A 72,089-nucleotide genomic window follows, 5' to 3' on the forward strand; every position below is an offset into this window, starting at 1 on the left:
GTGTATTTTAGCACTTGAATTTTGCTCTACCTGGTAAAAATGATTTGAAAAGTTTAACCATATTATGTAGTATAACCCTAATTTGACCTGCTGGAAAAGATTTTGGAGTCACTACCAAAAAATGCAAATGTTACCTTGCTATAATTTGCATGGTTCACAGAGCCGGTCTGTTAGGCTCCCCCATGATATACATACACAAGTTCGGTAGGTACAGTTTGTGCTCTACCTGTCTGTCTTGAATATGTGATATTGTGTCTCACATGATCAATCAGTTTTTAATAAAAACTAGATAAAATACATTTCAGTGTGCTAACTGTTCAGCTCATGGTGATCATTTCACTATTGCATCCCTTATATACTGCGGCCTATTGCTCTTAAATACCACAGTTACAACAGCTTCAGAGACATAACTGAACAATATTAAAGGAAATATATACCTATTTACTAACTAATTGATGTCCTTCATGTGACCACAGCAGCAGTATTGCTCACTATTTGGAAGTATCTTGCCAAGGATACCATACATCCTCATAGTATACCACAGCTTGGGTACCTTCCTCTTGCATCATATGTCTGATTCATGACATATGGGCAAAAACACATGCTGGTTCATAAGGGATGCAGGCTTGAAATTCCTCAGAACTTCCTTGCTGCCAACCAGAGAAGAAAAACTGTGTTTCTCAATTCAGTCTGGCAGCTGTATGGCCAGTGCCAGCTTCCAATTGTCGTGGACAGATAAGTATCCCTGTTGGAGAACCATCCAGTTTTATTGATTTTTGGAATAATTTTATGATGTTGTCACATTAGCAAACACAGGTAAATATGACATCAGTAGGCAGATTCCTTATATTGACAACCTTTCTAGGTGTTTATTCTGAGTAGGTCCTGACCTCATCTTTAGAGAGTGCTCTATATGCAAATCATTTGCCCCTAAGACTATTAAGAGCAATATTATAATGCCTCCAGAGGCAGATAAGGCACAGTTTTAAGGCATGTACCATATGACCATGAAACAATATTATAATGCCTCCAGAGGCAGATAAGGCACAGTTTTAAGGCATGTACCATATGACCATGAAACAATATTATAATGCCTCCACAGGCAGATAAGGCACAGTTTTAAGGCATGTACCATATGACCATGAGACAATATTATAATGCCTCCAGAGGCAGATAAGGCACAGTTTTAAGGCATGTACCATATGACCATGAGACAATATTATAATGCCTCCAGAGGCAGATAAGGCACAGTTTTAAGGCATGTACCATATGACCATGAGACAATTGACAAAGATGTGAACCTTGATTGATTATGTCTCAGGGACAAGAGGACATTTCACAGATCCATGTTCAAGAGGACACCCTTGGTACAATTATTGAAGCATGTCAGGAACCTGATTCCTCTCACATTGTTTCTGCTAATACTCTTAAAAAGTGGAAACAGAAAACGAAGCATAACTCAACTACTGTTACTTCTTCCCTAGTTGATCCACAGCAAGAGTGGTATAATTTTTTTCAAGGGCTATGCAAACCTTTCATGTCATTGAAATCTCCTCAGTTTCTTCCTATTCATTTAACTCCTCAGAAAAGGAAAATGGATATATCTTCAGAGGAAAAAGATTCAGATTCTAATGTGGAATCCTTGACTTACTCCTCACAGATCCATTTACTAACAGGGTTTAATAAGAGAACAGCGACAACTTTTTTTCCTGACTCTCCTATAGAAGACTTGCCTTTTAATGACACTATTTTAAAGATGATGCAGCATTTTTCACTGGAAGGGTAAACAAGTCTCTGATATATTGAAGAGATACTGTCATTTGTTAGATACAAATGATCATAAGTAAACCCTCAGTCATTTTCCCGTGCTTGAGGCTTTACAGGACATGTTCTGGTTTGTTTGTCTGACATCTAAATCGCAGAAATCTACCAAAAAGAAAGTAGATAGGTTTACAAGTTGCCAGACTCTCACAAATTTCTGTATGAATATCTTTTATCAGACCCTGCTGTGATTTCTATACTTTACTTCTTCTGTCTACTAATTCTTTACACAATGACAAGGACTGATAAGTCCAGACCCTGCTGGGTGAGGTCTGCAAGTTCCAGTGTATCCTTATGTACCCTTTCTGTTGATGATCTTCTCATCCTGGCCCTTTCAAAAGATAAACTTGTACAGAATCATCTGTTCACTATGGATCTAATTGTTCTTTTAGGTTTCAGCTTAATCCCAAGGCCATTGACAAGGGGAAGGTGGTCCACACAGCCTACCTGGACCTCGCAAAAGCCTTCGATACAATACCCCACTCGGGCATTATAGATAAGCTCACCAGCTTAAATATAAACCCCTATGTCACTAGATGGGTTGCAAACTGGCTCAAGGACAGAACCCACATGGTTAGAATAGCTGGAGCCATGTCAGACTCCAAACCAGTTACAAGTGGCGTCCCACAAGGCTCAGTCTTGGGACCTCTCTTGTTCAGTATATATTTCTCGGAGGTACAGGCCAACATGGAAGGACTGTGGCTGACCAAGTTCGCAGATGACTGCAAACTGGGTGCCATAATAGACTCACCAGCTGACACAAGCATCCTCCAAAAGGGCCTCATAGAAACAGACAACTGGTGCCAGAGCCATGGCCTCAAGCTAAACGCCAAAAAGTGTATAGTCATCCCCTTTGGCAAAAACAAAGTGCCCACAAATTACCACATAGGTGGTAATCCATTAAGTAAAGAAGAAGTAATTAGGGACCTGGGGACCCAAGTTGATAGCAATCTCTCATTTGACAACCACGTGGCCAAAGTGGTTAGAAAAACATTTTATATAGCCCACCTAATCATGAAGGGATTCACATCTAGATCAGGGGAGGTCATCGTGCCTCTTTACTCATCCCTCATCAGGCCCATAATTGAGTACAATGCTCCTTTTGGGATGTACCTTACCAGACACCTGCAGCAACTGGAAAGACCCCAAAAGTACCTCACCAAGAGGATCAAGGGGCTCAAACAGATGCCGTATGCTGCCCGGTTAAAGAAACTCCAGCTCTACTCAGTGGCATACCGCCTGCTCAGAGGCGATCTGTGCCTGACGTATAAAGCCATGTCCAACCCGGAATTAATGGACATGCTGCACCTCAGAAAATCCAAATCCCATCGAGCTACGCGCTCGAGGGACTTAAACCTCAGCACTGAAATAAATAGGACATGCTGGAGGGACAGATTCATAACCCAGAGGCTCCCTTCACTCTGGAATAAAATCCCAGTCCAGGTTAGGCAGAGTCCCTCATTGACTCTCTTCAAGAGGAATCTTGATGAGTGGATGGGAGATCACTGTTAGACAGAAGCACAGTATACTAACCTCGAAAAAGGGCATAGCAAAATTAATTTAAAATGGGTGGCGAAAGCCATACACACTCTGGCTAGGCTTATAAATGCCCTAGGGCAGATAGCCTAGTATGAATCTATGAACCTATGAACCTATGATATTAATGCCATGGGTAGGTATGGAATGAAAGTATACACTTTTGCTACATTTTCTTTCCTTGCCATTAACTATCAAACCATTATTACAAGGTATCCTTTGTCTGGTTCCTGTAACACAAACTAGTTCATTTCTGATTTCCATGACTCAGACAATAAATCATTCCTTTTATCTTTACTTAACGTTGCTTCTCAGGTTACAAGAAATTCAATAAATTGTGGATATGATGCTTTGATGCATCTTCTTAAGAAAGTATTCTCGGTCGCACTTGTCATCTTTGCTTGATGATGTCCCCCGGACATAGACAGTCTTTTGTCCCAGCAGTTACTGAGATTTTCAAACAATTATAGGAGAGAGAAAAAAATAAGCAAGACTTTAAGGAATTTTTTCATTTGCCTGTAACAAAATTCCAGAGGAACAACCCCTCAAAATCAATACCCTTTTTACACAAAGACCAACATCAACAAAAAGGTACACCAATCTCCAAAAGTAAATGGAACTTAAAACCCAAAACAAATTTCAAATGACCTACAGGATCCTTTGTTGACAAGCCTTCCAACTTATGAACCAACAACCGCCCAATCTTTTAAGCACACTTTCTCAGTCCCTGCCTCTTTGGAAACTTGTAAGTTCAAATAAATGAGTTTCCAGCATAATACAGAAGAGCTACAAAGTGAACTTTCATCCTTCCTCCCATCTTTTTAGGAATTCTTTGTTTTGTCCAAGCCAAGAATACAGGATTTGCTAGTTCAACAAGATCTGCACCATCAGAAAACTATAGAAATAGTCATTAACCAGTAGAATGGAGGGCAGTAGGGTATTCAAGACTATTTTTTATTCCAAGAAAAGAGGTCACACAGTGACACATTCTGGACTTATCAGTCCTCAAACCTTTTTATGAATTTCAAAATTCAAAATATTTTGTGTCTAATCTCTCCTGCCTATGAACCTTCCTCAAACCTTTCTAGTTACCCTGGATATAAAAGATATCTATCTTCCAAACCTCTTCATCCACATAACAGATAATTCTTAAGATTTTGTGCTTTGGGATTTTATTTTCACATTTTCTGCTTTGCCACTTGGTCTTTCTAGAGCCCCAGGGGTATTCACAAAATGTGTTGCCCCTATCATAGCATTCTGCAAGTTCCAGTGTATCCTTATATACCCTTTCTGTTGATGATCTTCTCATCCTGGCCCTTTCAAAAGATAAACTTGTCCAGAATCATCTGTTCACTATGGATCTAATTGTTCTTTTAGGTTTCAGCTTAATCCTGAAGAAATTTGTATTTCAACATTTCCAGAATCTAGTTTTCCTAGGATATCAACTAAACACTGTGTCCTGACAAAATCCGTTTCTTTTCTATATTCCCTTTATCTCAGTGATAGCCATCTAAGTGCTTCTTGGTTTCAGCTTTCCAGAGTTGTTCAAGACACAGACTTTTCTCTCAAATTATCTTTCACGCTGCAACTCTCTTTCTCACTCCACAGTCCTAGAGGTAATGTGGTTAGCTTCATGGTTGCAGATAATGCTGCAAACGGTGGTGCCCTTTGACCCAGTCATTATCATCCTGATGTTATAACAATGTGTTCTTCACAAAAGACAGCACCCTGATAGCATGAATCAGAATTCTCTGTTCCAGTCAAACCGGCACAGTATTTACAATGCGTATAAAAAATAAGACACTATATATTTGCATATGGTCTAGTGATTAAGCTAATGAATTGTGCTCAAACTGAATCTCATAGTCACGAGTTTGATTCCGACAGCATCCACTGCATACAGTGTGACAGTGGTCCTGAACTATGGTAATGGTAACTCCTGAAACAAGCAATAGAGCATCCACCCACAAACCCCTTTTCCCAATTTTGCACATGGGTTTAGGGTATCACTTCGGCAGTGACAATGATCTAGAGCCAGTGGCTCTGTAGTGAATATGTGTATCCTTTTTATTAAATTCTCTCCTTCTTATGTTCTTAAATGCCTTGCAGGTGATGTACATTTTCATAACCACATGTTTTTGAAAACCTTAAGTTTCATATTATCAGCCTGCATACATCATAGAGCTGTTACAAAACAGAGTCCTATTTGCTACAATTGTTAGCATTCATTGGTCAACAGAATTCAGCAGGTTGGTGCAATGAATGCATGAATTTAATTATTTCACTTGTCTTTCAACTAGTTAATTTACCTCAATAGAGTATAATTTATTTCTGAGTATTTTTTGAAGAGAGGGGCATGATAAAGTAAGTCTGCAAACTCTGCTGACAGCAAGACCAAACAAGGGATTAACCTAGAAAAATACACCCTAGAGGAGCTATTAGCTGTAACTGAAAAGTAAATCTGTAATGATGTACCGCTCTTAGAGCATTTGGCATGAACTCTGTCACTCTTCCATTATTAAAGTATTTTTTCTTACTTGAGCCTTTAAAGATGTGTATAAGTTCATTTGCAAGTAACAAAAAAGGGAAACATGATACAAGCAAAGGGATACCTTACACATTGAAAGAGCATAATCTGTTTGGTTTCCTCCCTGCTTAAAGTTCAGATAAAGAAAGTAGAAGCAGAACTGGAAACTGTTTGCAGTGCCCTTGACTTGACTTTTGTTACAGTGAAGCTAAATGGATTAGACTGCAGCCATTATATTGAGCACACACACACACACACACACACACACACACACACACACACACACACACACACACACACACACACACACACACACACACACACACATTCAAATGGCCTGCTCAATACATAGACCTTTGGCATACTGCCACAAGCCATCCCAGTCCCAGAAGGATCAGGATCTGATTGGCAGTTTAAGGATATGAGGAGGAGAAAGAAGGGGGAGGAAAGCAGATAAAAACCCTCCATCTCTTGCAAAACTTAATGTTCTAAGAAAAAAATAATAAAACTTCACTTTGCCTTTAGAAGATCCATCTGTGATTCCAGATATGACACTCTCAGAAGCACAATGGAACAATGTCCTGGCATTCTGGGCAAAACATATTGAGAATGATCCTACAAAACATGGCCATGAGGTTTTAATTCGGTAAAGTTTCTGCTAATTATTCACCTTGTACACTCTGCTTAGTTTTTGTTTGTTTCTTACTGCAAGCATTATGCATCGGTTTTATTTAAATACATGTTGCATGTGCCCTGATCCTTAATGCAGATTAATTACAGCTGTAACTTACAAGTGCATTATTTCACCTTGATATTCTAGCAATCTGTACCCACGGTGTCTGTTTCTGTTAAATATGACTAGTTGATTAAAGTGAAACTGGAGAGAAAGAAAATGCACACAGTCTAGCAGCAGGACAGAAGGAATATAAAAAATGTAAGGCAAAAGAAAAGACTAATGAACATGTATTGTTATTTAACATATTTATATGTACTGGTTGCTAATACGTAAAAAGTTATAATAAATGTTATCAAAATATGCTCTGCTGTTACCGTGGTGCAGCTATAATCATCTCTGGCATGGCTTTTCTCATTGATATTGAAGATTTCTGAGACTTTATTGCAGTCTTGTTGTGGCAGACTTTTTTGTTGCTGGCTCTTTAGTTAGTTGTCGGCTTTTGGTGTTCAGCTGATTTTGCGAGAGACTTTTTCACCTTTGCCAGTTATGTATCCTATTACTGTTATGTCTCAAAGAAGCAGTACAAATTGCAGTGTTTAATTTCTATTTGATGTTTCTTCAAGCCTTTCTCTTGCTGGTTTAAATGTTTAGACTAAATGGTTTTGGACTCTGTTAAAAATGAAGAGTGCAAAGTTAGAGTGGATTGTTTGCCCGTATGATACCATATGGCTTGTTCCCAGTCTACTGGCTGTGTGTAATGCTTGACGAAAAACATTCTTTCTGAAGATGTTGTACAATACTACAGACTAAAAACAACCTAGTCATCTTTGTAGCAAGTGTGGGAATTCATCAGAGTTCCCTGAAAAGTCGAAATCATGCCTGCATTTGGGAAAAGCTGTGAAGAATGAAAAAAATGCTGCTGACATGAAAACGAGATCATAGGTAGGGCAACTGATACAAGTCATTGTAAAAGCAGCTCTCGTTATGTTATTAATCTGGTGCCAGCTCATGTCACTTGGCCTCCTTATGGTCTTCTAATTAATGCTTCACCTCTAGAACACACGGTCTGATCACAAATAGTTTCACCTGTTTGTGTGCCAGAACCACAGAGTCCCCCCCCAACGTGGACATTGATTTGCTTTAGGCACTGCCTTTTGCCTTCTAAATCTTACCTGCCTTTGGTGTGCAACCAGTCAGCACTAAATCTGTATTGCAGACTTGTTTATGCCACCTCCTGTGCAAGCTTTGCAGGGATGGGATGTAAAACTCATTAAACAAGGAAACAGGGTTGATTCATTTCTTACCTTACACTAAAGCTGTTGTACAAACAGGTGGTGATGTTCTAATTCCTCAGCATTTGCAAAGGTCCATTCAAGTGTGATGAGAGCTTATAAATGACATTGAACAAGTATGGTTGCAGAGGCATTTTGGAAACAAACCAGATACTAACGATGCCATGTGAAATGTCTTGAGAATAATGGATTTGTTTTGTTTTTAATTAATTTCAGTTGCAATACAGTTCTCTAATGGAATTTTCTTCAAATAAACCACTTAATGAAGTTGCATCTTCTTATGCTCTAAGAAAACGCTGCAGATATGGTGTAGATAGTGCAGTAAAAAGCTGTTGAAATAAAGCCTGCAGAAACTAGATGCATGCATGCACTTCGTATTAGGCAGGGAAAAGTTTACATGATGCAGGTACTAAAATTCTTAAATAGCATTATGAAGTTTCAGAACGATCCCGAGTGCTTGCAGATTGGTGCGGGGAGGGCTTAGCATGAATAGGCAAGAATGTATGAAAGTGCTTTTCTGCAGAGAGGTGGTAGACACTACACCCCCCTGCCCTTTGGGAGAAGAATAAGGGATTGTATCAGTTATTGCCTTAACTGAATTAATAAAATGTCTACAGATCTGTAGGAAAGGTAATGCTACAGCAGATGTGAACAATCTTTAAATGCCAGCTCTGGTTAAATCAACCTAAGGACACTTAATGGTGTCAGAATTTCAGTTTAATGCCATCACAATTTTATTAATGTGCCACTGTATTGGCAGAGTACTTGAACTGTACTTTTGTTGTTTTGGTGAATGAGCAGAACTGCCGGACATGTATTTTCGTATTTTGTAAATTAGTCTTTAATTTATAGTTCTCAGTTTGTGCAACCACATACACAGTCACTATTTATCTATCAAGCATCATGAAAGATAGTATTTGGCACTGTAAGACTAACTGATGCTCTGAGTGAATAAGTAATGAGGTATGTAAAAAAATGAGGCGTCTGTTGTTACTTTTTGTCTTTAAGACCTCACAACATTTTATAGTATTTTGTCCGTTGAAAGTTTTTTGACCCTTTCAGTGAGAAATATTGCATCTTGCATTAAAATGAAGATTAGGACACTGAAATTACAAGCCTTTCACTCCTTTCCTCTGCACTATGCCAAAAGGATGCGATGCATTCATTTGCATGAATTCACTTGCTTGGCATTTTGAACAGCTTCTTTTGTGAACTAGTATGCCTCTGGAACAAACACTAGTCTGTTCTGAACCACAGCATGTGTTGTGTTTATAATGCCCAATGGTTCTTTCTTTTCCTTGTTTTTCATTCTTTACAGCATGGAATCACATGACACTTTTACAAGCAAACTAGGGTTCAGGAGCAGGTGGGGATGAACAATGAAACTACAGATAAGCCAAGAACCACAGACCCTCTGCAGTGCATAGTGTTTTCAATCAAAACTGGTATGAAGAACACTTTTCAAAGCCAAACATTATACTGCTAATCTATTTCTCTATTTAGAGCTTCTAGCAGCTTTTCTAATGAGACACTCAACCAAATGTTAGCTGGGTTATCCAAATACGAAAAGAATGTTTTGCACTCCGAAAAATATCCAGATGTCATGGGAATATCATGCACCCAGAAAATTATGCAAATGCAATAGAAATGTCCTGCATCCGGAAAGTATGGGTGGGCAGGAATCCAAAGCTTCTTTGGGCAAGAGGATATATGCTTATGATTGTGCATGCGAGTGTGTGAGCGCTAGCGTTTGTGTGTGCATGTGTATGTGTGTGCATCTGTCTGTGTGTGTGTGTGTGTGTGTGTGTGTGTGTGTGTGTGTGTGTGTGTGTGTGTGTGTGTGTGTGTGTGTGTGTGTATGTACGTGCACATGTATGTGTGTGTGTGTATATATATATATATATATATATCTATCTATCTATATATATATATATATATATATATATATATATATATATATATATATATATTTTCCAGCCCCCTGGTATAAATATGCTAGCGATTTAGAGCGATTTAGCTGAGCTGCCACTGTTGCACACTAGGGCAGTGCGGTTAAGCAGGTTTAAACTATTCGGGCTACCTAAAGTCCACTCTTCAAATTTTCCCTTAAAACTACCTTCCTCGAACTATACTACTGATCAAATCAGCGTATCCTATAACTAAAAGATCAACTCTACTTGACTCCAAGTAGACTATTCTCTATCTATTAAACCTAGCACTTGTTCCTACAGTACTTATTACCTTGATACGGCACTCTTGTCATAGATAGTACCCCAAAAAGGCAACCCCCCATTTCTCGGTCACCCACGTCCCCGGAATCTTTTTAAAGTTGTTCGTCTACCCTTCTAGCATGTCGAGGGATCAGTTGCTAGTGTCCTCTCCTGCTCAGCTGGTGAACCTGGGAATATTGAGGCAATGTTTCAATTGCCTCATGTACACAGACAACCCTTTCCTCCTCCCACAAAACACAAATACATGCGAGAGATGCAACTATACGGCCAAACTGGAGGCTGAGCTCTCTCAACATAGGACTGGCAAGACCAGTCAGGAGGAGAAGGTTACCACACACACTATAGACCCAGTCTCACATAGTACCATTACAACCTCAAATCATACACATAAACACACAAAGACATACTCGGAGGCTCTGATCAAAAATCTACCAAAACAGCAGAGGCCACCAAAGCAGACACCCAAACAACCACCACCTCAGAACACAACACCAACACATAGACCTCACAGTCAGAGTGTCAAACAGTCACAGCCCTTAAGGCCAAACACAATGCCAGACACACTAGTCATTGGTGACTCCATAGTCAGACACACTGATGTCCCGCTCACCAGACTGAGTAAGGAGAAGGTCACAGTAAGCTGCCTGTCGGGCGCTAGAATCCGCCACATAACGCAAGCACTCAGGTCTCTCAACAGCAGGTACAAATATGACTCAGTCATTGTCCACGCTGGTGTAAACGACCTGAGACTACATGAAAAGAGACATTGAGGAGCTCTCTGATTATGTAGCCCAGGCAGGTATGACCCTGACCTTGAGCAGTATCCTACCTTCACCAAGAATGATGCCACAATACAGAGATAAGATGATCAGCTTTAACAATTGGCTTAAACACTGGTGTCATTCAAAGGGGATCCAGTATCTGTCTGCCTGGGATGACATGCTGGACAAGCCACGCTGCGCAAGGGACGGCTTGCACCTGTCACCCTGGGATTCGGATATTGGCAAAGGCTCTTGCCACCCCATAGTGCCTTTTTAGGCAAGGCTCAAATTCTAAACCTACCACCCTAGAACACAAAAAGGAAAAAACTAAGGGTAATGCTGCTCAATGCCAGAAGTCTAAATCTCAAAATGCACGAGGCCCTTCTCAGTATGGAGAACATCGATGTTTGTGCTGTGACAGAAACCTGGTTCAAGGCTCCTGAGAGCACCCCAGCTATCAGGTTTTACCTCATATCATGCGTTCCGGCCCCAAAATCCGGACAATACCAAGAAAGGAGGGGGTATCCATATTCATCAAGGACACCCACACCTCAAGACTGGTGGCAGCACGATGCATCGGAGACCATCCAGGTGCAATTAACCATAGGCAAGACTACTCTGCAAATTGTAGCATGTTACAGGCCACCCTCACAAACTCAGGAAACTCACATGGCCTTCCTGAAAACACTAGAGGGGATAAATGTATCACCAAACACCATCATACTAGGTGACTTCAATTACCCTAATATAGACTGGGAACACTACTCAAGCCCAAACACCCTAGCCCAAAAGTTCCTGGAATTCATAAACTCAAATGCCATGGAACAACTAGTCACCATCCCACAAGAGGAGATAACATACTTGATCTCATCATCATGAACATGGGAGCACAATGTTCAACACCGAAGTATACCCCTCACTGGTGAGATCAGATCACAAACTAATCTCGCTGGAGGTCCTCATCCCACCCCCACCTGAAATAACAAAGATCACAGTAAGGAAGTTCTCAATAGCCGACTTCACACTTCTAAAGACTAGTGTGGTCTCCTTTCACGCCCCGAGCCGGAAAACAATACTCAAGCCGCTGAATCACTTACAAATGCCTTCTACCAGCACCTGCAGGACTGCATGGATAAGGCAATCCCAAGCAAAACAAAGACTCTTTGTACCAAAGGCAAGCGTCCAGTCTGGTGGACCCCAGCCATAAACAAACTCTACAACAAAAGGAGGAAGCTACTACAAGATAGAGCAAAATCCTTAAAAGGTAAGACACCCTTGACCACTATAAGTAAAAACTAAGAGCTCTCATAAAATCATCCAAAGCAAATTTGAGAGAAAAATAGCTAAAGACTCAAAAGACAATCATAAGGCCTTCTTTAGCTATGTTAGAAACCTAGGAGGAAACTCCCAGATATGCTCAGAACTAGTTCAAAATGATGTGAAGATTACTGATCCTACAGACATTGCCAACATACTGGCTGACAGGTTCAGTGCAAACTTCTCCCCTCCCCAAAGGAGAGATATCTATACCAAATGAGTGCAGCCCCAAACATCTCCAGCGCCCAAGTGAGAACTGCTCTCTCCAAAGCAAAAACACAGCATCCATGGGACCCGATGGTGTCCCCGGCTGTGTGCTCCACGAACTCAATGAGGAATTAAACCCACAGCTAGGACAGCTGTTTAATCAAAGTCTTACCTCTGGACCCAGGAGTGGCGCACTGCAACTGTGGTCCCACTTCACAAAGGCGGTGCCTCCACAGACCCTGGAAATTACCGCCCATTAGCTTGACAAGCCTTATCTGCAAAGCCATGGAGAGGATCATAATGGACCTCATAAATAAAGACATAGGGAATTTGCAGACTTTGGATCCAACCCAGTTTGGCTTTGTCAAAGGCAGATCATGCCTTTTAAACTTGGTTGACTTTTTGAAACAGTCACCAAAGCCATTGATGAGGAAAGGCAGTCCATACAGCCTACCTCGATCTGGCTAAGGCCTTCGATACAATACCCCACTCGGGTATCATTGAAAAATCAGCAGCTTAAATGTTAACCCATACATCACAAGATGGGTTGCAAACTGGCTGAGTGACAGAACCCACAGGGTCAGAGTTGCTGGCGCCATGTCAGACTCAAAACCTGTCACAAGTGGTGTCCCACAGGGCTCAGTCCTGGGCCCACTCTTGTTTGGCATCTACTTTTCCAAGTACAAGCAAACACAGGAGGGTTATGGCTGACAAAGTTTGCAGATGACTGCAAACTGGGCCATAGTAGAAAACACATCTGACACAGATATCCTTCAGAAGGGTCTCACAGAAATGGATAACTGGTGCCAGAGCCACGGCCTAAAGTTAAATGCCAAAAATGCATAGTCATACCGGGAAAAACAAGGTTACCCCTAGCTACCAAATAGGTGGCAATCCACTGAGCACAGAAGAAGTTATCAGGGACCTGGGGACCCAGGTTGATAGTAGTCTGTCATTCGACACCCATGTAGCTAAAGTAGTTAGGAAGTCCTTCTACATTGCCCACCTTATCATGAAGGGATTCTCATCTAGATCAAGGGAGGTCATAGTCTCCCTTTACTCATCACTCATCAGACCAATGATTGAGTACAATGCCCCATTCGGAATGTATCTGACCCGACACTTGCAGCAGCTGGAGAGGCCACAAAAGTTCCTCACCAAAAGGATAAAGGGTCTCAAAAATCTGTCCTATGCTGCCCGACTGAAAGAACTCCAGCTCTATTCAGTTGCTCAGAGGTGACCTTTGCCTAACATACAAGGCCATGTCAAACCCAGATTTGATGAATATGCTTCACCTCAAAAATCTAGATCCATCAAAGCCACAAGGCGGAGACTTAAACCTCGACACGGCTATTAATAGGACGTGCTGGAGAGATAGATTCATCACCCAAAGACTCCCTATGCTGTGGAACAAAATCCCGGTACATGTGAGGCAGAGCACCTCGCTGGCCTTGTTCAAGAGAAATCTTGACCAATGGATGGGAGATCGCAGATATACCCCAGGAATTACCTCAGTGTCACTGCTCGACAGAGGCACAGCAAAATAATGGGTATAGTTCCCCATACTAAAGGGGTGGCGTAAGCCACAAAACAATGGGCTAGGCTTATAAATGCCCTCGGGCAGATAGCCTAGTATGAACCTATGAACCTATGAACCTATATATATATACTAAACATAATGTATGAATTTATAGGGTGCACAGTTGGTCCTTATTAAATGCAATTACACATTTCTATAATCACTCCACAGACAGCTGTTTTGCATTTGAGTGGACTCAGCCATCCACCATATTATTTAATAACATCTGGAACAGATGAGACCTGCTCAAGAAAACACACATTGTCAATTCTTACAAAAACTTGTTCTCACTACAGATAAATGTCTAATGCAGGTCTCGTAATCACATGTGCATACATTATGAATCTTTGTACTTCCACACTAATTACTGTCTTTTAGAGCTACTCATTATAGGCACTACGATGAGGTCACTTGTTTTGTCATCTCATCTTTCCTGATTAATGGAAGTCCCATTTGTCCAATCTTCTATCCAAAAGCTGAGTCTCTTATCTGGTCACCTTCTGCTCATGTCTGAACATTGAAGGTCAGGATCTGATTCTTAAGTGACCATTTTCTTAAACAAAAGCATCAGACTGCATGTACTCTTCCTAACCTCCATTACTTATGATGCCTTGTCATGCAGCACTGCAAAAATGTTCTGGGTTTTTATCTTGCTTCCTTTGTGCAGTAAGAAAACATTTTGCATACTAATTTTCCGCACATAAGGTTAATGTTATATTTGCCTCTCCTAGCTCTTATAGTCTCAGCTTTAGCATCTAGCGACTATAGTTCTTTTCTTTCTCTCTTCCGCCTTCATTATTTCCTAATAATACTTTCATCAGTCATCTTTGTTATTCTGCCTTCCTTAGAATATAATGTTTTGTCTGCCTTCTTCCATCCCTTGTTACTGTTCAGCAATTCCTCACACAATCTGGATACTTAGATATGCCTGTAATTCATACATTCTCCATCATGCAAACAAAAATCAATACAATTATAAATCCCATAAGATGTCAGACTGTACAGCAGTGCAGTTGTTTTGGACTGCTCCCTCACAGCTCTTGCTTCTCTGATTGTACTCCTTGCTGACATGCCCGTGTACAGAGATTGCATTCCTTTATTTGTGTATGTGGCATTTTTCCTGGATATCTAATTTCCCACAGCAACCCAAAGACATAGTCTTCCACATTCCCCACAGTTTTATGCGCATGTATGTCTGCATCTGTATTGCAATGAACTACTGTCTGACCCTGGATTGTTTCTTTCCTTGCACCTGTTGCATTCACTGTTAGGCTCTGACTGATTGCATCACTGAATTGGGAAAGTAGTTACTGAAAGTTAATGAGTGAATTAGCATAAGATGAGGCTTACTGAGAAAAATGTTTTGACTCTGATTGTTCATTTGTGTGTCTGGCCTCTGTGTAGCCCACCCAACTTTCCTTCATCTGAAATCCAGCATACCCTTCTGTGTTATTCTAGAGAAATAGCATTCACAAGAAATGTAGGCATGGCACTTGCATGTTCCAGTACCCTATCCTTATAGGGTCTATATTAGATCAGCGAACGCTTACAAAAGCGAACGCTGATTGATCGAACTTATGTAAGCGAAAGCTTAAAATATCGAAGCAACAGAAACCCAAATTTTTTCCTAGGGAAAGAATTCTGTTGCTTCGGTATTTTCAGTGCTGTGGTGGAAAGTTACGGGTCGGGTTCAGGTAAGTGTGCGATTGTGTGGATGTGAGTGTTAGGGTGGGTTAGGTGAGTTAGGGTTAGGGCGCAGGTTCGATATGTGTGCGATTGTGTGGACATGAGGGTTAGGGTGGGTTAGGTGAGTTAGGGTTAGGGAGCGGGTAAGGTGAGTGTGCGATCGTGACGGACCTTAGGGTTAGGATTTGGGTTAAGGTAAGTGGATAGTTAGTGGTGGGTGTATAGTTCAGTGTAGGGTTAGGTGTCAGATTTTAGGTGAATGTGTGTGGATTGTTGTTTGTTTGGTGTGATTGTGTTATGTGTATGTGTTTTGGATCAGCGATTTTTTCCCTAGGAAAAAAATCGCTGTTCTGACAGTTCGAGATTGTAAGCTTTCGCTTACATAAGTTCGATCAATCAGCGTTCGCTTTTTTAAGCGTTCGCTGATCTAATATAGATCCTCCTTATAGACAGTATAGTTATTTCTCATCTGAAGCTTTTCTCTACCATATTTTCCAGTTGTATCCCATTCCTCATGCCCTGCCATTTATCTTTAGTTCTGCTCCCCAAAATACACCAAATCAGAGTCCTGTGAAACCAAGTAATATTTGACCCTCACCGTAGTGTTGTCTTTCCTCTGGTACATAATTTACTGTTATTTTCTGTTCTGCAGGTCACAAATGACATCCAGTGCGTCTTGCAGAGTTTATCTGCTGCTATGTTTTGTTGGACAGTTTCCACATTACTGACACCATCTTTGGTTCAGCAGGTTCTGTTTCACTGATTCTGTTGTTGGTTCAGTAGGTTCTATTTCACTGAGTCTGTCTTTGGTTTTACAGGTTGTATATCATTGAAACTGTTCGTGTATCATCAGAATTGTCCTTGGTTTTACAGGTTCAATATCCTCGATGCTTTTCTTGGTTCAGCAAATTCTCTATCACTGATTTCATCCTTGGTTTGCAGGTTCTGTATCCTGATATCATTCTTGCTTCAGCAGGTTCAGTATTACTGATTCTGTCCTTGGTTCTACATGTTTTCTGTCACCGATACTGTCCTTACTTTGTTAGGTTCTTTCTCAGCGATGCTATTCTTGGTACAACAGCTGTTTCACTAATGTTGTCCTTGGTTGCAGATGTCTCATATCATTGCTGCCATCCTTTGACAGGTTCTGTATAACTGATAATGTTCTTAACTGAATAGGTTGCACATCACCAGTGCCATGTCCTCCAAAATTTCACTGTACTGTATCTGTTCAACAGTGTGCTCATTACTACAGTTTTCTCCTTTGATGCAATGGTTGCAGTCTTACCTCCTTTGTGGACACTAATGTGTTCATAGGTTACTTCTTACCTATTCTGTCTGCTAAATATTCCTGCCCCCCCGCCGCCATCACTGTCTGCATATTTTCAAGGATAATGGTCTCTCAAATGTTAAGGCTATACTTCATGGAGAGGTATGGGCTTTTCCATGATGGGACAATGTTTACTATAAAACATACAAGGTTAATGTATATTTGGTAACAGCCAAATGGCAAAAAGAGTACTTAGAAAAATTACTTCTGGAGGGGGCTGCAAAAAGCTGAAAAAAGCTAATACACTTGTATGTGAAGCATTTTACTTTTATTTGAGAAGGTGTACATTAGTTTTTCCCCATTTTAAGAAGAGTCAGATATTTTCTTTAGCTTAATGGAGGAAAGGTCCCAATGGCAAATTCTGAGAAGCAATCTCATAGATAATCTTTCTTTCATATTTTCTGGTACCTACACTGTGGAATATTCATGCATGATAACAGCAGTGCAGCTTAAAGCTCAGATCACATCAACAACATTTTACAGTATGCCATTCTGAATGTCTATAACATGCCTTGGAGATGAACACTAAAACAGCTATATCAGTGATTTCACACTCTGCACTACAAATTTATCCTTCATTTCTTACATTTTATACTGTTTCAAGGTGTAACTGGCATGTCTTTTCCAAAGATGGAGCTTGAGTGGGGTAAAGAGGATGGAGACCCCAGGCACAAATGCTTAGGAGCTGCAAATGATACTGCAGAAAAGGTGCCAATTGATCCCTACAAGTCAGTAGCACAGTCACTGAGCTGAAATGCCAGTTCAGCCTTGCATTTTCAAGCACTCAATGTAATTACTTAAGCAGCTACAGTTGAGACTGTTATTGCTTAAATTATTCGTCTGCAGTATATGTGTGTTAGGAGCTGTACAAGGGGGTCATATAACTCTTTGGTCATGTCAGACAATACAGAGGTGTTCTGCAGAAAATAGCTTTTTGTAGGGTGGAAGACATTCGTTTGATCCTCAGCTGTACAGGATTGCTTGAGGCACCATCTGATTCTTTCTTGGATTCTTTTTTAAAAGGCAAGAACACTTTCATTAAAAGCATAACTGCCAAACCTGCAGTGTATTACAAATATCAGAAGTGGATTAATTAACAGTGAGTCAGTACCAAACTCACTGCAAGGAAGCTGGGTGAGTCAGCTCTTTGAAAGCTACACCTACTAATGCTGTGGGCAAAATCACTTTTAACATTCCTTTTCTTAAGACCATTTGTACCTCCATGAGGGGGGGATTCACCTGTCACACATTCATTCGTAGGTTTGTATGAAGATTAGTAATACCTTCTTTGCTGACTTGAGGACATTAAATAGATTTAATAGTTACAGAGGTCAAGAAAGAAGGAAGTCACGGTGGCCTAACCAGAAATGCAACTAGGCATTATGTCAGCTATGTTCTTGTCTCTTTTTCTTTCACTGCATCTTTAGGAATGCTTGTTTCATATTAAACTAATAGACATCTTGCCTGTATTATATAATTGTAAATAGTATTATAAGCAATATATTTGTGTATTGCTTAGGTTGACCCTGAGCACATTACTTTGGAAATGTCTCAGTTTAATTAGTTTAATAAATCTGATTTATAAGCACTCAAACAAATTTGTTGACGTAATGAACATTTTGAATTTTCACATCAAGCAGAGAATGGCAGTGTTTGTTTGTGTTAATGCAGAGCTCCTGAAACCTAGCTTACTGAAATGGAATATCTGTCTTCGACTTTCATAGCACTGTAGCTGAGCAGCAGAATGACAACTGATGTCATTCCACAAATGTCTCTAATGGCATGTGACTTAAGTCAGAGATGCTGTGAGCTTCACATTAGTGCATTAAGTTGGGAAGGCATCTGTATGACTGATGTCATTATTTATCCAGTCGGTAAATATTCCATGTATGAACTGGACATACCTTACCTATAGTTTTGCAAGACCTTCAACAAAATGCCAAATGCAAGCTCTCTAAATAGTTTGGCAACTCTATATATATATGGGCTACAAATGATAAACTGTGAAGGAGCTGTCTATCAGATATGAAAGAAAGAGTGGCATGTTAGTTTAAAAGAGCATCTTGCTTGGCCCTCTTCAAGAGAAATCTTGATGACTGGATGTGAAATAGAAAGTTCACCCTGGGTATCACTCCAGTGGCTGTACTTGATAGAGGCACTGGGAACTAACGATGGGCGGCACAATGCTAGGGCACTTAATGGGCTAGGCTTGTAAAGGCCTCAAGACCATTAGCCTAGTACACACGTATGAACCTATAAACCAATGAAGGGTGAAGGTTTGCATTTAATTCTGTAGATAATCAAATGTAAAAAGAAGAATCACGAGAGACCAAGTGATGTGTGAAAAACATAGGATTCAATCATGTGACCAGCCATATGTAACATATATTAGTCATATGACACCAAATAAAAATTCTGTCAGGAGCATCGGTAAGATGCTCTGTAACTGAGAGACAGAGAGAGAGAGAGAGAGAGTACAAGAAAAAGTAGTAATTATGGCAATCATTAGTTAGGCCTCACTGGTATCATTAGTAAGGCCTCACTGGTATCATTAGTAAGGCCTCACTTGTAATTTTCCGTGTCTGTTGCTGCAGGGTACACATCTAAAAAGGCATGGATTGTGTGGGTATTGTTCAAAGATGGGAACAAAGATGCCACAGCACCTTTGACAATGGTCATATGTAAAGCAATTGTGGTATTTAGATGTCATCTCTGAAATACGCAGAGAACAGGAATAATAAGATGGATGAGGGCAAATAATGTCCAAAAGAGTCTAGTGGATTTAACTTAAGACTGGAAGTAGGTAGGGTAAGAAAACAATGTCTGGAAGCATATCTTCTCAGAAAGGGTAGGAGTTTCTAAATGAACAGGTTGTTATGCACAAAAGACAGTAATGCATTTCAAAAGTGTATCAGAAAGACAAGAAGGCACTAAACAATAAAGAAAAGAGCACAGAGCCAATGATTATATAAAGTCTGTAGATTTTCCAGGGCATAAAAAATAGTGTCCAAACTGTATAACACAGTGGTTCCTACTGCTATCTGGATATATATATATATATATATATATATATATATATATATATATATATATATATATATATATATATATACACACATATACACACACACCTGTGTATGTTTGTGTCTGCGTGCATGTGTGCCAGTGTCTGCAGTTAAATAAATTGACAAATTGACAATTCAAAATGTCAACAGTAGGAACTGCAGTATCAAAATATTGACATTTCAGAATGTTGACAGTAAAAAATGCAGACAGAGTTAAATAGGTTGGTATAAGGGGTGAGAGAGTGTTTACACAAGTGCTAGTGATGTTAGAGATAGAGTAATGGTTAACTAACAAGAAAGATTTTGAGTTGTGTTAGTATGATTTTTGGTGCAAGTTTCTGTACCTTAGCCTGTCTTGTGTAATGGTGGTGATGCAGAAAGGATTTTTCTAAGGTAAGGTGTGGGTTTAGCTTTATGGGCAGAGTTAGGTTTGCATGCATTTGTAAGGTGGTGCGAGGGATTGTGTCACTGCCATGGACTGGGACTTTGACATGTGGAATGGCTGCACAACCCACTGTAAAACTTTAAAAAGATTTAGCATTTTACTGACCCCTTTCATGCTGATTACTGAAACTGCTGTTTCTTCAGACATTTCAAAAAGGCTGTAAAACTATTTGAAAATTAAAATAAAAATGTATATATTCAGTTTGAAACCAATAAATTATAAGACAGAATTTAACAGTAGAAAACTGAAAGGCTTGTGTTGTGAATTATAGCAAAGGTTTTTCCGGAAGACAACTGAATAATCGACTATATTATGCCGACATGGTTGTGGCTGGGCTACTGAAGTCAGTCCTGGATGGTTTAGTTATGGCACATGGATAAATATTAAGAAGATAGCATATTTAAAGACATCTCAATAAACATTTATTTTTTATGTGAATAAAGTATCTGTGATGGTTATGGCTTCAGGCACAGAACTGGAAACAGGTTAGAAGAAGCAATTCATGGCAAAAAGTAGTAGTGTATGCTATAAACCAGAAGTCCTGTTACATCACTTAATGAAAATTTTAAACCAATGTAATTCACAGGAATGAGGACCAAAGTGAGAATGGGCAAGGTGAAAAAATAGAATATGAGGTACTGGAATGTACTACCTCACTGGAAATAGCAAAATCCTCTAAAAGAACCCATCAGAATATTCTTGGACTTGGACATGTTACTCCCATTAATGTTTATGTGGCTTTTACTTCTGGATAGGGTAGAGTCATGTCCTAGAATTTTTTTTTTATGTAGCAAGAAGCCCCTTCATGTGCCCATCCCACACTGATGAGTGTTGGTTTTCTGACTGTCTTATAAGACCACTTTAAGCATGATCAACCACTTATGCTAATTAGGTGACACAGATAGTCTGGTTGGAAGGTGGGCATTATTTGTAATGCAGCAGGCTCATGAAGAGGAATGAAAACTATTGTTAGGTAGCATCGGGACTAAACATTTGTAATTTTTAATGTAAATGGTTATCCATGTAAAGTAAAAACATGACACTTTTAAAAAACCCTGCAGGTAAGGTGCCATTCATTAATGCATGGGACAACTGCAAAAGTTAACGCAATAAAAAATACTTAATTTTTCATTCTGACATAATGGATCATTATTGCATGCATTTAAACCTTAAAACCAACAACATCAGTGGAACTGGTCCAATTTACTGTCAGACTGGTGCTGACATATGGCATTCTTACCATCTTTGCTGCTTCAGTATTCCTGACCATTATTTCATAATTCCTACTTATATCTTTCATCTTACAGTGCTAATAAATCACAAACAGTGTAAGTAGAATTTGTTTTATGCTGTACACTAAAGAGATGCCTTTTCCTTTTGCTCACCACACCCGATATCTGAGGTAGTAAGCAATGTGACATCCTTCATTAAAAGCACTTTCTGGGTTTACTCCCGACCAGAACTCAGACCATCCGTTTTACATAAATGATTTCTTTCCAGATACTGCTCGTCTACTCCATGAGAAAACACCTAATGAGGAATCATTATAAAGTAGCTGCAAAGGTCAAAGAAGTCAGTGGACATTAAAATAAATAAATAAATAAATAAATACAACAGATGTAAACTGTACCTTTATCCTACATACACACATTTTATAGATTAAACTGACAAGCCATTTTGCAAAATTTTTACAGGTGGTCTGTACATCTCTTGACATTTGGCATCCCTAGATCACTGACATCACAGCTGGAGCAGGTTATATACATTGTCTTCATTAGTGACATTGCAGATGCACCATAAAGGATAGCATACCTCTTTATTTATAGTGGTAAGATTTGAAACACAGCAGCTATTTTAAAGGCCGACAGTCCAAAACGACTTTATTTAAAATGAAAGAAGATGAAATTCCGTATATGTGAAAGCAGAATTATAAAACTCTGTTGATAGGTACCAGAAGGGACCAAAACACCTGAAGAGAAACTCTGCCAATTGTAAACAATCAAAAACAACTTGTGGTGATCATGCCAATGGTCTTCATGAAAGCATAAAAAATGCATTAGGGTTGATTCAAAAATCACAAAAGATATAATGTCTATATAGATAGTCAGGCAGACAGATACGTAGATATGGAAGTACTTTGAAATATTAAAATTTAAAAACAGCAAAAAACAAAACATCAGTCTCAAAGAATCAATGCTCAAAATAAATAATTGAATTAATAAATATAAAAAAAGCTCACACTTCCCATGTGGGAGGCTGTGCCCCCACTCCCCCAGCTAACTATAAGTACCAAGCTCGCACAACAGTAGGAAAAGGGAAAATCTACACTCTGCTATTCAGCGACCTCCCAGAGAATAATACCAGTAAAAATTATCTGGTTGAACTGCACCATTTGGGTCATTCAGTGAAAATCAGTAGCCCCTATATATATATATATATATATATATATATATATATATCTATGTATATGTACATATATATATATATATATATATATAGATATATCTATGTATATGTATGTATGTGTGTGTGTGTGTATATATATATATATATATATATATATATATATATATATATATATATATATATATATATATATACTGTATATATATATATATATATATATATATATATATATATATATATATATATATGTGAAAACTTTATAAGCTCAAAATACTAAAATCCCGAAATTCAGTATCTCGAGTTCATAAAGTGGCAGGATTGGAAGATCGCAACCACAGAAACGTGAAATTCAAAATCTTGAATGTGGGAGATTTTGAATTAGTGGTTCTGGTGTTGTGCTGTGTTCGTGGATTCAGGTAAGTGTTTATGTTTAAGGTTGTTGGGTAGGGGCTTTAGTGTGTGTTAGTGTGTGTTGTTACTGTGATGTGTGTGTGTCCAAGATGAAAGTAATTTGTCTGGTGGTGTTTTGTGTCTGTGTGCATGTAGTGCGACCTTGGAGTTAGAATATTTAAGTAGGGGGTTGTGAGGGGCGCAGCCCCCCACATGGGGAATGCAGGGGGGGGGCTTGCCCCCTGCATATTATAAAAGTAGGTGTGTGTGCTTATTTAATTGTGTGCATGTGTGTTATAATGGTGTTTGAAAGTGTTGGGAGTTTGAATTTCACCGTTTTGCGGTTTCGGGATTTAGGGCTTCGTGATTGTGCAGTTTCGGGTATTTGGATTTCCTACTTTATAGGCTTGAGATTCTGCAATTTGAGATTTCAAAAGTTCGAGCTTATAAAGTGAATCCATAAATATATATATATATATATATATATATATATATATATATATATATATCAAAAATACACCTACATATAACATATGTATGCATGTGTGTGGGTGTATATATCCACTGACACACACACACACACACACACACACACACACACACACACACACACACACACACACACACACACACACACACACACACATTTTATATATATATCTAGAGAGAGAGAGAGAGAAGTGCACCCAACAAAAGCTGCAGCTTACATCATTGTAGGACTTCTTCACAGTGCAACTCCCCCATTCTGTAACTGTGAGGCTAGAGCCAAGATGAAGAAAAATGATTTCTTCTGAAGCTAAGCCACTACTGTGTTAACAATGTGTATTTGGCTGCAGAATAAGGAGTTATTTATTATCAGACATGTAATACATTACATCAGGAGAAATGTTCCTGATGCATTTTAGTTGTTTTTATACACGTTTCTTGAGTTAGTGGGTATATGCTTGAGTGCACGCACGAGCGTGTGTGTCTGTGTGTTAAGGGAGATTCTGATCACATAAATTTTGTTAATATAGCAATCTCTCAACTGTATAATAAAAGAAAGAATATCTCAGAGCAACTTTTCTAATTATATGGAGTATTATATATGTTCTGTTTTTGACTTCATTCTGGTTTCAGTATCATTGCATTTCTCTCCTGTTATGCAGCTTTCAATATGTAACAGTGTCGACTGATCTGTACTGCACAAAATCTGAATAATTATTGGTAATAGTGAAATCCAGTGCAAGAACTACATGTCTGCTTTATACCTGTTTTGTTTACAGCCTAGGATATGTTTTTATATTTTGAAAATGGGGAACACCTTTTCCAAAATAATTATAATTATAAAATGGACTGTATGCTCAGTTTTAAAGAATTTTATAAGCAAAGTAATTCTTGGAGTGACTTAATAAACAAAACAAAACAAAAAAAAAAGCAAAATTCCATTATCAGATCAAAAGTCCCATAGCACATACATACAAGACCTAACCTGAGTTAAAAACTGAGTTAAACCTGAGTTAAAAACTGAAACATCTATAAACGTTTGCCACATTCACTTTTACAAGGCATCACAGGAGGTATTTGTATTTTTCTCTGAAATGAAACATAAATAGAAGTGTTTCAACATAGCAACTGTTTAATGTATAATACTACCCAGGTATTCATTAATGCACTCCAGATTCAACTAACTATAAGCATATTTCAGGCTTGCATATGCTTGTCAGTACAGCACATGGAGAGAGTTTAGCAGTTATGTGAAAAACTAAATTTATCAAAACAAACAAACAAACAAACAAACAAACAAACAAACAAACAAACAAACAAACAAAACAAACAAAAAAACTCCTTTGCCTTTACTTTAGGGTTAAATACTAAATAAAGTGTAATGACTCCATGTGGTATTGTAGCCCCAGATCCTGCTAATTAACATAAGTAGCAATGTGGTCATTTCATCCCAGAAAAAGAAATATCAGTTGACCTACTAGTGGTCAAAAATTCAACACCTTGATGTATATTTGCTGATTTCCTGCTCCCCGTCACTGTTTTCTGTAACAAAAAAAAAAGTCACTGTTTATGCATCTCTATTAGTCAGACAGTGGTATTGCTGTGTGTGTTATTTTCACCACTTTTTCATATCCTTGTGCAACTGTGGCGCTTCCCTATATAAGTAAAGGGGTATTGGGACAGTCCTGTAAATGATGTTGCAAAGGGCTTGCCTCGCTCAATAAAAGTTCCTTCTTTTAATTGTTGTTGGCCTAAAACTTTGACTTTTTGCATTCATTTGCAGCTTTATCTAGTTGTACCTCAGAAACAAGTAGAGGCAGAAACATTGTTCTCAGATTTGGGTAACCCTATCAGTCCTATTCATTTTAAAGAACTGTATACCAGCAATGTTTTTGCAACTAAATATCACCCAGCTTAGCATATTGGCATATCACATGCATCTGCAGCTAGATATGCTCCAAAGGATGACACACACTTTGACTTGCAGAAAAACTCTCTATAACATTAACAAAACCTTACAATGTTAGAACTCTCACACCACATGAGTGATATTTTTAGCCCATATTTGTCTGACCTGTAGAGCTAATTGTTTGACAACAGACTCACTCCAATTGTAACTGACCCAAAAAAGATTTGTAATAGAAGAGAAAGAACATTTTGCTGAGAAGGCTAACTCCTATTCTACAAATAAGTGAGCTCATTTAATAAAGATGTATGACATCACGATCTAAAGTAAATGAATAGTCTGAAAATGTCAGTATTTTAAGTTTAATAAATGTTTTCCCCATTTATTTGGTAATAAGATAAAACCCATCCCAAAAATGGCCATGGTATATCCAGTATGTAATTACTCTGCGTTACAAGCATTGATGGAAATAATTTTGTACTTGTTGTTGGTGGTAGGTGGTCTGGGTAATTATAGCCCAAGTGGTGGTTAATACATGACAACTTCTTAAATGAAATTTATAAAATTAATGATGGATGACATAGTACCATGATGTATTTTTTTGTAATTTCACTGTTCTTGTTTTTAATTTTTAACCAAAGTTCCAAATGTTATTATTTCAGCTTGTTTTTGGAAAGTAAGGCGGCCCAAAACCTCTTTGATAAATTCAGGCATTTAGGTTCAGAAGCAGAGATGAGAAGTTGTGCCGACCTACAGAAACATGGCAACACTGTCTTCACTGCCTTGGGAAAAACCCTGAAGCTGAAGGGCCACCATGATGCTGACCTTCGCCCAATGGCCGAGTCACATTCTCACAAGCACAAGATCCCAGTGGAGAACTTCACGGTAAGCAAGTCGATCATTATGCAATGAATGAGGTTTGCTCTGGATCCTTCCTGCCAAATGGCTGACATCCTGTTCTTGCTCCTTGTTCTTGGCAACCTTTTTTTTGTATTTTTAGTCACTTAGCCAAGAACATATAAAAATTACAACATGACACCACTCTTCCTTCCTTACCAAACTCACTTTTTAAAACTCTCTCTTCCTTCACTGGTCATGCATTCTTTTGCACACGATTTGTTTACATGATCCTTTCTTGTACATATACATCAAAATACAGAATTCCAAAATACTACAGGTGTGAAATCACATAAGCAAGTATTAGAACATGGGGTGGTGTGGGTTTTATTTTAATAACAACACACAGATCAGATGCAGTCTAAGCTACAAAGCACTTGTGCTGAGTCTCTTTGCACATGGATGTGATGTTACCAGAACACAACTCACACCTCAGAAAGAATTTGAGCAAATGAAACATCTGGGTACACTGCTTTGTGACTAAATAAGCTTCATTATGAATACCCCAGTAGGTTTTCTCTTACATACTTCAAACATTTATTTCTACTTGTTGTGATGCATAATGCTTAATTGTATTTATTTGACATTTGCAAATATAAAATGCAAGACATATTTTATGCATTCCTATAATGGACATTTTCATGACAGCTTATTTATTTGCAAATATGTTAGTAAGTCACTTTCAGTGGCATGATAACTCCATTTAAGTGCAGAATTCTCAAAATTCATAGAAATTTCATTGAGGAAGAGAGAGAAACAATATGTAATACTATACAGTTCTCTGAGGAAAAGAAAAACAATTCAGCAATAGATGAAACTTTAGGAAGTAAAACAAATTTGAAACAGGAATACAAAGTGTTTTCAAGTAATGCACCGATATTTGCCAGCAGCATTTATTAGTAACAGTTTTATAATTAAAGATAATAAATAAAGTAATACAATAATGAGTACTAGATGTGCTTCTTTATATTGAACATTTGTTTTTCTCAACTTCAACTTCAGACTTTTTTTGTGTTTTTCCTTTTTAATTTCTCTTTTTAAATGCATTGAGTAATGTGGTGTTGTTACAATAAACATATGAAAGCATGCCTAGTAATAGCATACAAAAACTGTATTGCATAAGGTAAATAATCTGAAAATCAATTTGATTGTCGATGTATGTATGTATATAGCTGTGTTGCACAGTCATCTCACAGTAAGGGAGTGTTCTGACTTTTTGTTAAAACTGAAAAGAATGAAAAGTAGCCATATTTTTAATATTAACCTGTCACTTTTTACTGAAACAGAAACCTGCACACCTGTAACCTTGGAGTTAGTTTTATAAGTTAAATGGTTGCAGGTAGGTGGGTGTGTGGAGACTCTGCATGCCACAAAAAAATAAATTTTTATATTTGAGCCTGTTCGATTAAATAGGTTCATAGGCTCATGGATTACATAATAGTGAACTGATGAACAGTAGAATTTCAGCAACCCTGGGTGGCCACGGAGGTGCAGTGGTTAGCGTTGCCGCCTCACAGCAAGGGGTTCTCCGGTTTGATTCTTGGCTGGGGTGCCTTCTGTGCGGAGTCTGCATGTCCTCCCTGTGGTCATGTGGGTTTCCTCTCAAAGACATGCAGTAGGTGAATTGGATACTCTAAATTGGTCCTAGGTGTGAGTGTGTGCATGTGTATGCCTTTTGTGGAAGGTTGGGTGCCGGGCTGGCAACTCAACACTGTAAAAACTCCACTGCCAATCATGAGTGGACAGAAGATCTGCTGTGGTGACCCCTAACTGGGAAAAGCCGAAAGAAGAATTTCAGCAACCCGTGGAATATGTATTTGTGTGTGTGTGTGTGTGTGTGTGTGTGTGTGTATATCACATTTGTTGTGCTGCTGAAGTTAGATGTCTATTTTCAAAAAGACAGTAATTTAATCAATTTTGAAAAAAAAGTTTTCATTAAATCATAATATTTTACAGCTCAGAAATGATTACTAATTAATAATACTATTAATAATGATAATAATAATCGTAGTACTAGATGGAAAGGCAGGAAATTAAACAAAACAATAAAGATCATTCTTATAAACTAGCAAACACTTAATATTTGGTATCCACTTACTCTTTTACAAATGCATGATGATTGTAAAGCTGTAAATAGCACATTTCTGGACATCTCACTTACTACTGAAGAGGACACCCTTAATAATTTTGGATTTTAAGTTACTTACATACAGTAAAAACAAGAAAAACTGATATTTCTATGACAGATGGTAGAGCGGATTGCATACATTTTTAAGTGTTGATTGCTATATGTTTATAGTTTCAAATGAGGGAAATAGCTGTTTAGACATTTTATCCTTTTATTTGTATGTAGGGTTTTAGTGACTGTAGATTTAATTGAAAAGTAATTCCAGAGTGAAATTTATCTGAACAGCTTATGAGTTTATATAATCTCTTGTGGTAGTACAAACATCTACTTATGAATGCTGGTCTTTTTCTTGCAATTTAATTTAATTTTATTTTGCAAAAGTAGAATTAGTTACTGCTTTTTACAGTTTCCTGGTTCGAACATTATTTCTGTCAAGTAACAGAAGAACGAGTTTTGTTAATAAATATACAGCTTGGCCATAAACTAGTATGTAGTCAAATATATGATAAATTTTACAGCAGGGTCAATATCAAAAATGTATTCCCAAGATTCAGAATTAGAAGATGGATGCATCCAAGATGTTGTAGACTATAGCTCAGAGTAAGCAGAACATATAGCTGTGCATTTTAGCAAAAGGTAATTTAACATTCATTCTGTGGAAAAAAATTGCTCTTTAAATAATTTTTTGAACAAACTAGCTACTGCGTTTTGTAAAGTGTTCTAGAATTTGACAAGGGTTAACTTGTTTGAGGCTCATGGCAACGTATCCTAGAGTAATTCATTGTATACTATAGGTGCTTGAGTGTGTTAAAGTAGAGATAAGGAGTGGAAGCACAGTCATCAAAGATATGATATAAGACTCTCCTCCTCTTAATTTATTTATTTATTTTTTATTTTACATTTGTTAACCGGGCTAGTCTGGCTGGATACATGTCCATTTTCAGCAGAGGCCCGAGGAGAAAAGCTCCACTATCAGACTAAGACAATACATGAGGAATACTTTACTAAATAAATCAATTTTTTAAAAAACAAAAAACAAAAATGTACAGAGACAAAAAAGACACAGAAATGATAGATAACATCCTTAGGATCATAGAGAAACAGCAGGTTTTATTTTATTTCATAGGTTCATAAGTTAGTACTAAGCTAACTGCCCTTGCGAGCCATTTTAAGCCTAGCCAATTATCCCTTGTGAGACTCAAACCATGCACCTTGTGTTTGTAAGGCAAACACCTTAACCATTAGGCCACCCTAATTTATTTATTGACATTTGTTAACCGGGTTAGTTCAACTGGGATTTTGTCCCATTTTTCAGTGGAGACCCGAGGAGAAAAGCTCCAGAAAGTACAATATATAATTACAGTAAGAAAACAAGTACTACAAACAATAATAGCAAACAATAGTAAGAAATAAGCAACTACATGTGAAGATTATAATTAAAAGAAAAAATACATTTATTTTTTTTTTTTTATGTTTTCTTCTTCTTCTCAGGACAATTCTTTGTTACTGTACAAGTGAGTGAGAGTTAAGAGAGTGAGTAGGATCAACTGAGAGTGATGTGAGTGTGGGGAGGAGTTATTGATGGGGCATTAGTATATCACATGTTAATTAGAGCACCTTGATGCCAGCTGTACCAAAGACTGTGATCCCTGTATTGACCTACAGGTGGTAAGGCCTAAGACATCTATTGCTAAGGTCTACTGAAGAAAAAGCAGTCTTGGGTTATTGCTCAAAAATAGGGGGAAGGTGAAAAAAATTCAGATCTGGAACTACGTAGCAGGGCAGACTTTTCATAACAAGTCTAATAAAAAATATAAGAAAAATAGCTGCTTAGTGAATGAATCTCCAACCAAAATATGATAAAATGAAACAACAAAAAAAGACGGCAGAGCAATATGCTCAATACTGTTCGTTCCAATTTAATAGTTCATGAAGAAGATGCACTTTTCATGTAACAACAATATATAACCCTCAAACGGCAGTCTTCACTTCACCAAAAGATATATTCCAAACGAGAATTAATTCAAACTAGTTTATTAACACATAGAACGGCAAGCGCTTTCACCATATAGGCTTCCTCATGCCAAATATAATGAAATTTCAATGAAATGCTTAAATACTCTAAACACTGGTGACATCACTTCCTCTCTTTCAATTAAAATCAATTAAAACATATAATTTAAATAATTAAATATAAAAACTTAAATGTAAAACATTCATATGATTCTGTAATTTAACAATTCCAATAAATAAAATATCAAATCTATATAACAATTATAAAACAAGAGCAGCAACAACGAATAGCCTGAAAACATGGATGTTGATAGACGAAAATGGCTAATTAACTACCTGTGTAAAATACTTCCAGTCATCTTCAGAATGTAAGCTTCTCCCCATACAAACACATATTAATTAACAGTAATGTGCTTGTGAACGTATATATATGCATCTTCTACATGAACTACTAAATTGGAACGAACAGTATTGAGCATATTGCTCTGCCGTCTCCTTTTGTTGTCTAATAAAAAATATCATTAGATTGGTGTGATGTGGTACAAAGGAACAATGGGGAAACTTCAAAACTGCTGAGAAACACACACAAATGACATGGTATTAAAGGCTGGAAAATATGTAATGTTTGAAAAGGAAAGAAGAAGTATGGAAAAATAATTAAAGATGTGCATGCCAATTAAAACAGAAGTAGGCATGAAGTACACTCAGAAAAACAAAGGTTCAAACTGAGGAAGTGATAGTTCAGTTAACATGGGAGTTACATAATGGAGCAAATGGAAGGCAAAGAGAAGTATAATAGGAGAGGGTGCTAGAGAAGAGAACCCAGCTAAAATGGCTGCATAAGCACAAAGCTGTGGACAGAGCCTGCAGAAATTGGGATAAAATAGTGTTCCCATGGTGAAAAAAACAACTCAAAAGGAAATATGAGTATGCAGGAACAAAAATAGGAAGAGATGGCTACATCTGAGTTACGCCTCCAGGCACATCTGCAGTTAACTCCTACTGATGCCTCTAGGTGTCAAGTATTGCTTGTTTATATTTGCATCAATAATTCCAAAGCCATGTTATGTACAAGACTTTAAAAGATTTCATGTTAAAGCTTACACAACACCAAACTCAACTGCATTAATATCTGACCTCTCTCTAGTGCAGGTAAATAGATATTAACTGTTGTTTTTATTATATTAATTTATATAGATATAATTTTCACATTTTTCTAAATATCTCAACAACCAAGTAACACAGACAGAACTCTTTAGCCTCATATGAAAGCTCGCAGCTAGATGAATAATATGTTGCTAACAGTATGTAAGTAATTTGAGTGGTTGCTGAGATACTATAAGTTGTTTACAAAATAGTACAAATGTAATAGTTACTGTGTTTACTGTTACTTATAAAATTTAGTTTAAGACCTACAACCTACAACCTAAAGAATACTTCCACTATAAAAATAGTTTATGTTGAAGAGTTTACCATTTATACTTCTTTCATAATCCCTGTGGTTCCAGAAATATGAATATTTGTTTGAAATTTGAAAACATAATTTGTTTCTGTCAAAGGGCCCATTGTAAGTTAAATTGCAAACTTCCCGAGCTTCATTGGCACAAGCAAAAAGCCATCTTATTTGCAGGGATGTTCAAAAATCTGGTCAAGGATTACTCTGAAACACCCTATAGAGAAGGAAAGCTAGGAGGGAGGTATTACATAAACTTAGACTGAAAGGAGTGGAATAACTGTGTATTTTTTAAAATCACCACCTTTCCAAATTCTGCAACTAACTTAAATGCATTTTTTGAGGAAGTCCCATGTAAATGCTATACAAATGAGAATTACATGAAACAGGCACCATCACCTCAACACAATAAGCTCAAACACACAGTCACAAAATTTCACCACTGAACTCTAACTAAACCAAACCCTGCTTTTACCTCTTCCATAACTCCTTCTAACTAATTAACACTCAATAATTGGCCTATTTTATTAATCATAATATAATCCCAAAACCTAATTAAAACAAACTCCATTTTCTTCCTTTCTTAACACTACTTCAAACTGACAGTAATTTATATCCCTAACCCATAGCAATGATCTGTTATCTTCCTCATTTTCTGAAAGATAGAAGCATATGTATTGTAACTATTGTTACCTTCAACACAAAATTGTGTTCAGTGCACCAGAAATATTTCAATAATTTGCAAGTTTTTTATATATATATATATATATATGGTTCCCATTCAGAAGCCTGAAACATCATAAGCCTGAAAATCAAAATCCTGAAACCAAAAGCCTGAAAATTCAGAATCCTGAAAACTCAAAATCCTGAAAGCCCAAAATCCTGAAACTCAAAATCCTGAAAACACAAATAATGCTAATATGTCACTATAAAGACACTAATATCTACCAACTGACCCTGACCCTAACCCTAACCCTAAGGTCCGTCACTATCGCACACTCACCTGACCAGCCCTAAACCTAACTCACTTAAACCCCTAACCCCAATATTTGTCACTATTGCATACATGCCTAACCTGCACCCTAACCCTAACTCACTTAAACCGCCCCTAACCTAAAATAAAACCAACCGCACACTTACCTGACCCCAACGCATGACCTAACACCACAGGGCTAACAATAGCAAAGCCACAATGACATCAGTATGTCTATTTTGTGTTTTCAGGATTTTGAGTTTCAGGATTTTGGTCTTTCAGGATTTTGGGCTTTCAGGATTTTGAGTTTTCAGGATTCTGAATTTTCAGGCTTTTGGTTTCAGGATTTTGATTTTCAGGCTTATGATGTTTCAGGCTTCTGAATGGGAACCATATATATATATATATATATATATATATATATATATATATATATATATATATATATACATATATATATATATATATATATATATATATATATATATATATATATATATATATATATATATATATATATATATATATGTATATATAGATATAGATGTGTGTGTGTGTGTGTGTGTGTGTGTGTGTGTGTGTGTGTGTGTGTGTGTGTAATAGTAATTCCCCCAACCTCATTTTATTACTTGTATGGAATTCTACAATTTATCTCTATTTTATAAAATTCTACTTTCATCAGTGCTACTTGTGTTTGTTTGTTCTCAACTTCCAGGATGAATTTGGAATTGTGGAATTTTAGTTATAATAATGCTTTTGTTGCTTTGTTTGTTTTTAACTCCCAGCCTGAACCTAAAAATAGTCCACTAGGATCATCATTTTAACCTGACAAAAGTGGGAGATAGTAATTATGGGCAGTCATGCCTATTTTTAGTAAATTGATTTACTATTGGTAGATCAAAATTACTATCAGCCATACTATCTATTCATTAATCTGTGTGTGTGTGTGTGTGTGTGTGTGTGTGTGTGTGTGTGTGTGTGTGTGTGTGTGTGTGTGTGTGTGTGTGTGTGTATATATATATATATATATATATATATATATATATATATATCATAGCCATATTGTACTTTTGAAGATGCATGAAGTTAGATATGCTTCTTGACTGGATATTCATTTCAGAATTTTTCTGAATTATTATTATTTTTTTTTGCTTACCAAGCATTTAAAGATTTCCATGATGTCTGGGTTCCAAAATAACATAAAGGCACCCAAAATCTTTCATTTAGGCCTATAGTTTCTATTAAAGGTTTTAGCATAAAACCCTCTGCTGTTTAAGTTGAAAGCATTTTTAAATATTTAGTATTTATGTACTTAACATTTCTCAAAGATTCGTGGCATTTTTGTATAAATTGAGGCAAGAAAAATTTAAGGAAGATATTTTGTGTCCACTGATATTACTGATGTATATATATATATATCTATATATATGGTCATTCCATATGATGATGGGTTGGATATTTTAAGAAAGATTTTGCACACACCACGTATATATATATATATATATATATATATATATATATATATATATATATATCTATATATATCTATATATATATATATATATATATATATATATATATATATATATATATATATATATATATATATATATATATATATATATAGTCATTCCATATGATGATGGGTTGGATATTTTAAGAAAGATTTTGCACACACCACGTATATATATATATATATATATATATATATATATATATATATATATATATATATATAAAATTTTAATAGAAAAATAATTGTCAGTGTATAGATTCATAGGTTGGTACTAGGCTATCTGCCCTAGGGCCTATACAAGCCTAGCAATAACAATTCCCTGGATATTTTTTCCCACAATATTTACTTCCCTGGACCCCTGTGCTATTATGGATCTTGTACCTCACAACAATTTTTTTTTGTTCAAAGACCGATATTTTCATCAAAAAAGAAATAGCTATGGACACAGTTGTGGTACTACTTTATGAGATTATTATTTAAACATGTAGAGCTGGAGAAAGGTTTCTAAGTCTCCTTCCAGTAAGTACATACATGTGTATTGTTGTTTTGTTGATGGCTTTTCATTTTCTGGTCAGTAAAGGATTCATATCTACAAGAATTTATAGAATATTTGGTAACAGCATTAGCTTTTTCAGATTTACTTCAGAACAGTTTTTAAATGAAAATGATTTCTTATAAATTAATAGAAAGAAGTAAATAAGAAATATTTTATTTTTCTTCTATTTATAGGAAGCCCATCTTTAGGAGATCTTATGTGGGTGCTTTGAGTGATCATCCTTTTTACATAAGTCAAAACATTATTAAAGGGCAAACATGGAAGCACTAAAACCTCACATCTAATGACCTCATATTAAAAGGAGAATTAGCAGTATTAGCAAACATGCTTATGGACAGACAATATGATTCACTCTTGGTCACTTCAGTTCATCAGGAAGTTACTGACTTAAGAAGCACTAAATGTACCCTGTGTTACTACCAGGGTTTAACAGTGAGGAAGAAAACATCATTAGTTTATCCAACTAGTCCTGGGCTTTGTCTTTAGAATTCAGCACTGGCACGGAAGACTTAAAGTGTATGGTGATAGCCACGTGGGATATTTTAAAAGATCATGCAACGGAAATTCATAAAGAATACCATGAGGTGGACACATTAAAAAATAGCTTTCCACTACCTTTCATCTTTAATTTTTATACTGTTTCTGAAATACTTGAAAAAAATATATAAACCCCTCACTTCATTAACCAGTGGCAAACATAAAAATAAAAGCAAACTAGCTTTTTCATTTTTTCTAGGTTACTATAATGACTTCCTGAGCTCTAGCTTTTGACGTCATGTTCTAAACCTAGAAAACAAAACTCTTGAACGTTAACAATCCACTGTTATCTGTTTTACACATTGGCTGCCAATAGCAAAGACTCCTAATTAATTGCAGAAAATAAACATAGGTTGTTAGTTATTAGGAATTCATAAACAGTTGTGATCTTCAGAAAGGGTTATGAATAAACTATTACGTAATCTCTGTAGTCATGCCAAAGTATATGTTTCTCATTCGCACAGTAATGAAAATGAAAGTCCTATGTTGTCTTGAATTCTCTTACTATTTTTATGTTTATTTTATTTTATTTTTATTTTACATTTGTTGACCAGGCTAGTCTGGCTGGATATATGTCCATTTTCAGCAGAGGCCCGAGGAGAAAAGCTCCACTATGTACTAGTACAAACATAACATAACAAGGTACATCAAAAAAAAGCACAATAGGATACAGTATTATAGGCATGTAAGAGAGCTAAAATAGCTTAGTAATAGTATAGAAGCAAATACAATAGAATATAGTCAAAACAGTGAGGATTCCTAGTTCTATAATCTTAACCATGCAATCATACTAATGTTGGAGAGAAAATAGTGACTCATCCCTAAGTCTAATAGTCATATATACAGTATTTACAATAATGATAACACTTTTAGTGCTAGGGTACTATTTTTAAGAAAACAGAGTAGTTCCATATGTAGCAGGATATAGGTTTAAATAGAAAGGATGTATGACTGGTTGTAGTACTATATCAAGTAGAAAGAGCAGAAGGTGTTAATGAAAATTAAAATGGAAGTGAAATTCAAGGAGAGCTACAGAGGGGGGTAGCACTAGTGATAGTGACAAGTAGAGGAGTAGAGTAAAGAGCTGTAAGGAGAGGAAGATGCTGAGGTCAGTCAGGATTAGAGCAAGGACAAAGCCAGTGAGATTTGAAATAGCTCCTTAGTCGTTTCTTGAAAAGTTGTGCTGATCCTAGTGTGATCAGTTCTATGGGAAGTTTATTCCAGTGTGAACCAACAACATTTGTGAACAAGGAGTCACCAGCTTTATTGTGAGATTTGAGATTTTACGTGAAGCCTCTTAGCAGAAGCTTTCCAATCACCTGGCACCTTCTGATTAAAAATGCTTACATTTATCTACCCTGAGTCCGCCATTTTATATTGCCAAGCTGTGACTTCTTTGTGATACATCTCATGTTTTTGAAAGATGGCAGTAATAACACCCATTTGTTAAGCAGGCAGGCCCACTGGATACATAATCCCTTTTTCAGAGGCAACCCGCAATCAATGTCTGGTTAAGCGACTTGCTCAAGGTTACAAAGTTGGAACATGAGTGCTGAGGGAATCAAACCCTATACCATAGGAACCACAGCTTGCAGAATTAACCCTCATGGTACTTAGTAGGTTTCTAAGGAATTCCTCCAAGTACTTAAATATTTCTAGAAGATCTCTTCTCTCCTTATTGCTTTTTTATGGCTCCATATAGTAATTGATATGAAGTTCTGTTTATATTACTTCTGATGAAGAAACTGTACCATTTTCTTGACTCCTCTGACTTTATTCTACTGTTTGTGTTGGACCTGATTCTATTGTTTATGTGTGATGAGGTTTTCATAGATGCCCACAGTACTCTGGATGAGTTCTTATCAACTGTCTGTCTTACCAGTTACAACGTGATGATATGTTTGCCTGTGGAAGTACCCCCATTGTTTAGTATAACAAACGTCAAAGAATTTTACTATGCTAACTAGGTCTATCACTTCACCCACTAGCCCATAGTATGTCATATGTAAACTTATTATAACTGTGCCTTTCATTTTAGCAGCATCTCTAATGATACTCTCTCTCTCTCTCTTTCTGCTTTACACAGCTCATCTGCAGTATCATCGACAAGTACCTGCATGAGTCATTCTCGGATTATACAGGAGATACTAGAGAATCCCTCAAATCTGCTCTTGGTGGTGTTTGCCACAGTCTGGAAAAACTGTACAAAGAAGTGTAAAGATGGAAAATGCTTTGATATTTACCAGTCAAGAAAAGCAACACCATCATTCTTACCTTATTCTTCACGTAATAATATCACTACCTGAGATTAACTTTACTTGATTAACAGTGACTGAGTATAAAGGAAATGTTTTATGTGATCTATTATGAATAGTACTAAACTCTTTGTGGATATAAAGGAGTGCCACATTTTTTAATATACTGTACATTTTGTTAGGTCTTTTCGTTAGAACAAATAATACAAAGTGGTTGACTGATCACGCTACATAAAAGATAAACTGTAACTACAAGAGCTGACTGTTCTGCTAGTCAATATAAATGAGAAGCTGTTATTTGGCTGTTGTTGTTATCAGGGACATCTGCAGTAGTAAATATATGCATGAATTAGGCAGTGAGCAGTGGCACAAGTACAAAATCTACATACTGTGCACTGACACAACTAGGGTAGGCAGGATGTGGAACTGTAAAACACACATACAGTCTGTGGTAACAGCAGGGCAAAGCAGACACCACAAATATATTCTAAAAGAATGTATCATTAATGGTGGCAGTTAGGAGATGCTATGTGGTCTTTGTACTTGTGTCAAATCAGATGACTATTGCTGTATTTTCCTGAAGAGTCTAGAAGTGACATATAAAGACTGGCTATACACAACTGCTGTTTCAGTCTGTTCAATGAGCAGAAGGATTTAATATTGCTAAAATGATTAATAAAATGGTGAAAATGAAATAAAAGATTAGTGGGTGTCTTGATTTGTATAAACTCTCATTGTGATCGTATATGTTACTGATTAACAATGTAACAATGAAATACAGCTACACCCAGCCACTGGGGATGCACAACCTAGGCATTGGGGATGCACAACCCATCCACTGGGGATGCATAAGCCAGTGCATTTCTTTGTGCCAGTCCCAAGCCCAGATAAATGGGGAGGGTTGCGTCAGGAAGGGCATCCGGCATAAAACCTCTGCCAAATGACTTATGTGGAGAACATTTCATATTTCCATACCAGATTGGTCGAGGCCCGGGTTAACAATGACCAGCACCAGTACTGTTAGCCAACAGGGTGCTGGTGGAAATTGGGGTACTGTTGGCCGAAGGAGAAGAGGAGGGGGAAGGCATGCCCAAAGGCAGGAAGAGAGGAGGAAGGTTAGGAGTGTAGTAGTGAGGGTAGGAACTTTGAATGTTGGCAGTATGACTGGTATAGGGAGAGAGCTAGCTGATATGATGGAGAGAAGGAAGGTTGATATATTGTGCGTGCAAGTGACCAGAAGGAAGATAAGTAAGGCCAGGTGTATAGGAGGTGGGTTCAAATTGTTCTATCATGGTGTGGATGGCAGGAGAAATGGGGTAGGGGTTATCCTAAAGGAACAGTATGCCAAGAGTGTTTTGGAGGTGAAGAGAGTGTCTGATAGAGTGATGTTTATGAAGCTTGAAATTGATGGTGTAATGATGAATGTTGTTAGTGCATATGCTCCACATGTTGGGTGTATGATGGATGAGAAAGAAAAATTTTGGAGTGAGTTGGATGAAGTGGTGGTGAGGTTACCCAAGGGTGAGAGACTAGTGATTGGAGCGGACTTCAATGGACATGTTGGTGAAGTGAACAGAGGGGATGAGGAAGTGATGGGTAGGTATGGTTTTAAGGAGTGGAATGCAGAAGGTCAGATGATTGTGGATTTTGTGAAAAGGATGGACATGGCTGTGGTGAATATGTATTTTAAGAAAAGGGAGGAGCATAGGGTGACATACAAGAGTGGAGGATGATGCACACAGGTTGATTATATCCTATGTAGGAGGGCCAGTCTGAAGGAGATTGGAGACTGTAAAGTGGTGACAAGGGAAAGTGTAGTTAAGCAGCATAGAATGGTGGTCTGTAGGATGACGTTGGTGATCAAGAAGAGGAGGAGTGTGAAAGCAGTCCCAAGGATTAAATGGTGGAAGTTAAAAAAGGGTGATTGTGAGGCGGAGTTCAGGGAAGAGTTAAGACAGGCACTGGGAGGCAGTGAAGAGTTACCGAATAGCTGGGTAACTACAGCAGAGCTAGTAAGGGAGACTGCTAGAAAGGTGCTTGGTGTGACATCTGGACAGAGGAAGGAGGTCAAGGAGACCTGGTGGTGGAATGAACAAGTACAGGAGAGTATACAGAGGAAGAGGCTGGCGAAAAAGAAGTGTGATTGTCAAAGAGATGAAGAAAGTAGACATGAATATAAGGAGATGAGGCGTATGGCAAAGAGAGAGGTGGCGAAGGCTAAGGATAAGGCATATGGAGAGTTGTATGAGAGATTGGACACTAAAGAGGGAGAAAATGACCTGTACCGATTGGCTAAGCAGAGGGACAGAGCTGGGAAAGATGTGCAGCAGGTAAGGGTGATAAAGGATAGTGAGGGAAACGTACTCACAAGCGAGGAGAGTATGTTGAGTAGATGGAAAGAGTACTTTGAAGGGCTGACGAATGAAGAGAATGAGAGAGAGAGAAGGTTGGATGATGTGGGGATAGTGAATCAGGAAGTGAAACAGATTAGCAAGGAGGAAGTAAGGACAGCTATGAAGAGGATGAAGAATTAAAAGGCTGTTGGCCCAGATGACATACCAGTGGAAGCATGGAGGTGCTTAGGAGAAATGGCAGTGGAATTTTTAACCAGATTGTTTAATGAAATTTTGGAAAGTCAAAGGATGCTTGAGGAGTGGAGAAAAAGTGTTTTGATACCTATCTTTAAGAATAAGGGTGATGTGCAGAGCTGCAGTAACTACAGAGGGATAAAATTGATCAGTCACAGCTTGAAGTTATGGGAAAGAGTAGTGGAAGCTAGGTTAAGAAGGGAGGTGATCAGCAGTATGGTTTCATGCCAGGAAAGAGCACTACAGATGCAATGTTTGCTCTGAGAGTGTTGTTGGAGAAATACAGAGAAGGTCAGAAGGAGTTGCATTGTATCTTTGTGGACTTAGAGAAAGCATATGACAGGGTGCCTAGAGAGGAGTTGTGGTATTGTATGAGGAAGTCAGGAGTGTCAGAGAAGTATGTAAGAGTGGTACAGGATATGTACAAGGGTAGTGTGACATTGGTGAGGATTGCGGTGGGAGTGACAGATACATTTAAGGTGGAGGTGGGATTACATCAAGGATCAGCTCTGAGCCCTTTCTTATTTGCAGTGGTGATGGACAGGTTGACAGATGAGATCAGACAGGCAGCCCCCTGGACTATGATGTTTGCAGATGACATTGTGATATGCAGTGAGAGTAGGGACCAGGTTGAGGAGACCCTGGAGAGGTGGAGATATAATTTAGAGAGGAGAGGAATGAAGGTCAGCAGAGCTAAAACAGAATATATGTGTGTAAATGAGATTGAAGGTATTGGAATGGTGAGGATGCAGGGAGTAGAGTTGGTAAAGGTGGATGAGTTTAAGTACTTGGGATCAACAGTTCAGAGTAATGGTGAGTGTGGAAGAGAGGTGAAGAAGAGAGTACAGGCAGGGTGAAATGGGTGGAGAAGAGTGTCAGGAGTGATTTGTGACAGACGGGTACCAGTAAGAGTGAAAGAGTAGGTCTACAAGAGGGTAGTTTGACCAGCTATGTTATATGGGTTGGAGACGGTGGCATTGACAAAAAGGCAGGAGTCAGAGCTGGATGTGGCAGAGTTAAAGATGTTAAGATTTGCACTGGGTGTGACTAGGATGGACAGGATTAGGAATCAGTACATTAGAGGGTCAGCTCAGGTTGGACAGTTTGGAGACAATGCAAGAGAGGCAAAATTGTGTTGGTTTGGACATGTGCTGAGGAGGGATGCTGGGTATATTGGGAAAAGGATGCTAAGGATGGAGCTGCCAGGTAAGAGGAAAAGAGGAAGGCCTAAGATAAGGTTTATGGATGTGGTGACAGGGGACATGCAGGCGGCTGGTGTGAAAGAGCATGATGCAGAGGACAGGAAGAAATGGAAACAGATGATCCGCTGTGGCGACCCCTAATGGGAACAGCCAAAAGAAGAAGATGATGATGATGATGATGATGATGATTTCAACTATCTCGCATTTCTTTTTGCTGTTGGTTATACTTACTTCTTCTGTCGTATTCATTGCCATTCATCCTGTCTCCAGTTCAGCTTTGTTTCTATTATCTTTAATTACTCCTTAGGCACTTATTCTAATGTCTGCCATCACTTATCGTGTCATCATATCTCCACAATAAATCCCTTCTGGTGACCTTTGTGCTTTTTTTCCTCACATATATTCTCATTTATCAGCTGGAGATATAATAGCCCCCTATTGCACTGGCTCCTTCTGCAGCAAGGTGCCTCTCCTGCCTCTATTACCCTAGCTAGCACTAATTAATATTTGGCTCATTTATTATTTTCCACCAGTTGCAACCTTTTTCTGGCAAATTTTAAGTCTTTATATTATGATTCTGCTGTGCTCTCTCCATCTCTGTTAACCCCATCCCCATGTTTTGGTTAATTTGTATGCAGTTTAGCTATCATTCTCTTTGTAAAGTAAGTATTTTTCTTTTGGTACATTCTAATAAATCCAGCTGTACAGTTAATCTTACATGCTGAATTATTTATCTTTCTGTTGAACTAAATATGGTCTCTAGTTTTGTTAGTTACTTAATTAGTTTGTTTGTATTGCTCTTTGTAACTGCTGCACATGTTTTATTTTAAACACATCCTCAGCATTGTAATGAATCTTCTATTTGAGTGAATGTCTTTTTTATATCACTCCACATACCCAGAAAACAGTTTCATCTCTATTCACTTCATTTATTTCTAAGTTGTAGAAATGCATTCATTGAGGTAATAAATGAATCCACCCATCCATCCACAACCCCTTTTCCCATTTTTGCACATGGGGTTGAGGTGTCACTTCAACAGTGACAATCATCTAGAGTCAAGTTTTACACCGCTGAGTGACTAGTCCTGCCACTGTAGTTCTTCCGTGCTACACAGTCAGACCTGTAGCCAATTTAGGGAGTCTAATCTACATACTACATGTCTTTGAAATGTGGGAACAAACCTGAACAGCCAGGGAAAACCCACATGAACCCAAGGAGGAAATGCAGACTTGGCACCCAGCCGAGAATCAAACCAGTAAACTTCTTGCTGTGAGGTTGCAATGCTATCTGCTGTGCCACTGTGCTGTAAATGCATGCATTAAATTATTCACATTAAATTATTCAGGTAAAGCATCAGGCACAGGACTTGCAGATATTGTCTTTGGGAGGCATGCAGACAGAGATAGGAAAACATCAGAAATTAATTTTGCAACCAATTGAGTCTGTTTGATTAATTTAACTTATTCATCCTCTTCCTTCTACATACTCATTATTTCTCTTTTATTTTATCAAACATATTACCCAACTCTTTTCCTTCTTCACTTCAAGGTGGCCCTCATCTTATATTCTACTTCCTGTTAGGTACATCCCCTTTGTGTACCACCCTTTCTGTAAACATTTTTTTTTGTTTAGCTTTCCAGAATTTCTTTCCCTATAGTCTAAACATTCATTGTTCTGTTGGTGGCTCTCATCTCAACTGAAGTACTTCAGATGTGCTGGATATTTTTCATTAATTTATTTACTGCATTTGTTTACCAGGATATTCTGGCTAGGCAGAAAGCTACCACGTTTCAGCTTTGGCAAATGGAGAAAAGTACTGGACAAATTACATTACATAAAGAACACAGTAAACTGAGTAATACAAATACTGAACAAATATACAAAACTCAAACATAATATCACTAATTAATAGGAACACAATGTACAGAGTTATGAAACATATTTGGAAACAAACCTGGTAGAAGGACAGTAAAGGAAAAAAACAGAGGATTAGTACTGAGAGGTGAGAGGGAATGTTTTATGATGGGTAGGAGGAAGAAGAGGGAGAGGTGGAGGACAAGGAGAAGATTTTGGAAAAATAACCGAGGATTTAGTGCTCAGAAAGAATATGTGAAAATACGGGGCAAGACATTTATCATGCAAGACTTGAGCATGTATAGAGCAAGGCATCTTTTAGGTATTCTCCTGTTTGAGCTTTAAAATAGTTGGTGTTTTTTTTTTTTTAGTGACAGCTGACAGTGTTGTGTCCTATAATGATGCTTGGTGGCAAATTTCACCACCTTATTATAGTACTGTTCCAGGTTAGAGTTCGGTGGGTTGTAGTTTATCAAGATGGAGCTAATGCAAAGGAGTGAAGAAATGAGAAGAGATTGAGAAATAGAGAAATACTTTCTCTGGCATTATCTGTGTAGTATTGTTTGACTCTATAGAGTGTACCCAGCTTTTGGTGGATGTTTTTTATAGCTTCTCTTATGTGATGATTAAATGTTAAGCTTTCATCAATAATGACTCCCAGAAGCATAGTTTGACTTGTTAGTTCCATGTTGGTGTTGTTACAGGAAGGGATTTTGAAATTATTTTTGTAGTTAGCTGAATACTTTGTGGTAAATACGATCAGTTTTGTTTTTTTTTTAAGGTTAAGGAGCATCTAACTTCTGTGATGGAGAAAGTCTCTTGGGTGAGTTGCTTTAATTTACCTGTACCTTTAACTGAACAGATGATTGCTGAGTTCTCTGCATGCTGTATGATAGTGGCCTGTTTAGAATCTAGGTGGAGACCATTATTGAATGCATTGAACAACAAGGTACCTAAACAGGTTTCTTGAGGGATGCTCACTTTAATGGGAAGGAAAGAGGAGATGTCATTTTGCCATTTTGCCGTCTGGTGCATATTTGAGAGGTAAGTGGAGAACCAAGAAAGTGAAGTTTCACGTATTCCTGAGCAAGTTTGTTTTGAAACCAATGTCTGGTGGGATACCATGTTGAAAGCTTTGGATAAATTTAGGAAAAGTGCTGAGATAAGTTCCCAGAATTTCAATATTAGTTAACAGATGCAATATAACTAAGGAGAGGGGTGTACATGTAGTATGAAAAGACAGAAGTTATGCTGTGTAAGGGAAAATAAATTGTTGTCAGTGAGAAAACTGAGAATTTCAGACTGGATGCACTCCTCCAGAATTTTTCAGAATGGAGCCTATATGACTATAGACCTGAAGTTTGACAGCTCATTTGAGTTTCCACCTTTATGGAGAGGAAGAATGTAACACCTTTTCCAGAGGGATGAGACGTAGTTTCAATGATGGAGTGATTGATTAGGACAGAGACAGGAGGGCATCAGCAGAAGCATAACTGGTTCAACCAGTGCCCCGGGCTGGTAATGTGAATCTGCACCCCAATCCCTTAGCTCTTAACGTGAAGAGGAAAAAAAAAACACTTCACTGTCATACGTCAATTGCTACATTGTAAGTGATTGGCTTATTGCAGTTAGATATACACCCTCCTCTGAGATCTTCTGTTAAAGAGCAAAACAAAAAAAAATCATGTGAGACATACACCCCCGCCTACACCCCCCAACATTCCTTCAACATATTTAATTAAAAATGCTTTATTCTTTTAAACTGTAGAAAACTACATGCTACAAGTGTAGCAAATAGTTGCTACAGTTTATACCCTGCCTGCACAGAATGCTACATCATTCATGTTTTACTTCAGTTAAAAAAAAAGTTCTTCTTTTTAAACTGTTGCAAACTGCTTGCTATAGGTGTAGCAAACAGTTGCTACAGTTTATACACTGCCTGCACAGTGTTCTACAGTCTTCAGGGTTTAAAAAAAATAATAATTTATTTATTTATTTATTTTTTAATTTTTAAACTGTGACAAACTGCTTGCTACAATATATCAAGCAGGTGCTACAGTTTAGACCACACATGCACATATGAAGTGCTGCAGCACTCAAGTTTGACTTAAAATGCAATCATCATCATCAGCAGCCTCCTTCCCCCATTTTCTTCATGGGGTTGGGGTATCGTGTTAACTGTCACCATCTCTCTTGATTCAATGCCACATTTCTGCCTTCTTCGACACTCATGCCTGACTGTCATAGATCTTCCTTCACACAATCCATTCACCTCTTTACTGGACATCCTCTTTTCCTCTTACCTTTTTCCCTGTCTGTCTCAAATCTTCTTCACCAGATTGTCTTCTGCTTTTCTGCATATGTGTCTGAACCACCATAATCTGTCCTCTTTAATCTTTTCTGCAATTGGAACTACTTTGGCTTCTGGTTTTATGTCCTTATTTCTTCATCTGTCCTACAGTGTGCATCCTACCACCCTTCTCAGGTATTTCATTTCCATCACCTGTAGCTTCATCTGCTTTGCTTTTACTGCCCAGGTTTATGTATCATACAGTAGTACTGCTCAGACCACTGTCTTGTACACCTTACTTTTCAGCTTCTTTGGCATTCTTCTGTCAAAGACTACAACTGAGAATCTATGTCATTTGTCTGCAGCTCTTCTGATTCTAGCGTTGCCCTCTCTATTCAGACTTCTCTTCAAACACCCCTTCTAGGTAACTGAAGCTATTTACCTGTTCCACTATCTTCCCTTCTAACTCATTCTCATCTTCTTCTGATTTTCCCAATTTGCTACCATTATCACTGTCTTATCTGTACTCAGTTTCATGCCATGCGCCTTCAGTTTTACATTCCTTTCCCCTATCCATTGCTGAAGTTCTTGCTCATAGTCTGCCTGTAATGCCACACCAACTGCATAGAGCAAATTTGTTGTTCTGTCCCATCTGACCAATTTGATAATGTAGTCCATCACCAGTATGAACAGCAGTGGGCTCAGAACTGAACCCTGGTGCATACCCACTCCCGCTAGGAGCACCTGTGTGAGACCGAACACTGTTCATACTTGAGTCACTGGGTCCTTGTACACAGCCTGCACTAATTCTACCAATGTTTCTGGGGCTTCAAACCACTGCAGTACTACCCAAATCAGCTTTCTTGGGACCTTGTCATATGCTTTCTCCAAGTCTAGGAATGTCCAGTTGCACTTTTTCCTCATCTCTAGCTTCTCAACCATCTGTCTCACTGCAAACATTGAGTCAGTTGTGCTGCATCCTAATCTGAATCTGAACTGCTCATCTCCCATCTTATATTCTACTGCTCTGCATATCCACTTATCAATCACCCTGTCCAGACCTTTCATGCAATGTGACAGGAGTTTGATGTTTCTGTACTGCCGACAGTTGTGGATGTCCCCTTTGTTCTTGTACACTGACACAAGCATGCTTATTCTCCAGTCATCTGGGATATGCATTTCTCTCCACACTGCTATGAGTACCCTCAGGAGCCATTTCTCCCCTATCTCACCTAACATCTTTATTATAGCTGCTGTGACCTCATCTGAGCCTGTTGCTTTCCCTGACTTTGTTTTCTTTAGTGCTATTAATACTTCTTCTAGGGTGGGCTTCTCTTCCTCTCCCATTGTAGGCTGTTTTTGGGGCAGTACAGCTTCTGTGGAATTTTCTTCACTCTATAGCTGTTGGAAATACTCCTTCCATCTGCCTTTGATGTCCTGTGGACTGGTGAGCAGGTTGTTGCTGGCATCCCTTTTGAAGGGTGTCTGACTTATCTTTTTATCTTTTTGTCTTTGCCTTGCAACCTGATATAGTTTCTTTGTGCCACCTGCTGAGTCACTTTCTAGAAGCTGGAAGAGTGTCTCTGATGCCCTGTTCTTTGCTATCACAACTTCTTTCTTAGCTTCTTTGTTAGCCAACCAGTAGTCCTTCTTAGCCTGGTCAGTCTTTTGTATCTCCCACTTTGTTCTGCACCCCTTCTTTCGTTTGATGACTTCCTGGACGTCTGCATTCCACACATGCTGTTTTGAGGCAGTGCCATTCTTCTTCAATTTCACCTATTTCCTCCTCTTATTGGGGTGCTAGAGCCCCCTGAGTAATTCCTTGAACTGTTGTACTTACTCTTCAGTTAACTTCCAGGTCTTCAGCCTGGTGTCTGTTCACCTTAGACCCTTCTCTGACCATTGATTGCAGCTGATTGTGGCAACCAGTGGTTTATGCTGTGGGCTGTCTGTTTCACTGGGGATTGCTTTACAATCATGCAAATACTGGCTTTGAAAAGGACAGTTGCTTGTCTTGACCCACCCTAGCTGTGCTACTGGGCATCAGCAGCAATTTTAAGTACTCAGATGGTATGTTATCAGGGGCAAGGGTGGCATGTTTTAAAGCTAGGAATAATTATTTTAATTGTAGAAACAGACTGGTTTGACTGCATGTATTTTTGGGGCTAATAAGGGAGGAGAGGAACCTGGCCCTGCCTGTACTGAGGGTTAATTAGAGAGTTTACTGCTTGGAAGAAATGGGTATTGAATTAATCGAATATACGTTTGGTTAGATGAAGAATGTGGAGATTGTGCTGGTGTACCAACTATTGACAGCTTATTGATTATGGTCCAAAAATCTTTGGGGTTGTTATAATTTACTTGTCTATATTATAGTATTTTTTTAATGATTTTGATCTGACTTTTAGTGGAGTTTCTGATGCATTTATAGTATTTATTGGCAATTATGATTTTAATTTGCTTTCATTTTTTCCAGGCTATGTCTCTGTCTTTTGTGAGCAATTCAGTACTCTTTGAAAGCCTGGATGTTGAATTTAATTTATTTCTTTTGGTTCTTATATCCAATGATATAATGCAGGAATATTTGTTGCAGACTTTGGGAAATATCCAGCAAGTTTTAACTATCTGGTGAGTCTCCGTCAGAACAAAATTAAATTATATTACAATTATCTATCTATTTGAATTATTCAGCCTATTTAGAAGCAGTAAACACTTGCCATTCCTTCACATACTTCTAAAATACTACACATATTTTATTCTATGACAATACATGCAAGGAATTATTATAAGTAACAAGTTCACTGATAATGTCTACAATGGACCAATAAAATCACTAAGGGGTGGTAGGAGATGTGTGAAAATGTAATGCCTTGCAGGATCTGAGCTAATAATGAAACAAAAAACAAGCTATGGAAATAACATTGTTTACCCTTTGGCATACAGGAGATAACTTACCATCCAGTTTACAAGTGTTTCACATTTTCTGTGTTCCTGCTCAGGCAACAAAGTTCCAGGCCTATATGTGTGGTGGTTCGTGATGGTGCATTATTTTTGTATGCTTTTGTCTCCCTGTTGACAAGTGACCATCATCCTTCTGTGAACAGTCTGCACGTTCCTTCCCAGTTGGGTGACAGATGTGAGAGATAATCACACAGGCCATCATTCAAGCACCCAGCAGGGTGAGAGATAATCACACCGGCCATCATTCAAGAACCCAGTAGGGTGAGAGATGATCACAGAGGCCATAATTCAAGCACCCAGTAGGATGAGAGATGATCACACAGGCCATCATTCAAGCACCCAGTAGGATGAGAGATGATCACACAGGCCATCATTCAAGAACCCAGTAGGGTGAGACGTGATAACATACAGACCGTCATTCAAGCACCCAGCAGGGTGAGAGATAATCACACCGGCCATCAATCAAGCACACAGTAGGGTGAGAGATGATCACAGAGGGCATCATTCAAGCACTCAGTAGGGTGAGAGATGATCACACAGGCCATCATTCAAGCACCCAGTAGGGTGAGAGATGATCACAGAGGCCATAATTCAAGCACCCAGTAGGGTGAGAGATGATCACACAGGCCATCATTCAAGCACCCAGTAGGGTGAGAGATGATCACACAGGCCATCATTCAAGAACCCAGTAGGGTGAGAGATGATCACACAGGCCATCAATCAAGCACCCAGTAGGGTGAGAGATGATCACAGAGGGCATCATTCAAGCACTCAGTAGGGTGAGAGATGATCACAGAGGGCATCATTCAAGCACTCAGTAGGGTGAGAGATGATCACACAGGCCATCATTCAAGAACCCAGTAGGGTGAGAGATGATCACACAGGCCATCAATCAAGCACCCAGTAGGGTGAGAGATGATCACAGAGGGCATCATTCAAGCACTCAGTAGGGTGAGAGATGATCACACAGGCCATCATTCAAGAACCCAGTAGGGTGAGAGGTGATAACATACAGACCGTCATTCAAGCACCCAGCAGGGTGAGAGATAATCACACCGGCCATCAATCAAGCATCCAGTAGGGTGAGAGATGATCACACAGGCCATCATTCAAGAACCCAGTAGGGTGAGAGATGATCACACAGGCCATCATTCAAGAACCCAGTAGGGTGAGAGATGATCACACAGGCCATCATTCAAGCACCCAGTAGGGTGAGAGATGATCACAGAGGGCATCATTCAAGCACTCAGTAGGGTGAGAGATGATCACACAGGCCATCATTCAAGAACCCAGTAGGGTGAGAGGTGATAACATACAGACCATCATTCAAGCACCCAGCAGGGTGAGAGATAATCACACCGGCCATCAATCAAGCATCCAGTAGGGTGAGAGATGATCACACAGGCCATCATTCAAGAACCCAGTAGGGTGAGAGATGATCACACAGGCCATCATTCAAGCACCCAGTAGGGTGAGAGATGATCACACAGGCTATTATTCTTGCTCCTAGTAGGGTAAGAGATGGTTGCAGAAGCCATCATTTATGCAGATTTTAAGGGGTTTTTTATGTTATTCCCTAACTCCACCCCTTGAGGGCTGAAATGGGTGCTCAAATCACCATGAGGACCTACTATACCTCTTTTCACGTGTGTGCTGACATCCACATAGTATCAATGGCTAGGAAGCCAAGTCCACATCTCTGTTTGGGACTGTTTCACCTACAGGTCTGTACTTGCAGGTGGTGAAACAGCCAGGTGACCACTAGTTCCTCCCCCTAGAGTTGACAAGCTGACATCTGTTACTCACTTCTCCTTCCCTTGTCTTGCACCCCCGGCACCCAAGCCACTGACTGAACTCATCTTATCTAGGCCATAGTAAGCATTTTATCCCTGTCTACCACAGAGCTGGATTAAGACAGAACATTACACATTTTGTAGTCAGTTAGTTTTTGTTGATTTTATATGACTCATCTGTCTAGTTTAGAACAGGTCTTGACTTTGCTTAGTTTCATAGTTTCATAGTATAGTACTAGGCTATCTTCCCTGGGGCATTTGTAAGCCTAGCCATAGTGATGTGGCTTTTGCCACCCCATGAAATGGTACAAACATGTACAGATAAAATCTAGAATACTGTGCCTCTGTTTAGTAGTGACACAGTGAAGGTCCCCTTATATAATAGAATTAGTTTACTGTGCCTCTGTCTAGCAGTGACACAGATGTGACCCCTGGGGTAAACTTACGATCTCCCATCCACTCATCAAGATTTCTCTTGAAGAGATTCAGTGAGGGGCTCTGCCTAATATGAACTGGGATCCTGTTCCAAAGCATGGGAAGCCTCTGGGTTATGAATCTATCCCTCCAGCATGTCCTATTCATACTTGTGCCGAGGTTTAAGTCTTTAGCTGTCGTGGTCCTGATGGATTTGGATTTTTTGAGGTGGAGCATGTCCATCAGATCCTGATTGGACATGGCCTTGTATGTCAGGAAGAGATCACCTCTGAGCAGGCGGTATTCTACTGAATAGAGCTGAAGTTTCTTTAGTCTGGCAGAATAAGACATATGTTGGAGACCCTTGATCCTTTTGGTGAGGTACTTTTGTGGTCTCTCCAGCTGTTGCAAGTGCCGGGTGAGGTACATACCAAATGGGGCATTGTACTCAATCATGGGTCTGATGAGGGAGGAATATAGGTGTACAATGACATCCTTGGATCTGGATGTGAAACCCTTCATGATGAGGTGTGCAAGGTAGAATGTTTTTCTAACCACTTTGGCAATGTGGGTGTCAAATGAGAGGTCGCTGTCTACTTGGGTCCCTAGGTCTCTGATTACTTTTTCCATACTCAGTGGGTTGCTGTCTATGTGATAATTTATGGGTACTTTGTTTTTTCCAAAAGGGATAACTATACATTTTTTGGCATTTAGTTTAAGGCCGTGACTACGGCACCAGTTGTCCGTTTCAGTGAGGCCTTTTTGTAGGATGTGTGTATCTGCTGGTGTATCGACTATGGCACCTAGTTTGCAGTCATCTGCAAACTTTGTCAGCCACAGCCCTCCCATGTTTGCTTTAACATCTGAGAAATAAATGCCAAACAAGAGGGGTCCCAGGACAGATCCCTGTGGGACACCACTTGTGACTGGCTTTGAGTCTGACATTGCTCCAGCGATTTTAACTTTATGGGTTCTGTCCTTTAGCCAGTTTGCAACCCATCTAGTGACATAAGGGTTTACTTTTAAGCTGTTTAGCTTATCTATGATGCCTGAGTGGGGTATTGTGTCGAAGGCCTTAGCCAAGTCCAGGTATGCTGTATGGAGTGCTTTGCCCTCATCAATGGCTCTAGTGACTGTTTTGAAAAAGTCAGCCAGGTTTAAAAGGCAGGATCTGCCCTTTACAAAGCCGAACTGGGTGGGGTCAAGCGTCTGTAGGTCCCCTATGTCTCTGTTTATGAGTTTCATAATGATTCTTTCCATAGCTTTGCAGACCAGGCTAGTCAAGCTTATGGGGCGGTAGTTTCCAGGGTCTGTAGAGGCACCCCTCTTGTGGAGTGGGACCACTGTTGCTGTACGCCAGTGTTCAGGTACATATCCCGAAGTAAGGCTAAGGTTAAATAGCATTTTTATGTGTGGGTTTAGCTCCCTTGAGTTCACGTAACACGCACCCCGGGATACCGTCAGGTCCCATTGATGCTGTGTTTTTTGCTTTGTTTAGGGCGGTTCTCACTTGGACATCTGAGATGACAGGGAGATTACATTCAGCTGGGATAAGTATTTCTTCTTTTGGGGGTGAAGGAGGCGAGAAATTTGCACTGAACCTATCAGCCAGAATGTTAGCAATATCTTTGGGTTCAGTGTATTTCTTGTTGTTGTGAACCAACTCTGAGCATATCTGAGGGTTTCCGCCCAGGTTTCTAACATAGCTGAAGAAGGCTTTGTGGTTATCTTTAGTGTCCTTAGCGATTTTTCTCTCAAAGTTTGCCTTGGATGTTTTATGAGAGAACGTAGTTTTCTGCTAATGTTGATCAGAGATGTCTTCCCTTCATGGGATTTCGCTCTGACGTGCAGTAGCTTCCTTCTTTTGTTATACAATTTGTTTATGGCTGAGGTCCACCAGACAAGACGCTTACATTTGGTGGAGAGGGACTTGGATTTGTTTGGGATTGCATGATCCATGCATTCTTGGAGATGTCCATAGAAAGCATTTGTGAAGGATTCGGCATTGTGGGATGTGGTATCCACTGGCACAGTGGGCTTAAAGGATACCATCTCAGTCTTAAGAAGAGTGAAGTCTGCTTTTGAGAAGTTTTTCACTGTGGTCTTTTGTGCTGGGCGTGGAGGTGGGATATGTATATCCAGGGTGATTAGTTTGTGGTCAGATCTCACTAGTGAGGGGTATACTTCTGGTGTGGAGCATTTTGTCCCCATGTTTGTGATGATCAGGTCTAGTATATTATCTCCCCTAGTGGGAGAGGTGACTAGTTGTTCCAGTGCATTTGAATTTATGAATTCCAGGAACCTTTGGGCTAGGGTATTATGGCTAGAATAATGTACCCAATCTATGTTTGGGTAGTTGAAGTCTCCCAGTATGATGGTATTTTGTGATACATTCATATCCTCCAATGTCTTCAGGAAGGCTGAGTGGGGTTCTTGAGATTGGGAGGGTGGTCTGTAACATGCTACCAGTTGTATAGCAGTTTTGCCTATGGTTAGTTGTACCTGTATGGTCTCTGATGCTTCATGTGTTGCTACTAACCTGGAGGTGTGGGTGTCCTTTATGAATATGGACACTCTCCCTCCCTTTGTGGTTCAGCCCGGGTTTTGGGGCCGAAAAGCATGATACGAGGTATAGCCTGGTAGTGCTGGGGTGCTCTCAGGAGCCTTGAACCAGGCTTCAGTTACTACACAGACGTCGATGTTCTCCATGCTGAGGAGTGCATCAAGTGCCTGCATCTTGAGATTTAGACTTCTGGCGTTGAGCAGCATTACCCTTAGTTTTTTCCATTTTAGTTTTCTAAGGAGGTGGGTTTGTCTTTTGAGCCTTGCCTAAAAAGGCACTATGGGGTGGCAAGAGCCTTAGCCAATATCCGGAAGCCCAGTGGTGACAGGTGTAAGCCATCCCTTGCGAAGCAGCGTGGCTTGTCCAACATATCATCCCAGGCAGACAGACATTGGATCCCCTTAGAATGACACCAGTACTTGAGCCAATTGTTAAAGCTGATCATCTTGTCTTTGTATTGTGGTATCATTCTTGGTGAGGGCAAGATGCTGCTCAGGGTCAGGGTCATACCAGCCTGGGCTACATAATCGGAGAGCTCCTCTATGTCTCTTTTCATGTAGTCCAGGGAGGTACATCTCAGGTCATTCACACCAGCATGGACAATGATGGAGTCATATTTGTACTTGCTTTGGAGTGACCTGAGTGTGTGTGTTATGTGGCGGATCCTAGCTCCCGATAGACAGCTCACAGTCACCTTCTCCTTGTTCAGCCTGGTCAGTGGGACATCAGTGTGTCTGACTATGGAGTCACCTATTACTAGTGCATCAGGCAAGGTGTTTGGCCTTAAGGGCTGCGATTGGTTGACACACTGATTTATTGAAGTATGTGTTGCATGTGTTTTGTTTTGAGGTGGTGGATTTTTGGATGTCTGCTTTGGGAGCCTCTGTTGTTTTGGCAAGTTTTTTATTAGAGCCTCCGAGTATGTCTTTGTGTTTTTATGTGTTTGGTTTGCAGTTGTGGTAGGTCTATGTGGGACTGGGATTGTTGTGTGTGTGATTGCCATCTCCTCCTGTCTGGTCATGCCAGCCCTGAGTTGAGAGAGTTCAGCCTCCAGTTTGGCTATATAGTTGCATCTCTCACATGTAATTGTGTTTGTTGGGAGGAGGAGAGGGTTGTCTGTGTACATGAGACAATTGTAGCATTGTCTCAAGATGCCCAGATTGACCAGCTGAACTGGAGACGATGCCAGTAATCTACCACTCGACATGCTAGAACAGTATCAGGGAGTGCTGTACCTTTAAGGGAAGTGGGTATTCACAGGGGTGGTAAGTAGATGTAGTGCTTTACTTAGTATGAGAGTGCTTACTTAGTAGAGAAGTATTGAGAACAAGTGCTAGGCTTATAATACAGTGAGTATTCTGGTTATACTAAGAGTAGAGCTTCCTTAAGGGAAAATTTGAAGAGCAGACTTGGCGGAGCCAGAAAAAGTTTAACCTTGTTTAACCGGTGCTGCGCTATGCGCACGACTGCGCAAAGCCGTGCAAACGCGGATTTTAAACAGTGAACTACAAAAGAGCTAGGAATGGTCCCAAACAACCAATTACTACAGCTTCTTGTGCTGATGTCACTTCTTCCCCCAAGGACAGATAGGCTGCTCAAGGCTCCCCACTCCCACTGGTGAGCAAAGAAACTTCCTTTTATCCAAGTAAGGTAATGGACAACACAGGAACTACACCACAGCCCAGAATACAGCAATGCCTGTAAACTGGTCTAAGCTAGTCGAGGAAGGTGGGAAAACAAGCTCACAGCTTCATCTCATAGATTCAGATTAGGATGTCAGTTGCATATGTGGAGATGAAGACTGAGTTCCAGAAATAAATTTGTCACTTTCATGGCTGCAGTGGAGCACTAGGAGTATGTCTCATAACTTAGTTTTACAGCATTTTACTGCTTTCTAAGCAGGATGTACATGCTTATTTATCCATTTATGCTTGCATACATGCATGCATGTATGTAATTTTTGCTTATTAATCAGTCATGAGCCATACTGTTACACAACAGTTAAGTATGAAAGGCAGTACAGAATTCACAAGGTAGTCATCAAATATATAGATATACTTGAAATACACAGGCATTTGCCCGGTCAGTTGATCTATGCAGAGGGCAAGAATTGCATATGTCTCATGAAAACACAGAAGGCAGGCACATTGGTCAGGCAAAATTGAGACAACAGAAAGAGAAGTGGAAGAGTCACATGAGGTCTCCATCTTGAACACTTCTTCAGAAGAAAGATGACGATTGTATCATGACTTATAATGTGTAAATGGAGAACATGTATTTCATAATTCAGGAGCAATGCAAAAGAAGGCTTTAGATAGCTATGGCTCTGAATATCTCATGTAGGACTCCATGGCCTAAGAAACTCAGATCTCTAGAAAATTCTCTGAGAATGGTTACCTACTCAAATCAGTCAAGCATGATTTAACAGCTTAATCCCCTACTACATGAATGATATTCTATTACTCATTCTACAGAGTATCAAAAGTCCAGCTATACTACAGCATGCCCCTTCCTATAGCTTTCCTGGTTTTAGAGAACTCAAATGTGTTAGTCCTGTAGCATGTTTGAAGCTGTTGATGACTTGTAACATCCTCAAAATAAACCTTAAAATAAATGAGGGAACAAGTCACGTGTTGCAAATTATCCTAATAAATGTGAGGCTGAGACAAACATCCAGATATGTTAGGGTAGTAACTGCTTCTAATTAGTGCCATTATTGTCTATATTTTGCTATTTAAGCATAAATTTACATTTAATTGATAGCAGAAAGAGATAATAAATCCATCTTGTTTACCCTTAAGTGCCACAACATTCGGCATCACAACAGTAGCATGGACACTTCTGAGTTATGCTTGGGGATCAGAACGTGTTAATTTTATTTTATCTTCACTGACAGAAATGCAAGTTGTTCTGACTAGTTACAGAAATCTGTATTCATATTTCTTTTACAAAGTATGTTTGCAGATGATTTGGTGGGCTCTCATTGTAATTTTAATGGCTGCAGTTGTCATCCCCCCCAGAATTTCAAAAGCTTTGTAGCATTTTTGGGGAATATGTACTAAGTCTTAAGTTTAGCACATGGAGTATGTCCCCTACTGTGAGGTGCAATGACCACAGAGTTATGATATAAACAGGAGATGGAGTAAATGAGAAGTTCCTCTCTCCACAGGGAAAAACTGAATAATATAATAGCATGTTTTGAAATTTGCAACTCACCGTTCTGCTGGTAAAATTGGACTTTATTGTTTGAAAATTTGGACTTTAGTGGTGTTTGCTATCACAGCTGAGATAAGGAATTACTCTAATACTCTCAGTTACCATCATATTAGCATTCAACACCTTAACAAGCAGTTTTAAGTCTTTTAAGGTAAGAGAGAAGAGTAAAGGCCTGAAAACGGAGCACTGAGAAACATCAGAAAAAAAACTGCTGAAAAGCATCTTTTCAATTTGCAAGTGAAAGCCTTGTCTTCAATATAATGTTAGTATTTTCAAAAAAGACTAGGATTAGTGGATGAAAAAGTTGCAAATGTTTCTAGGAGCTTAACTTGAGGGAATAAATAATTGTTTATCTTTTTAAGAGAGAAGCTACTCAACCTGGCTGGCAGTGACAACACTGATGTTGCACTCAGATATGAGACCATGTTCCTTAGCTACAAAGATACTGCAGCAATTAATTATCTTTTTAGATTTTCAACAACAGCTCAGTCTTTCACCCTGCGTACAATAAGCAACAACAATGTGAAGCAGGATTTATCATTTATATGTAGGTCTTCAGGAACCACTGTTGTTGGCTTCCAGTTATTTGGAACAGTGATACTAAAGAAAAACATATTTAGTAAAAATCCATAGGAAAAGCATTATTTTCATGTGCCAGTAGAAGGAAATAAGAAAGAAGATATTTTCTCTGGAACTCTTGCAGAAGATTGTACCTCTTCTTGTATTACACAGTTGGGGTAAGGGAAATTAAATGTGGAGTGTCTGCATATTAAAGGCTACCCAGTGTTGTTACAGGATCTGTTAAGAGTCAGAGAGAACCTGAAAGTGAACATTTGTACTCTAATCAGGCATATTCAGCTGTATTAATGATTGGCTGATCCCAAATGTTATAACTACCTGACATTTGACCAGTTGCATGATTCAAAACCAGGAAACATACAAAAAAATACTTTTACAATCTTCTTCTTTCGGCTGTTCCCATTAGGGGTTGCCACAGCAGATCATCTGTTTCCATTTCTTCCTGTCCTCTGCATCTTGCTCTGTCACACCAGCCACCTGCATGTCCTCTCTCACCACATCCATAAACCTTATCTTAGGCCTTCATCTTTTCCTGTTACCTGGCAGCTTCATCCTTAGCATCCTTTTCCCAATATACCCAGCATCCCTCTTCAGCACATGAAATTACTATCACAATAAAAAGTTTAAAATATAAAACTGAAGAGTAATTGTACCCAGCCATCCAGAATCTGGCACTCCCAGTAAGCCAGTCAAGAAAACAGAAAAGAAGAGAAATTTTCAATAAGTATGACAAAACCCTAAAAAAATGAAGGATAAAACAAAAAAAGTGTGGCAGAAATATAAACAATTACAAAAATACACAAAAAGCCATGAACAGCCTAAAAATAAAGTTGGAAATATTTATCAAGAACTACACTACAAAGCCCTCTAAGCTGCAGTGCCACACATACAACCTGAGAGGAAAGTGAAACATTTTCTTGTTTACCTCAAAACCACAAACACAACACAAGAAAGCAATAACAAAAAGCTAAACAGCATGAAACTCAAAGACTTCATAATGAAAACCCATATATATAAATATATATATATATATATATATATATATACACACACACACACACACACACACACACACACACACACACACACACACACACACACACACACACACACACACACACACACACACACACACACACACATATATGTATGGTACTTATGCATTATCGTAGCCTGGTTCCAAACAACTCAGTAGCTAATATTGTAATTCCCAAGTCTTGCAGAAGATATCAGTTTATGTATGTGTTTTAGCTATAATCAATTTCACTGTGTGTTGTCTAAATGTATTTAGGCAACATGATTTTATTTCTGCTTGATCACACTGTCATGTACTTTTGCCACAGTGTAATATTATTAGGACACATTTGACACTATCTTTCTTAAAGAATTCCAGACAATGCCAAAAGCAACACGGGAGAAATGCCTCCAACTGGAGACACATTTTTACACACTAACATGTTTGCATTAGCATCAATGTTATGAAGGATATGAAGTTTGAAAGTGAAACATTTGCCATTAATATGGTGAGTGATGCCCTCAACTGTTGCCAACAAAATGCAACTTTTATGGTTAAGACACTAAAAGTACAAGACTTCATGCACATTACTGGATGCTTCACAGCTATGTTAAGGATGACAGGTTTCACTGGCAACTGCATTAAGTGAGATTAAGTGGCAATTTTACAAAATAATGTTAACAAACGGTGCTGTGATGGCTTACTGGCTAACTACTGTGACTATAGTGCACACGGTCATGGGTTCAAGGGCTGTTTATTTAACTAATGGAATTGGGATGTTGGCATAATGGTTAAGGTGTTTACCTTGAATACATAAGGTGCAGTGTTTGATTATCAGATGGAATAATTGGCTAGGCTTAAAATGGCCCACAAAGGCAGTTAGCCTAGTACTTATGTATGTATAATACACCAGTGCACTACACAGTAAAGGCACAAGTGAAAGCAAACACTTCCTTCTAACCTACATATGAACCTATAGCACTCTTCAAGAAAAATCTTTTTTGATTGGATGATAAATAGGAAATTCACCCCGGGGATAACCTCTGTGGCTCTGCTCGACAGGTGCACAGGAAAATAATTTTCTTGGGTGGCAAAAGCTAGGGTACCCTTTTGGCTAGGCTTGTATAGGCCCTAGGGCCAATAACCTAGTACCTACCTATGAACCTATGTGAAGGGCTTGTGAATATATCAACAGACACTTGTTGCAATAATATATATATATATATATATATATATATATATATATATATATATATATATATATATATATATATATTGATATATGCTATAGGTTCCATAGGTTCTATATTTTATTTTCAAGGATCATTCATCTGATGTCCGATGCCTAAATCAGTGACCGCTAAGTACAGAAGGCATACCTTATGTGATCAGATAATATTATGGATGTAACTTGTAAACTACAAATAGTTGTATGTGTGCAGTAAATGAAGTAAGCAGTGAAAATAGCAAGATACCTTAAAGCAATAATCCACAACTGTGTGAGGGTAAATTCTGACATACCCACAAACAAGAGCAGATTATTGCTTGTCTACAATAACATTATTTAAGAAAGAAATCATTTACCTTTCTTAAATAATGAGATTGTATATGGGGACTTTTGTCTTTTTCCAAGCTGTCTTCTCTATTCTGATGTACTACTCATGCTTATGGGACTTACAATCCCATGCTTGAACAGTAAATCAGTGCAGGAGAAATGATGGAGAAAACAGAATCTCCACTGCTGTTTGTTTATTTTTTTAACTGTTAAAAAGCAGGCATTTGCAGGGACAGAGCAAAAATATGAGGAGAATCAGATATGTTTCTGTTTTAGTTTTGCAGAAGGCACCTGATTTTTCTCATATTTTGGTGTGCCCTCCATTATATACCAAAAGAAAAGTCTAGTTGCTCATTGGTAGTTCAGCGGCCAGACTTTTTTTTTTTATTGTTATATGCTCAATTTACAACAGGCACACTGATTGGGCTGTCCAATCAGTGTGCAGTGTTTTGCATAGTAATGAACCTTTATTGTATAAGCATAAGTCATGTGTGTTGTATGCGGAACTGTGTTTAACCTAATAAAAGTACAATAATAATGGCCAACAAAACAAAAAAAAAAGCAAAACAGAAGCGCGCACACAGACACACACACACACACACACACACACACACACACACACACACACACACACACACACACACACACACACACACCACATTTGCAGGCATGTCTGCAGCATGAGAACAATGTATGACAGATGAAGGAGAGAGGACACAAATAGCCACCAGCCAAGTTTACATCTTAAAGCCCAGATTGTATGCGGTTTCTACTGTGATAGACATATTATAAGACCTGAGTTGTTCAGTATGTGAAGTTAGTTAGTAGGAAATTTGAAATAATAATTGTTAATATTAAGAAGAATAGTGAGAATTTGAAGATTACCAACCTATCAGTCAAACTAAAAATTTCATGGAGGACTTTTGCTTAAGCTTGTTAGTATATATAGATATTTTAAAATAATTCTGATAAAAGTGTAACCTCAATGGGCTAGATATTGATTGGAGAACTATGTCTAAATATTCTGGTGACCTGAGAGATTAGGTGTAGCCCAGTAAGGCCCACAGATACTCTCAGATTGTCAAAGAGACAAATAGAAATGGTAAAATATTAAATGTATTGGAAGGACCATAACAGCATTAAATACTGTAGGACTAAATCAGAACTTATGTACCCTAATCATTTAAGTCTCACTTGGAAACTTATAGGGGACACATTTATAGGGTCTCAAAAAATTTTAAGACATAAGGTCGGGTGGCACGTTGCCAGGGTAATCCTATGGGCTAGGCTTGTAAAGACTCCAGGGCCATTAGCCAAGTACACACCTATGAACCTATGAACCTATGAACCTATGAACCTATGCCCTTCTATAGAGCTGATTACTTTCAAATACATAATTTAAATAATGAATGGAATTTGGAGGAAATTGTGCAGCCTGTGCATTTTGCTGGCTGCTGAAAAATATTTTATAAGGTCATTAGTTACTTAATTGGGAAGTCTATCCCTTCTGTTTTAAATAAATCAGTCTAGTGATGGACAAAAGAACTAGAAAAAGTTACAAGAAAAAAGAACTATATATGGAGTGCCTATAAATGAAAGCCTAATAAGATGGTAAAGATTAAACATCAAAAAGTTAAAGAAAACTTTTGGGAACATTTCTAACTTAAATCATTTCTTTGAAAAAGCTTATGGTTTATACATCTGACAACAAGCATTTTTTTCAAGCATCTGAGACAGATGAGTGACAACACTGTTATTGAGCCTATACTTCTTGTTAATATATTTTTGGACCAATTTACATTTACAAAGGGTATTTTTGGAGGTTATGGGACTGATGTGATCTTTCTGCAAAATGAACCATATCCAGAAATAACTACTAATACCTTGGATAAGGCATTAAGTACTATTAAATCCAGCACAGCTGCTAGGCATGATAGATTAAATTGTTATTTTTTTGGTAAATGGTTATTTCTTGGTAAATACTTTTGATAGCAACTCTCAAGACTTGCCTTTTCCCTTTTAGGAATCTCTAAAAGTTGGCTATGTCCTGGACATCTGGAAGGAAATGAAGAATTCTACCAGTCTTCCCTTGAAATTATGTCTGTGACTGCTTGTGTGTGTGTGTGTGTGTGTGTGTGTGTGTGTGTGTGTGTGTGTGTGTGTGTGTGTGTGTGTGTGTGTATGTGTGTGCGCGTTTGTCTGTGTCAAAATAGTGTAAAAGGTTATCATGAAGAGAGGGACACTGGGAGATGATGGTTTACAGCGAGAGTGGTGCTGCTCTGTAAGTGAACAGTGTACAGCCTAATTTAGGTATGGAGGTTGGAAACATACCAAGGGCAGCAGTTCATATTCCATCTGTACTGTTGGTACCATACACTCAGTGGTAGCCAAACCAAAGAGGACCACCACAGTAAAGGGCGGATCCAGTTTATTATGCAAGTGGGAAGTAAAGGGGGAGAGATCAGAGTTAGAAAAGAGTGAATAGCAAACAGAGGAATGCACACAAGGCTGACCACAGGCAAGGAGAAAAGGGAGGGGATGAGGGGCATAATTTTGTGGTGGGAAAAGCTTCTGTTTCTCATATATGAAAAGGAAGATTACCTGGAGAAGGTAGTGAGAAATGGATGTGGGATAGAGAGATGGACAAGGGAAGATTGCATGTGAAAACAAGCAAACATAAAGTGGAGAAGCAGACAGATGGGGTTTATTGATGTAACAGGAGGCGATAACAGTGGATGGACACAAACAGAGGATAGACTCTTAGTGATGGTGAGGACTGGCCAAAAAGCAAAGTACATGGAACACACTGATGAGATAGGGCATACATATTAAATCTATTTAATGCAGTAATGCACATGCTATTTGTACCTTACACCAGCAGATGTGCCGTTGCATCCTGGGATATCTCTCCATACCATGCAAATTAAGAAGTACTTAATAGGGTGGTGGACTTTTGAAAAGAAAATAGAAAATGTTTATAGTAAAAGAATAGCTGTCTGTCCCTTGTTTGTGTTTCCCAGTGGATAAGCAGTTAGGGGTGATGTCACCACTGATGGCTTTAATGACACCTGTGCTAACTCATCAGACTGGCTGATGTACTGCTCATCAGAATGGGTGATCAGTATTCTCAGTGGTAAATCTCATGGACAGGTTGTGCCTCTGGTGGCTTGAATGCTGGGGACTGACGAGCTCATGCCAGGTGTCAATCCCTGACCCATATACCCTCACAGCTTCTTACAGCACACCACTACATCTGCAAGAAAATATACTTCTCAATAGTTTCTCAACTCTTCAGAAACAGTCATAAACAGTGGATCACTTTAGGATTAAAAACGCTGTACAAATTAAGAGACAGCACTTGACATAAATGGAAAAGCATTCCTTCTCTAGACAACAGAGACAAATTTATTGCTCTGAGAGTCCTAGCAAGGAAAGAAACTAGGAGACACAAAGCTCACTTTCTAAATACCTTTAAGTAACAAATTATTCAAAACAACTCTGGAACCTCAATAACCACATTACCAGATATTGTCCCATAAAAACCTTCTAAAAGAAGACAATAGCAACTCCCCCAGGTAACCTATCCAGTCTACAGTTCTTACAAGAATTTCCTGTTTTTCCCTCCATCTCTTTGCTTACCTCTCATTCATGCCCCCCAGTAACACAATCCCCCATACACTCTCCCATTCTTCTTCAAGAAATCCCATATAAAAGACATTGAATAATGACTGAATACATGGATTTGCTTACAGACACAAATGGATTTCTTCCTCGGTTTATTGATCTGTTTAAAGAGCACATAATCTCCCCATCCTATATCACCTGTAAAGCCTGTAACTTTCCACTAACAAATTCTTGATTACTCTTTTAAAGCAAGCAGTCATGAAGCTCATCCCAGAAATAACCAAACCTGCATGCACTAAGGACTTTAGCCAGTGTCAATTCTTTCTGTTTAAAAACAAGATTTCACACATCTCACAGTATCCATTCAAAATATATCATTTTCTCTTCACAACAACATTCTTGACAGGCCATAATACAATAAAAACATTACACACCCTCACAGACAATATTTTCAAAAACATTAACAGGGGACTTTTAACAGAATTAATACTGCGGTGGTGGTGCTGTGGTAGCGTTGTCGCCTCACAGTAAGACGTTGTCCTGTTCGATTCTCAGCTAAAGCGTTTTCTGTGTGGAGACATGCATGAATGGGTGCACCTTCGTTGAAGGTTGTGCATTAGAGCTGGCAACTCAGCATGTAAAAATCTACTGCCAATCATTAGCGGACTGGAGTTCCGCTTTGGCAACCCCTAACTGGGAAAAGCCGAAAGACGCAACAACTAAAAATATGTGGCCATTAACCTCACCAAAGCCATCATCTCTGAGGATCATGAGTTACTACTTAATCCCCTTATCTCAGTCTACATCATCAAAGACTCCCTCCTGTTGATTAGATTCTTCCTTAGCAACAGACAACATAAAGTTAAGATTGGATTATCTACCCACGCCCATCACCTCTAAATAAAGATGTTCCACAGGGATCAAGCATATCCCCTTTACTATTCTTGTTTTTCAAAAAACAATGGACCTTTTTCACATTATAATTATTCTTTAGGTAGATGACATGGTAATTTAAAAGGAAAACTCTTCCCCATATACCTTTAATAAGGAATAAGATGAGGACCATTCCAACTTCTCCAGCTGGCTTAATGAAAAAAGCTTATATTAAATACCAGAAAGAAAAATGAATGATTTTTGGGACTAGACTAAAGGATATAATGATGCTGAAACATACATATATATTTATTTAACATTTGTTAACCAGGAAAGTCTGACTTGGAACAATCTGATTTTCAGTGGAGGCCTGGGAATAAATGCTCCAGACACATGTCTTTGTAACATGGGAGGAAACCCACAAAAATGCAGGGAGGATGTGCAGACTCTGCACAGAAGGCACCCCAGCTAAGAATCAAACCAGAGAACTCTTGCTGTGAGGTGACAACACTACTGCTATATATATATATATATATATATATATATATATATATATATATATATATATATATATATATATATATATATATATATGCCATAAAATATACAACATAAAACTCCTATAAACAACCTCACATTTCAAATACCTAGGAATCTACCTTGACAAAACCTAAACTTTCAACACCATATCAACAAAAATCCTTTCTCTTGAAAGTAGACCTGCAGTTGCCAATGATATTCTGTTGGCACAATTCAGATATGTTTTACCAATTATAGCAAATGCCTCAAAGAAAAACTTTCATTCCCACCATACCACAATGTGCAATATTTGTCAATTCATCAAACTGGCAGTCAAAAAGAACACCATTACAATGTTGTTATTAAACAAACTAGTTACCAATGCAACAAACATGCACTCTGTTTCTAGTTTCTCACCTATAAACTACTTCACCTAGAGACCTTCCTTTATTTTTCCCAGTTTATTATCTAAAAGAAATACTAGCTACAATCCAGCCTTGGGATTAAGAGTGAGAGAGAGAGATAGGCAGAGCTGATTTGCTAATGTGGGTCTGCCAGTAAGCATGATAGTTAGAATCTCCAGTTTAGAAACAATGAGAAGAGGCAAAAAAAACACTAGTGAGTTAGTACGAGATACTTCTTTTGTCAGTAGTAGTCCTTGGCGGGTGTCTCTAAACAAACTTGAAGTAAGTCTGATCACTATCAGTGAAGGGAATCCTCTGGACGTCACTGCTGCATAAAGCTGAATCCCTTAAAAAACTTATACTGCCTGTAGAGATTGACAGGTAATTCCTGGACCCTCAAATAAATTGCACTCAGAAAATAATAAAAATCAAGCAAGGTGTTAATGAAAGCAAAGGAAAGTGAAAAACGTGAATAAAACCAAAGCTAAAATAAATTAAAATAGAAATAAGATGCAGATGTCAGCTCTTCTTCTTCATCTTCTTATTGTTATTGGAGGCAGATGAGTGCTGTTTCAGTCACTAAGGTTCGGCTGCATTTACTTATTACAGACGTTTGTGGGAGAGTGCTATTGAGGACTGTCTCTATGAGTGTTCACTTTTTTGGAGGGAACCAGAGGAACTGTCCTCTGTGGGAAACCTGCCCACCATTTCAATCAATTTAAACTTATTGCAACACTATTTGGAGCCAAAATTATAACAACTGTAACTTGTGTTCAGAGAAACACTGTGTTTAGAAACCAGCTAATTACCATCTCACTGAATCAAACACTGCACTAACAGACTTAACCATACTAGTATTCTCCACATCAGCCCATGCATCAGAGTTTCAGGCATCTCCAAGCCTCCACACGCGCACACACACACACACACACACACACACACACACACACACACACACACACACACACACACACACACACACACACACACACACACACATGCACACACACACACACACACACACACACACACACACACACACACACACACACACACACACATGCATGCACAGACACGCATATAAATATACACACACAGGGACAGCTCTGTGATACCAAACTGTAGTCACTTTATGAGCTACAGTCATTCCATATAGATGAAATGGGTGAACACCTTCAAAAAATGGCTTCACTTTTCCTCCTCTCAAAAATAATAGTAGTAATAATAATAATAATAATTATTATAATAATAATGCAATAGAACGATTCTCTGAATCTCTGAAATGCTTTACTATACCAGCACCATTTCCGGGCGGTGGGGGGGGGGGGGATGATATGATAACCACTCTCCAAAACTGTCACTGCTGTTTTTATGAGTTCTGCTGGTGGAGAGTCCATCACAAAGGGACAGCACATGTTTGATATTGGCAGGGCACTTGCTGATGATAATGAAAGCAATGTGCGCATGGCACAGTTTCAAGTTAGCAACGCTTAAGACTGAAGGGCTCATGCACACATATCCATATAAAGGAGACTGTGGAGGAACAAGCTGAAAGTCAAGCCTCATCAGTGTTTGGCAGTGATCCTGTAACTGTGAGCCCTAATAAGGCTGCATAGGAGTCCACAGTCCAGATGGCATTTGTGAGCTGCACTGCTTCTGACATGCTTTTATACTCTACAGGGGAGAGGTGTGGTGGTCTGTAGTGAAGCCATGACTCCAGGTTGACTCCAGGTTTGTCTTTGACCTGGATGCAACACTTGTCATTAATCAGCAGATGCCCATATTACTGACCTAAGCACTGACATCTGCTGCATACAGCATTGTGGAGATGATGAATGTGCATCATGATCAGTTGAATGAAATGCAATATCAACATGTGCTGCATGATGGTATTCAGTGCCTGCACAGTGACATGGCATGTCAGCACAGAGAGCAGATGGCGCTGTTCATTCCACAGATCACAAGTGGCTAACACTGCATCCATTAGTGCTTATATGAGGTAGAAGGATGATAATAATTTACTGTTTGGCCTCTGCAGGCCATACTGTCCCTGGCCATCAGAGGGTCTAGATGTGAGGTGGCTGCTTACAGGCCAGGCATAAACAAATGATACAGGCAGTTACTGACACACCATTACTGTCATCTTTGACTACAGAGGCTACCATAACTTGCCATGGTCAGTCACATGTACATGACCACCGGCAATCATGGCAATCATCGAGCTCCACTCATGGCACAACCCACTAGACTGTATGACCTGCCTGGAAGAGTTCTACTTCATTAATATCCCCTTTTAGGCAGACAGGGCATTGCACCTACTCGTAACCATCTTCCAGGTCATGGATGTCATTCATCAATTGGCTTCTGATCAGAAACTCCCTATCAGAGTGCATGTGCATGCTCTTATAGTCTGCATTATCATTGCCAGAGAATACAATAGTTTTCAAGACCTCGGGCAGTGACAACTCACGTTGCTGGTGTTCATGTCAGGCAGACCAACTCCATCACTGGAGGATGTGATCACTGACTTCCTGCAACCAGTTACCAGACTAGGAGGAAAAGGCATCCATCACCTAAGACCATGGTCCATATGATAGCCATAGTCTGAGAATTGCAGATGGGGAGAGGAAGGGACTCATCAACTCCAATGCATATATGGTATCCCCTGCAATACACAACAGTGACGTTTTAAGTCACCTGTTACTAGATTGTAAGGTAATGGTATGTACCATCCTCTGTACCCACATATATGTGCACTTACGAAGTAGATAAGCCTGTCAAAAGTCACCCTACATGAAGCGTTAGTATAGGTTAGGCAGGTGTCAGTTATGAGAATCATGGGAACTGACTAGGTGGTGCATGGAGACATTATAGATAATTCTTTGGGTACTGCAAACCACTAGGCAGTTGAAGGAGTGAAAGCCCTTCCTACTGATATATCTGATGCCCTGTGGATTAGTTGGAGCCTTGATGGCAATGTCTGTGAAATCAGTAGCTGCCAGCACCTGAGGGAAACACATAATGATGTAAAACACCCACGTGATGCTAGTTTCTCCTCTGCAGTCTTAGGGAATGATATATGCTCTTCTGCATGATTGCAGTACAATGTAAAAGAACTGGGGTAGATATGTGAGTTAGATGCCTGGGAAATTCATTGTATGCCCCTGGTCAAGTTGAGAAAGGTCCCTATAACTATGATGGCTAAAGTTACATAAATCTTAGTGTCCATTGGGCTGTGCAGTGCACACATGTCCCTTGATTTTCTTGTGAGTGCCACAATTCAGAAAGCTCCTGTATAGCACTCCTATCACTACAGGCATGGCCTACTATCTGCTGCATAACCAAATGTTGGCAAACTTGGCATAGAGAGTATTGATCAATGCTTTTGAGAAGGGCTGTTACTTGCCACAATATAGGCACTGGCTCTAGTAGTAGTCACTTACACATTGTAGTGCATGGAGCATTGTGATTATGCTAAAAAACAGTTAAATTACATCCTGGTTCAGCACTACATTATAGGTTCATAGGTTCATAGGTTCATACTAGGCTATCTGCCCTAGGGCATTTATAAGCCTAGCCAGAGTGTGTTTGGCTTTCGCCACCCATTTTAAATTAATTTTGCTATGCCCTTTTTCGAGGTTAGTATACTGTGCCTCTGTCTAACAGTGACACAGAAGTGATACCCGGGGTAAACCTACAATCTCCCATCCACTCATCAAGATTCCTCTTGAAGAGAGTCAATGAGGGACTCTGCCTAACCTGGACTGGGATTTTATTCCAGAGTGAAGGGAACCTCTGGGTTATGAATCTGTCCCTCCAGCATGTCCTATTTATTTCAGTGCTGAGGTTCACGTCTCTCGAGCGCATAGCTCGATGGGATTTGGATTTTCTGAGGTGCAGCATGTCCATTAATTCCGGGTTGGACATGGCTTTTAACATCAGGCACAGATCGCCTCTGAGCAGGCGGTATGCCACTGAGTAGAGCTGGAGTTTCTTTAACCGGGCAGCATATGGCATCTGTTTGAGCCCTTTGATCCTCTTGGTGAGGTACTTTTGGGGTCTTTCCAGTTGCTGCAGGTGTCTGGTAAGGTACATCCCAAAAGGGGCATTGTACTCAATTATAGGTCTGATGAAGGATGAGTAAAGAGGCATGATGACCTCCCCTGATCTAGATGTGAATCCCTTCATGATTAGGTGGGCTATATAAAATGTTTTTCTAACCACTTTAGCCACGTGGTTGTCAAATGAGAGACTGCTATCAACTTGGGTCCCCAGGTCCCTAATTACTTCTTCTGTACTTAATGGATTACCACCTATGTGGTAATTTGTGGGCACTTTGTTTTTGCCAAAGGGGATGACTATACACTTTTTGGTGTTTAGCTTGAGGCCATGGCTCTGGCACCAGTTGTCTGTTTCTATGAGGCCCTTTTGGAGGATGCTTGTGTCGGCTGGAGAGTCGATTATGGCGCCCAGTTTGCAGTCATCTGCGAACTTGGTCAGCCACAGTCCTTCCGTGTTGGCCTGTACCTCCGAGAAATATATACCGGACAAGAGAGGTCCCAGGACTGAGCCTTGTGGGACACCACTTGTAACTGGTTTGGAGTCTGACATGGCTCCAGCAATTCTAACCATGTGGGTTCTGTCCTTGAGCCAGTTTGCAACCTATCTAGTGACACAGGGGTTTATATTTAAGCTGGTGAGCTTATCTATAATGCCCGAATGGGGTATTGTATCGAAGGCTTTTGCGAGATCCAGGTAGGCTGTGTGGACCACCTTCCCCTTGTCAATGGCCTTGGTGACTGTTTCAAAGAAATCGACCAGGTTTAAGAGGCAGAATCTTCCCTTAACAAAGCCAAACTGGGTAGGATCCAGTGTCTCTAGGTCCCCAATATCTTTATTTATGAGGTCCATGATGATCCTTTCCATAGCTTTGCAGACCAAGCTAGTCAGGCTTATAGGGCAATAGTTTCCAGGATCCGTTGAGGCACCACCTTTGTGGAGAGGGACCACTGTTGCTGTACGCCACTCTTTGGGTACATATCCTGTAGTAAGGCTGAGATTGAACAGTAGTTTTATGTTTGGGTTTAGCTCTTCTTGGAGTTCATGTAGGACGCAGCCCAGGACACCGTCTGGTCCCATTGATGCTGTGTTTTTTGCTTTGGAGAGGGCGGCTCTTACCTGAGCATCTGAGATGTCAGGGGGGCAGCACTCTGTTGGACACCTGACCTTAATAACACTTAGATGTGTGTTTAATAACTGATAAGCACTCTCTACCTACTGTAATAAAGCAGACAGCGCTGACCAAAAAACAGCAGCATCAGGACATAGAATGGTTTTGTTTAAACTCTCATTTCTGTCTGCTGTCTGCTAAAGTACGCACAGCATTTCTCTTAGACATGGAATATGTAAGGACACAAACCACTCCCCCACTGCTTTACTGGCTTTAAAAGCCATTACAACATATTTTTTTTTACCTTTCACTAGCTAGTAGTACATGGATGCCTCCATGCACTACAAAGAATTATGATCGGGTCTCTGATCGCAACAAACTATGTTGTATTCCCTATGTTACTCTGCTGTAGCTGCTGTTATCATAAACATTGTAGAGTTCTATACACCTGCAATTCCAGGTATTCAGGACTAATGAATGCTGGAGAGCAGTCTGTCTGCTCTTATAAGTTTCCCATGTTAGATTATTTTATTTCTATAATTTCCAGATTTGCAAAACCAGTAGCTTTGCAAACACCCAAACTAGGAACTTAAATCTACATCAACAAATAAATATGACTCACTGGAGAGATACATTTAAAATTGAAGGGATTTAAAAAAAATAGAGGCATCATATGTAAACTTAGGTGAGGCAGAGATATATGATGACAGCAGGAGACAGATTTTGGAAGAAATTAGTTCAGTAAGGGAAACAGGAGGATTAATACTGTCATAAAGGAAGAACAATCTTAGTTTATTTAATATATTTTGTTAACCAAAATTTCTAACTAGGTTGAAACTTATTTTTACCAGAAGCTAGGAAACAATGTCTAGTTAAGTGACTTGCTTAGATAAACATGCCAGAAAAAAGAAGGTGAGGAAATCAGACCAGGAATTACTGGACAAAACTTTTTAGCTCCTCCTAACTGTAATTTTCTGCACTACACTAGCAAAAAACTATTTATTATTAGAGCCCATTGCTCTTCTAAGGTACATGTTTTAAAATGCCTGGAAAACTAGAGCTAGGATCACTAGGCACATTTTCAATGCAGTATGAGGTTTAAGATTAAACACCACATAATGCAAATATTGCATGGGGAAGAAGCTGCATTGGTGTGATTCACCATTTAATTATTTTGTTTCTTTAAACATGTCTAATACTTTAAATAGAGTAGAAAATAGGTACACACCTTTAAATGGACAAATTGTGGTATGGAAACATAAACACTGGGGAGAATAGGAAGGGGACAATTAAGAAATGTAAGTAGAAAAAAATAGTAATATAAGGAAGTTTTTAGAAGACTGAGAAATGGAAGTTCATATATGAAAGTGAAAGTAGTAACACAAAGAAATGTTAGGAAAAGATACAAAAACATTTTGTGTTTATTCATGATGAGACATTTCACTTGGAAATATAAAAACGGACCCTACTGCTTGTCTG

The 72,089-nt window shown here is 38.9% G+C and overlaps 1 protein-coding gene across 1 annotated transcript; it reads left to right on the top strand.

Moving 5' to 3' along the window:
* Positions 1–6,354: 6,354 nt before the first annotated feature.
* On the top strand, positions 6,355–38,689 carry LOC122804158 (myoglobin-like). Its single transcript, XM_044073848.1, has 3 exons — positions 6,355–6,530; positions 26,324–26,546; positions 37,821–38,689. The coding sequence occupies exons 1-3, from the start codon at positions 6,433–6,435 to the stop codon at positions 37,950–37,952; spliced, it is 453 nt and encodes a 150-aa protein (XP_043929783.1). The 5' UTR covers positions 6,355–6,432; the 3' UTR covers positions 37,953–38,689.
* Positions 38,690–72,089: the final 33,400 nt, after the last annotated feature.

This window comes from Protopterus annectens, chromosome 6.part0 (genome assembly GCF_019279795.1).
Source record: "Protopterus annectens isolate FY-2018-M chromosome 6.part0, PAN1.0, whole genome shotgun sequence".
Taxonomy (NCBI): Eukaryota; Metazoa; Chordata; order Ceratodontiformes; family Protopteridae; genus Protopterus; species Protopterus annectens.

Excerpts from the sequence above, each read along its gene's own strand:
- LOC122804158 (XM_044073848.1), top strand. The coding sequence starts at position 6,433 with ATGACACTCTCAGAAGCACAATGGAACAATGTCCTGGCATTCTGGGCA. Across the intron at positions 6,531-26,323 it reads GGCCATGAGGTTTTAATTCG|CTTGTTTTTGGAAAGTAAGG; the intron begins GTAAAGTTTCTG and ends TTATTATTTCAG. Across the intron at positions 26,547-37,820 it reads TCCCAGTGGAGAACTTCACG|CTCATCTGCAGTATCATCGA; the intron begins GTAAGCAAGTCG and ends TGCTTTACACAG.